Raw genomic sequence first — 70,204 nt, 5'->3', positions numbered from 1 at the left:
TTGTTGCAGCTTCTCATCCTTCAGGCCACCGACGAGGCGGTCACGAAGCATGTTCTCCAGCTCTGAGAAGTTGCAGAACCGGGTGGCTTGGCGGAGAGAGGTGACAAACCCAGTTATGGTTTCCCCAGGGGCTTGCCGCTTTGCGTAGAAGGCATTTCGACGAGCCACCACTGAGGGCTGTGGCGAAAAGTGCCCCTTCAGCTGTTCCATTATTGTTTTGTATGAAACAGTAGCGACGTCTTCAGGCGCAAGGAGAGCCCGGGCGATGTCAAACGTCTCCTCTCCGCAGACGCTGAAGAATATCGCCCTCTTCTTGGCGTCTTCTTCGTCGGTGACCCCTTTGGCTTCTAGGAGGAAGGTGAAACGGGAGGCGTACGCTTCCCAGTCTCCAGATGCTGGGTTGAATGGCGAGAAGCTGTTGTCGGTTGCCATTCTGAGTTCCTTGTGTCCCGGAGCTGAAGCCTGGATACACGGTGCGAGGCAGCGGTGCGGCAGGTGGCGGTGCTGCGGTGCTGTGTGTGGCAGTCAGCTCAGCGGGATCCCATCCTCGTCGCCAGTGAAATATACTCAGAGTCGCAAAGTGATTTCATGCTCTTTATTCAGCTCATAGTGGTGAGGAGGAATGAATGAAAGTCCCCTCAAAGTATCTGCTTTATATACATTATTTACACAATGGGCTGCACATGATTGGCTAATTCCGGAATTCTACTGTAAGCCAATCAGGTTGTGGATTCACTTCTATCTGGAGCATGATTGGGTGGTTCCTGCCAACCAATCATACTGCTGCATTGTTCTAGGACCAATCAGACTGCTGCATTCTGAATCCTATTGTTCTAGGACCAATCAGACTGCTGCAGTTTGGATCCTATTCAACTCAGTACATAACACCCTGAGAGCATCATTCCAACACTGAAGAAAGATCAACGCAGGGCTGATTTCCTTAAGAATGGATTTATTATATATATATATGACCTTAAAAGGGGACGCGGGTGGCGCTGTGGGTTAAACCACAGAGCCTAGGACTTGCCGATCAGAAGGTCAGCAGTTCAAATCTCCATGACGGGGTGAGCTGGTGAGCTCCCGTTGCTCAGTCCCTGCTCCTGCCAACCTAGCTGTTCGAAAGCACGTCAAAGTGCAAGTAGATAAATAGGTACCGCTCCGGCGGGAAGGTAAACGGTGTTTCCGTGCGCTGCTCTGGTTTCGCCAGAAGCGGCTTAGTCATGCTGGCCACAGGACCCGGAAGCTGTACGCCGGCTCCCTCAGCCAATAAAGCGAGATGAGTGCCGCAACCCCAGAGTCAGCCATGACTGGACCAAATCCAGCACTCTGTGGGTGTGTGGGTGTGTGTAGAAAGGTGAGGCAGAGCACTGGTTTGGAGGAGAGTTGATGCTTCAGCAAGTTTCAAAGGCCTCCTGGGCCATTATATTGTCAAGGCTGCCCAGGGTAGCCATACCATTGGCACTGTCTCTCCGAGGATTTGTCTGTGCCCTTAAAGAGGCATTTCCTTGTTCTGCAACTGCTGTCTCCTGCAGCGTGGGAGCGATGGGAACTGACCTAGAAGTGAGCCTTCTGAATTGGAGAAGTCTAGCAAAGCCTTCTGGTCTGATAAGAGCTCTTGGGAGATAGGTGTTGCAAGGGTCAACTCTCGGCTGTTGCGTCTGCATGAGAATGCTTAGGAAGAGAGAGGAACCTCCAAGCTTCCCAGTCTGCCCTTCTTGTGCTGACCTGTGTTGATCTTTCTTCAGTGTTGAAATGACGCTCTCAGGGTTGATGATGTGGCCTCACTTTCTCCTTCCCGTCCTCCTTCACGAAATGGCAAGCATGGCTTATTGCATCTTCATACCCTCCAATATTTATCCAGTGAAAATAGGGACATCATAAATAATAATTATAGGTAGGTAGCCATGATGGTCTGCCGTAGTCGAAACAAAATAAAATAAATAAAATAAAATTTAAAAATTCCTTCCAGTAGCACCTTAGAGACCAACTAAGTTAGTTATTTGTATGAGCTTTTGTGTGCATGCACACTTCTTCAGATACACACAAAAGCTCATACCAATAACTAACTTAGTTGGCCTCTAAGGTGCTCTAGGGACTCAGGTGGCACTATGGGAGGCAGGTGGCGCTGTGGGTTAAACCACAGAGCCTAGGACTTGCCGATTAGGAAGTCAGCAGTTCGAATCCCCGCGACAGGGTGAGCTCCTGTTGCTCAGTCCCTGCTCCTGCCAACCTAGCAGTTTGAAAGCACCTCAATGTGCAAGTAGATACCGTATTTTTTGCCCCATAGGGCGCACCAGCCCATAGGGCGCACCTAGTTTTTTGGGGGGAAATAAAGAAAAAAAATTATTTTCCCCCCAGGCGCGGGGCTGGGGCGGGGGAAGCCCAAGCTACCCCCGACCTCAGCCCCCAGAACAGGCTGCTATCCGCAAGCCTTGGGAGCCCGTCGGGAGCTCCCCAGGCTTGCAGATATCTGCCTGAAGCCCGGGGTGTGCGGCTTCAGTGCGCCCCGGGCTTTGGGCAGCAGGCTGCTATCCGCAAGCCTAGAGAGCCCTGCAGGAACTCCTGCGGGCTCCCCAGGCTTGCGGATAGCTTCCTGAAGCCTGGAGAGCGAGAGGGGTCGGTGCGCACCGACCCCTCTCGCTCTCCAGGCTTCAGCGAAAGCCTGCATTCGCCCCACAGGACACACACACATTTCCCCTTCATTTTTGGAGGGGAAAAAGTGTGTCCTATAGGGCGAAAAATACGGTAAATAGGTACCGCTCCGGCGGGAAGGTAAAAGGCATTTCTGTGCGCTGCTCTGGTTCACCAGCAGCGGCTTAGTCATGCTGGCCACATGACCCGGAAGCTGTATGCCGGCTCCTTTGGCCAATAAAGTGAGATGAGCGCCGCAACCCCAGAGTCGGCCACGACTAGACCTAATGGTCAGGGGTCCCTTTACCTTTACCCTTTGGATACTGTTGTGAGTTTCCCGGTTGGGCAGAGGACAGCACAGGCTGTATTTCTGAGTTCTTTCCAATTCCTGGATCCAGCAGGGATTCAAACTGGTGGAATAGCCAGGCAAGTTTCTTGATAATGACACAAAGGTAACAAAGGAAGCAGTGGCGGAGCTTCTTGCTCCAGCACTAGGGGAGAAGAGCAGGCTGGGCGGGGCTGGCACACGTCCTGGGGGCAGGGCACGCCATCTGCAGGGACATGGCACCCAGCACGGGTGGGGGGGCAGCCACAATGGCACCCTACTGGGATCGCACTGCCAGGGGCGGTGCATTCCCCCCGCACCCCGCTTCCTCCGCCAGTGAAAGGAAGTGGCTCTGTGCCAGAAAACAAAGGGGTGGGCTTTACTACCTGAACTATCTGTTAGTTTGAAAGACAAAGAGGTGAGTTGTGCATGCGAGCTAGAAGCTAGAGGCTGCAGATCGCAGGCTGGGCAGCGGGGAGACAGAGCAATGTTTGATTTCTACTGTGACTACGGGAGAAGCAAGACCCTCTTGGGGTGGTAATGCTGTGAGACCCTCCATTGAAGGCTCAGATTGTATACAGTGATAAAGGTAAAGGTAAAGGGACCCCTGACCATTAGGTCCAGTCATCGCCAACTCTGGAGTTGAGGCACTCATCTCACTTTATTGGCCGAGGGAGCCGGCGTATAGCTTCTGGGTCATGTGGCCAGCATGACTAAGCCGCTTCTGGCGAACCAGAGCAGCGCACGGAAACACGGTTTACATTCCTGCCGAGGTGGTACCTATTTATCTACTTGCACTTTGACATGCTTTCAAACTGCTAGGTTGGCAGGAGCAGGGACCGAGGAATGGGAGCTCACCCCGTCACGGGGATTCGAACCGCCAACCTTCTGATTGGCGAGTCCTAGTCTCTGTGGTTTAACCCACAGCGCCACCTGCATCCCGTATACAATGGTACCTCGGGTTAAGTACTTAATTCGTTCCAGAGGTCCGTTCTTAACCTGAAACTGTTCTTAACCTGAAGCACCACTTTAGCTAATGGGGCCTCCAGCTGCCACCGCGCTGCCAGAGCACGATTTCTGTTTTCATCCTGAGGTAAAGTTCTTAACCCAAGATACTATTTCTGGGTTAGCGGAGTCTGTAACCTGAAGCGTATGTAACCTGAAGCGTATGTAACCTGAGGTACCACTGTATATGTGTAAATAAACTATGGTTACCGGATGTCCCCGTTTCCCGGGGGCGGTCCCCAGATTTACAAATCTGTCCCCGGACAAAATCCGTCCCCGGAATGTCCCCGGATTTCATTTAACATCCCCGGATTTATATTTTAAGTGTTGTAAATTTATTAGTAGGGAATGAATGTTGCGTGATTGGTTCAACAGCACAAGACACATCATATGGGGACTTCTGATGAGGCAAAATGGCGGGTGCCACAGCAGCGAGCAGCTCCTGAAGCCAGCCAGGGCCAACTGTGCTACCAGGCTGGCTCCGGACTGCTGAGGCTGGCACTGCCACTGCCAAGGGGGAACCGGGGACGCCTGACGCGTCTACTGGGGGAACTGCTGACTCCCGTCCGTGACCCAAATCAAGCCGGGAGCGAGAACGCCTGGCCACCCGGCTGACTGCCCAGTGGCGCTCCAGGGCCAGGAAAACCCCCGGAGCCAATGCAGGGAGAAGGAGGAGAGGAGGAGGAAAAGGAAGAAAGAGGAAGAGGAAGGAGAAAAAAGAGGGGAGCCCCGAACTTGTTGTGCCACTGCCGCTGCCGCCGCTCAGGAGGAGAGGTAGGAGTACACCAGGAGGGCAAGGACATGTGACCAAACCCAGGCCCGACCCGAGCTTACTCCATGGCGGCTAGCGCTCCAAGAGAGCAGGCCGGAGCCCAGAGGAAGGCTGTGCGACAGAGGAGACCACAGAAGAGAAGATACTACTTCTTCTTTTCTTTTTAATATATTTTTAAATTCTTTGAAAAAAATCTGGTAACCTTAAAATAAGCCATGAATCATTAAGGCACCGCACTCTTCACTGTCCCTTATTCCAGGGAAACCAAACCCTGGATAAGCACCTGGAACCCCTGGAATTCTGTGACGCTCAGAGATCGGGGTGCTGTGCAACAGTACTTTGGGGGACACCATGACTGTTTAAACTGGTATAAAGATAAAGGTAAAGGGACCCCTGACCATTAGGTCCAGTCATGGCTGACTCTGGGGTTGCGGCGCTCATCTCGCTTTACTGGCTGAGGGAGCCGGCATACAGCTTCTGGGTCATGTGGTCAGCATGACTAAGCCGCTTCTGGCAAACCAGAGTAGCACACGGAAATGCCATTTACCTTCCCGCCGGAGCGGTACCTATTTATCTACTTGCACTTTGACGTGCTTTCGAACTGCTAGGTTGGCAGGAGCAGGGACTGAGCAACGAGAGCTCACCCCATAGCGGGGATTCGAACCGTTGACCTTTTAATCGGCAAGTCCTAGGCTCTGTGGTTTAACCCACAGTGCCACCAGCGTCCCTAAAGTGGTATAACACTGCTTTAAATGTATAGTCCAGGTGGGGCCCAGCTTTTACTCAGAGCAGATCCATTGAAATTAATGAGCTTGACTAAATTGGGTCTTATCCAATTTCAACAGGTCTACTCTGAGTAAAACTTAGCTGACTACTACAGATTATCTCCAGATATTATGGGTTGGAGCTAAGACTCCACCCTTGAGCTTGTTCTTGTGGTCACCTTCATTCTCATTTATGGATGTGTGGTTAACCTGTTGTTTTGAGTCTGCAAAAGAGCCTTACTGAAGAAGTTAACGAAGCCCGTTTAGCAAACTTGTATGGTGAACATGGTTAATCGGTTCAGTGTTCAAGTCATTAGGTTAATTAAACAAAACAGGATAATTAGAAAAGGGGGCTGTAGCTATGAATATTGGGGGTGGAAGACGGCGTATAACTCCATGGCAGAACAAATGATGCCGTGCTTTAAAATTAGAGGGTGTTCTACTAGGGTGTCAGAAATTACAGGGTGCCCCTTCTGGGAACTGTGATGGCAATTAAGGCATCTTCTAAGAATCTGTACTAGAGGATAGAAAACAATCCCAAGGTTGCAGCATTTCGTGGAAGATAATAGCGAGCCATCTGCTGGCACCACAAGCATCACAAGGACGGCCTTGTCAGCTTCTCTTCCCTGTAACTCCATGATCCTGTCCTTCTCCCACAATAACCTGCCTTTCCTTAGCTAGCATGAATTAAGGCAATGCAAATGGGCTGTAAAATGTTGGGAGGTCCACAGAATTTCCAGGTTTTGATGGCATACATATCCACAACACAGCAGCAGGGAAAGCTATTTACCATATTTTTTTGCTCTATAAGACTCACTTTTTCCCTTCTGAATAGTAAGGGGAAATGTGTGTGCGTCTTATGGAGTGAATGCAGGCTGCACAGCTATCACAGAAGCCAGAACAGGAAGAGGGATTACTGCTTTCACTGCGCAGCGATCCCTCTTGCTGTTCTGGCTTCTGAGATTCAGAATTTTTTTATTTTTTATTTTGTTTTCCTCCTCCAAAAACTAGATGCGTCTTGTGGTCTGGTGCGTCTCATAGAGCGAAAAATACAGTATTTGGAGGCCACAATTGATGGTGCGTCAGCCACAACTGGGCAGTTCTGAAAGGAGAGACACCAAAGGGAAGTAACTCCTTTGGTTTTCTCCTGTTATGAGAATTATAAGGTCTAAGATATAAAATAAACGTACCAAGCAAACACATACATAAATATATAAACCGCATGTCTGAAACAGTACAGTCGTACCTCAGGTTGAAGTTGCTTCAGGTTGAGCGCTTTTGGGTTGCGCTCCGCGGCGACCCGGAAGTAACGGAACACATTACTTCCGGGTTTCGCCGCTCGCGCATGCGCAGACAGTCAAAATGCCATCACACGCATGCGCGGAAGTGGCGAATCGCGACCCGCGCACACGCAGACGTGAGTTGTGTGTACTTCAGGATGCGAACAGGACTCCGGAACAGATCCCGTTCGTATCCAGAGGTACCACTGTACAGGAAAAAGTCCTGAAACCATTTTGTCTCTCCCAAATGACCTCAAATGTTTCTCTGCAAGGTTTAAGGAAATGGGGAGCCTCCCCATTGTCTCTTTGCTTACAAATCCTGTCTTAAGGGCACATTTAAGATATGAATAGGGTGAGCCTGTGACCTGTGACCTGGATTCAGAAATTGAGTAGTTATCATAGCAAAAGAGTGGCCAGGATGCCCAGGTAATCCAGTCAGGTAACCTGGCAGACAGGATAAAAAGAACGCACTCAGATTTCTGTTGTAGTCCGCCCCTTCTCTGATGTATGTATGATGTATGGAGGGGTGGTCTTGGGCTACACTCCTTCTGTGATGTATGTATGCTGTATGGAGGGGTGGTTTGGGGCTACAGGGTGGGCAGCTCAAAAGTCTATATAAGGGCATGCATGCATGGTTCGGGGTCCCTGCTGCCCCCAGCGTGTGGTTTGTGAGCACCCTGTTGCAACAATTAATAAAGATCAGGCTTACTAGCTGCTTTGCTTCTCAATATTCTCTGGTCGGCCTCTGTTCTTTTCTCCTACCAATAGAGAACCTACAAAAGGACTCTATATGGGCTCTTGGGTACCCCATAAGGGAAAAGGCCAGGAAGAGGGCACTTCTCATGGGTTGTAGACAGATTTGCTCCTGGGTGATAGACAGCGATGAAACTGAGGGAAAGAAAAAAATGAAGCTCTCTTCCAAGTTAGAGTTGGAATGCTGAGGAGAGCCTAAACGCAATTCACGAGCACGTGTCCAGAACGATTGGTGGGTATTTTGTGATTGTCTTTTGTATTGCCTTGAGTGATTTATTGTATCTATTGTGGTTTTGTTGTACAGTGGTACCTCGGTTTACGAACTTAATCCATTCCGGAAGTCCGTTCTTAAATGCGAAACCATTCTTAAACCAAGGCGCACTTTCCCTAATGAGGCCTCCCGTCGCCGGTGCCCTTCCACTGTTCGGATTCTGTTCTTAGACTGAGGTAAAGTTTGCAAACCGGGACACTACTTCCAGTTTTGCGGAGTTCGTAAACCGAATCATTCTTGAACAAGACTGTTCTTAAACCGAGGTACCACTGTACGGTCAAACCTCAGTTCCCAAACGCCTCCATTTTGGAATGTTTCGGCTCCCGAACGCCGAAAACCCAGAAGTAAGTGTTCCGATTTCTGAACATTTTTTGGAAGCCGAACATCCGACACTGCTTCCGCTTGAGTGCATTAAGGTCCTGCAGCCAATCGGAAGCCGCGCCTCGGTTGTTGAACATTTCAGATGCTGAACGGGTTTCTGGAACGGATTACGTTTGACAACCGAGGTTTGACTGTATACTTATTGACCTAAAAGCAATATATAAATAAACCATAACCGCAATATGGTTATCATCTGGGGGGGGAGAGAGAGAGGCGGCAGACGCTGTCTTTTTCCCCTTGATCTGCTTATCCTGAATTTTGTATTCTGCAGGGATGGGGACTATGCAGGCCTGCAGTTGTTAGGCTCCAAATCCCCAGCCATAAGAGGACCATAAGATCCTCATTTCTGCTGTGTGCCAAAATCCTTCATTCAGCCAATATTGCTGCAGACCTCACGAGTTACACATGCTTTTGTGGAAATAACAATCTCCCCTGAATTCAGCCTTTACCCACATCTTCATTTCTGAGTTCACAGATTCCATTAAATGAGGGAAATTTTGAGTGACTCTACCTGACCCTAATCATGTTCCTGCCCCTGTCTTATTATTATTACAGTGGTACCTCGGGTTACATACGCTTCAGGTTACAGACTCCGCTAACCCAGAAATAGTGCTTCAGGTTAAGAACTTTGCTTCAGGATGAGAACAGAAATTGTGTTCCGGCGGCGCGACGGCAGTGGGAGGCCCCATTAGCTAAAGTGGTGCTTCAGGTTAAGAAGTTTCAGGTTAAATACGGACCTCCGGAACGAATTCAGTACTTAACCTGAGGTACCACTGTATTATAACTGGATCAAAGGCAAACATTTCTTTTACTAGGGCAGGTTCTCTCAGAATATGCACACTTTCCTGTTACACAGAATTCTTCGGCACCAAGAGCAACGCGTAAAGGTGGTTCACCCCATGGTTAATTTGGGGGGGGGGGTAAATAGTGTCCACGCTTAAGGCTGCTGGGAAGCGCTGCCATTCTCATCCAAAGCCCCGTTTGTGGATATCCCAAGAACCATCTGCACATGCTCAGAGGCACACATTTTCCCTTCGCACCTTGCTGGACTGAACACTGGCATAGAAAGTTAAGTTGGAGAGCATTGAAATGTGGGCTAGATTAAGCCTCAGATTCCACACCTGCTTGGCCTGCAGAATAATAATAATAATAATAATAATAATAATAATAATAATAATAATAATAATAATAATAATAATTTATACCCCACCCATCTGGCTGGGTTTCCCCAGCCACTCTGGGCAGCTTCCAGCAAAATATTAAAATGCAGTTATCCATCAAATATTAAAAGCTTCCCTAAACAGGGCTGCCTTCAGATGTCTTCTTAAAGTCAGATAGTTGAACCCCAGGTTGAAATCCCAATGGCATCTTCAGGTAGAGGTGAAATAAACCTTGGAGGGCCACTGCCAGTCAATGTAAAAATAAAATAGATAAATAACTTCGTATAAGACAATCTCTGGTCTATGCTGGTGGAAAGAGTTGCGTGTGGTGCCGCCGGGTGGAGAGAAATGCTTTTTCCCAAACTGTGTGACCACTAGAGGTCTCTGGTTATTGATGATGGAAGGGGAAAGGGGGGAGACCACTCTCTATGTCCCCCGCCTCTCTCTCTCCTTTTCCCTTGACCAGGATATCAAGAATTGAACTTCCTGAGTCAAGAAGTCCCCCACCTTTCTATGTCCGCTTCAAGAAGTGACTTCTGCTGGAGAGATCCCGAGATGGGTGTGAGGAGGGAAGGAGGGAAGTTGCAAAACTAGGGTTTCTCTCAGGTGTGCTCTAAGCTGCGCAGGAAAGGCTGTAAGGGATCTGGGGCTAAGCAATGAATCTCCTCTCCCATCATACAGCTGTTTGCCCTGCCTGCTGAAATGGTCCTGGGGCTCAGAGTCGCCCCGTTTGCCGTTGCAGGTTAGGGAACAGCAGAAGAAAAAGAAGTGGCTGAGATAGCAAATGATAAAGGGGAATAAGGAGGTAAGAAGAGCAACGCTGGATCAGGCCAGTGGCTTGTCTAGTCTAGTCCAGCATGCTGCTCTCCCAGTGGCCAGCCAGATTCCGGAGGAGATGCTGCAAGCAGGACCTGAAGGCAAGGGAACTCTCTCCTGGTGCAGCGATAAAACCACTAGCGCATTTGCAACGCTAAGCAGGGTCTGGTATGGTTTCAAACTGGATGGGGGACCGCGTGTTGAGATTCTGCATTGGGCTGGATGGCGTTCCGGGTCCCTTCCAACTTTACACTTCCATGATTCCTGCGATATCCAGCCACTGGAATGCAGAGCTATGCTTTCCGATTAATGTAACTGTGGTGTTTGCCTCCTAGGTGGGTCATTAGGAAAGGGTTAAATGAGTGAGAATGTGATTGGCCAGTGGGAATGCAAAGGGGGAATAAAGGTTAAGAGTGGGAGGTTTTGAAAGTCAGTTGAGGTTTGGGAATTGGAGAAGGAAGAGGGAGGAATAGGCAGTGGGTTGGTCGAGTTGTATTTGGGTGGAGTCAGATAGATAGTTGGGGATAATCAGTTTGAAGTTGTTAGGAACTAAGATTAAGAAACTGCCAAGAAAAATTAACTGAAACCATAAGCTTGTTCCTGCATTTAAAAAATAAACTTGATTATTCGTTAATGTTAACAACTGACTGGACTCCGTGTGTCCCCGTGAGATACAGTGGTGCCTCGCAAGACGAAATTAATTCGTTCCGCGAGTTTTGTCGTCTTGCGATTTTTTTCGTCTTGCGAAGCACGGTGTCGGAAAAGTTTTGGAAAAGCTTCAAAAATCACCAAAGTCTTTAAAAACCTCAAAAAAGGCTACCACACCGCGTTCTATGAGTTGCTCCTCGAAGTCAAGTCGCAACTGTATTAACGGTGTTAAGAAAAAGGAAACAATCTTGCAAGACGTTTCCGTCTTGCGAAGCAAGCCCATAGGGAAAATTGTCTTGCGAAGCAGCTCAAAAAACAAAAAACCCTTTCGTCTAGCGAGTTTTTTGTCTTGCAAGGCATTCGTCTTGCGAGGTACCACTGTATGGGGTGGTGGCAGCGGAAAAAGCAATCGCAGTGGTGGCACAGGGTCAATAGACCATCAAACGTCCGGGGGCCCTGTGTGATCGCCACAGTAACCACCGATAGTCTTCTCCTCCATGAGTCCTCAAAGGAAGCGACAGGAAAGGAAGCACTCTTTTAAAACTTACTTAGGAAGGGGAGACTGCTCCTGCTGAACCTTAGGCTAAACCCCTTATGCCTTGCAAGCCCTGTATTGTGGCGGGAAGGGGAGGGTGATTGCAGGGCCTAGTAGCAGACAGAAACAGATCTTGAGAGGCGAACGCAACTGTGATCCGTCACATCCGCCAGGCCAGCTGTCAGATGTCAGTGGTGGTTGCTCGTGAGTAACCAGGCAGGACTCTGACCTGTCTTTAACAGGTTTTATTTTGGTGCAAAACTATTTACAGTGCAGAGCCATCAGTTCATGTCTGCCTCAATCGCTAGCAGAATCCGGGAGGGGTCGTTTCCCCATAAGAGCTTAGTCACACACACACCCTCAGCCTTTTCCTTCCTTCCTTGCGTTTCACACCTCTGCACAAGGTGGGCGATGGAAGAGGCATGGTTGCCTCCTAGCCGGCTTGGCAAGGAGTGGTGCTGAGGCTCCCAGCAGCATCCTCTAGCCCTTTCCCCTCCTTCACCCAGGAGGTGTGGCTTTCCCCACCCTCAGACTGACGAGGTGCCCCAGCAGCACCCTCTGGTCCCTTCCCCTCTTCCCCACTGGAGGTGTGGCTTTCCCCACCACAGGAAGAGGAACTGCTTCTCAAGATTTTCAGAAGTTCCCTGTATCCCAACTGCCCCTCTGCCCTCCCTTCCCTGTTCCGATGGCAGTCCCCTGACACCAGCAGCCAAAAAGTGGCCACAAACCAGGTTGGCCGGCAACCAAAATGGTCAAAGGCCTGGAAACGATGCCTTATGAGGAACGGCTAAGGGAGCTGGGCATGTTTAGCCTGGAGAAGAGGAGGTTAAGGGGTGATATGATAGCCATGTTCAAATATATAAAAGGATGTCACATAGAGGAGGGAGAAAGGCTGTTTTCTGCTGCTCCAGAGAAGCGGACACGGAGCAATGGATCCAAACTACAAGAAAGAAGATTCCACCTAAACATCAGGAAGAACTTCCTGACAGTAAGAGCTGTTCGACAGTGGAATTTGCTGCCAAGGAGTGTGGTGGAGTCTCCTTCTTTGGAGGTCTTTAAGCAGAGGCTTGACAACCATATGTCAGGAGTGCTCTGATGGTGTTTCCTGCTTGGCAGGGGGTTGGACTCGATGGCCCTTGTGGTCTCTTCCAACTCTATGATTCTATGATTCTATGAAACAGAAGGAGAGGGGACTAGTACTAGAGCAGGCTCCACTACACCTCGCTGCAGGTGGGGGGGGGCTCTTGAATGCTGCCCTGCAGGTCAAAATAGCCACAAGGAGAAAGATGATGATGATGATGATGATGATGATGATGATGATGATTATTACATGCATACATACCCTGCCCATCTGGCTGGGTTTCCTCAGCCACTCTGGGCGGCTCCTAACAGATTAAAACATCAAACATTAAGAACTTCCCTAAACAGGGCTGCCTTCAGGTGTCTTATAAAAGTCAGATAGTTGTTTATTTCCTTGACACCTGAAGGGAGGGCGTTCCACAGGGCAGGCGCCACCACCAAGAAGGCCCTCTGGCTGGTTCCCTGTAACTTAACCCGAGGTACCACTGTAGTTGTTCCACATTCCACAGGCCACCACTGAGAAGGCCCTCTGCCTGTTGTGATAGATTTCTGCTCACAGGGAGATTTTTGCACAGGGAGCTTCCCAAAATTTGATCTTCAGGCTGCAGTCCTATGTGGTACAGTCTGTTTGTTTGTTTGTTTGTTTGTTTGTTTGTTTGTTTGTTTGTTTTTAACACCTCACAACTCTTACGTTGTTGAGCAGGTCCCATTTTGTTAATTACAGGGATGGGTGACCTGAGTGGCCATCCAGATGTTGTTAGACTCCATGCTCCCATCAGCCCCAGCCGGCATGGCCAGTGCTCAGGGATGATGGGAGCCGGAGTCAAATTTAGAATGTAGTTGGACATTCCATGTCTCCATCACCCCTGACCAATGGCTGATGGGAGCCAGAGTCCCACAACAGCTAAATAATGACTTGTATCTGTTGTTCTTGGGCCAGCTGTATCCGTTTCCTGTGGTTCATCTTCCAAATATGGGCAGTGAGCGCCATCATCTCCAGTTCAGTGAAGAAGCCAGCAAACGATTAGCACCTTGACACTGAGGGAAGCCATCAGAGATGTCTCCAAGAAGGGCCCAGAGGAGCATCTCTCAGACACCTGTGCTGAGGAAGTCCTTGAAGAATAAAGTGGAAGTGGAGCGACAGAACTATGGCAACAGGGTAAATAAGCAGGAGATTCCCACCATGCTTCAGAAGGCCTACAGCAAACAGCAGCCCAACGTTGGCACCGAATACAGGAAAAGCTTCTCAAAGTGTTCCGATCTGACTAAACACAAAAGAACTCGCAAGAGAGAAAAGCCTTGTCGGTGCCTTGAGTGTGGGAAGAGCTTCTGCAGGAGCTCAAGTCTGAGTAAAAAGGTAAAGGGACCCCTGACCATTAGGTCCAGTCGTGGCCGACTCTGGGGTTGCGGAGCTCATCTCGCTTTACTGGCCGAGGGAGCCAGCATTTGTCCGCAGACAGTTTTTCCGGGTCATGTGGCCAGCATGACTACGCTGCTTCTGGCAAACCAGAGCAGCACATGGAAACGCTGTTTACCTTCCCGCCGGAGTGGTACCTATTTATCTACTTGCACTTTGACGTGCTTTTGAACTGCTAGGTTGGCAGGAGCAGGGACCGAACAATGGGAGCTCACCCCATCGCGGGGATTTGTGCGCTGCTCTGGTTCGCCAGAAGTGGCTTAGTCATGCTGGCCACATGACCCAGAAGCTGTACGCCGGCTCCCTCGGCCAGTAAAGCAAGATGAGCGCCGCAACCCCCGAGTCGTCCGCGACTGGACCTAACGGTCAGGGGTCCCTTTACCTTTTAAGTAGTTCCATAAACACAAGAGACACCCAGGTTAAACACAGGTTTAATCACCCTATCCGGTGTGCTGCATCTTTCCATTTTTGGAGAGTCTTCACTTTTTGTTCATTTGTTTTAATTTGAAAAAGAAAGATGTTTGTAGCCTCTTTTAAATGGTGTTTAACTGGACGCTTACCAAGGGTTACTCAACGAGACAAGCAGTAATGAATTCTACACTTTGTGTGTAGGTGAGAGCATTCTGGTAACCAGAGATTGTACCATGTATACGGCCGACAAGGTGATTATGAAAGCCAGTAATGGTTAGTGTGTTGGACTAGGACCTGGGAGACTGGGGTTCAAATCCTCACTCTGCCATGAAGTTCTCAGGGTGACCTTGGACCAGTCACTGCCTAACCTACCTCACAGGGTTGTTGTGAGGCTACAGTGGGGAGAAGGAGAACTATGTCCACTGCTTTGAGCTCCTTAGCAGAAAGGTGGAATAGAAATGCAATGAACAATGACATGAATATGACTCTGCTGGTGGAAGAGGGAACCAAGGGACAACTTACATTTCCGAGGCCCTTTCAATATGCTCCAATGGAGAACTGGCCAGTGGCCAGGCAAATCCTACCCTAAAAACAGTAATGGGATTATAGAAGCCAGAAACACTCCTGGAGGAGAGATCCAGCGGTGGTATCTGCTTTTGGTTTGCACTCTTTAAAAAAAAATGATGATGATGCAAGTCTGTGCTCCAATAATGGAGGTAAAAATAAATAAGGAGATGCTGGATCCCAAGGGGACAACAGATATTCACATCACAATCATCTGTGATTTTTTTTGTCAATCTGATGTTTGCCCAGGAAATCTTAATAAAGCAGTTCTCGCTTGGGAAGATGTGCAGCCCGAACCTTTACAGAGGGAGAATCTCTCAGCCAGGCCGTCGTCTCCATTCCAGGCGAATTCCCATACTCATGAAACTTTGCAAAAAAAGGGGGTTTTTTTATAACCTATTTCCTACCCCCTCGCCCACTCCCCGTCAGCTCACCTTATTGCTGTGGGGCACCCGCTGTTGCTATAGCTGAGGAACATGGTGCTATTTCCACAATAACAAATGGTCTGCAAAGACCAGGTTAGAATGAACAAACTTTCCTCAGCAGTTTGATGGTGGCACAAAACTGAAACTACTATCCTCTTTCGGTCCCGCTCCGAAGTGTTTCCCCCACATGCAGCCATTTCTTCCCAATCCCTTTTGTTCCTGCTCAGATGGCAGATGGGGAGGGGGGCTTTTTCAACCTGAGGGTGGCATTCCCCCACGGGCCGCCTCCCCAGAGGCAGGAGCAGAGACAAGAGTGGGTGGGGATATAAATTCATAACAGGCTGCATTTCAGCCGTGCAAACAGCAGTTTCCTACACATACACACTCCAATACATCTCTCCCTGCCCCCTCTGTCCACATAAGAGCGGAACAGGGCCAAAGCTACACTAGGCAGACGGAGACAGCTGCCTCAGGCAGCAGCAGATATTGGAAGGCAAGAGCACCAGCTCTGGCATGTGCTGCACCCTGTGTCTGCCCCACCTGCAAGACAGCCCTCAGGCCGAGTCGCTGGGTTGTCCCCAAGACTGGTGAGTGAGGGACTTCCCCTGCGGGCGAAGACAAGGCTGTGGCAGATTGAGCGGACGAGACTAAGAGTGGGTCCCACGGTCAAGAAGGCGGTTTCTGCACATGCTGTAAAGCAGCCTTTCTCAACCTGTGGGTCCCCAGATGTTGTTGAACTACAACTCCCATCACCCCTAGCTAGCAAGGCCAGAGCTCAGGGATGATGGGAGTTGTAGTCCAACAACATCTGGGGACCCACAGGCTGAGAACCGCTGCAAAGGGAAGCGAGAAGCACATGGGGCTCGTCAACCCGAGAAGGTGGCCCTTCTAGGGGAAGGAAAACTCTTGATCCTAAACCTCCGCTGCCTTGTGGGACATCTTCAGAAGAAGAAAAGGCTAAGGAGTAAACCCTGAACAAATCCAGAGTGGAGAGACTGGATGGAGCATTCCTTCCAGCAACTCCTGCAGCCAAGGGCGGAGGAAGGGGGGTGCGGTGGGGGCGGGGCACCCCGGGTGTCACCACTGAGGGGGGTGACAAAATGCCAGGTGGCACTCACCGCAGGGTCTTCAGCGTGCCTGAGCTCCGTCTCTCCGGCGGTCCACCCACCGCCTCTTCCTCAGCTGTAGGGCGGCTGAGTGGGAGGAGGCAGGTAGGCTCCTCGGAGGCCCCGCAGAACGTCCTGCCCCGGCTGGCCCCGCCCCTGGGTGCAGGGCACACCCTCCGCCCCAGTCCCCCGATTGGCTTGCTCCACCACTGCCTGCGGCCAAGCTGTCGCTCAACATATTGCTCTGCTTTCCTTTGGAGCACATCAGCGAGGCCGAGAGATTGGGAGTCTTGTTGTCTCGGCAGCCCAGGACCTCCAGACACACTGCTCAGGATTGCGCCTCCGGGCAGCCACTCTGGTGCTGCTAAGACAGCTGTTTGACTTCACCCCCCGGAGGTGCACTCCATTGCTTCTCGAGACAGATGGATGCCAGCAAATCAAAGCCAATTAAGCATTAAAGCAGCAATGTTAACGCACACTTTGCGCAGAGTAAGTCCCATTGAGCTCTATTGGGGTGGGGGAAAAGAGGCGTGTAAGAGGGCCCCATAAGTGAATCGCTTTGCAGAAATTCTTCATCTACTTCCTACGTTCTTAATAAGCTCACCAACAAGACGCTGCCTGTTCAGGACTGTAACGCTGGTTATAAATATGAAAACCACATGCATCGTGACTTGTTTATTACATTGCAATAATATTGCTATTAACTGAGTTTTTTATATTAAAAAAACCTATAACCTGCACATCTTAGATGATATTAAATAAAAGAGTGTACTTTAAAGAAAGGACCCGATAGCAGGTGGTCCTTTGCGGAAGAGAAGTAGGAAAGAAAAGCCCTTATGAATGAGCTCCGATCACATCCACCAAATTACTCGAGACAGATTTTTGAGTTGGGAGAGCTGGGGGTTCAAGTTCGCTCTGAGTTCTGTTGTGGAATGTCAGGGATCTGCTTGGCCGACTAGGGTGGATCTGTTGATCTGCCACTGCAGGAGCGAGTGAAGGCGATAACAAAAAACAGGGAAGTGTTTGGTGCTGCGAGGTCACGTTTGGGGTGCAGCGGGGCCAGAGATCCCCCCCAAAAAAATCTTGTCCACCAAACGACACGCAGGCGTGGTTAAGAGTCACCGTCAGTACATTTGGTTAGGGTAAGGCCACAGGGGCAGGAAAGAGACGGGGTTCTCTCCGGCGTGAATCCGCTGGTGCCTCTTGTGATGGGAGCTGCGGCTGAAGCTTTTCCCGCAGTCGGAGCAGGTGTAGGGCTTCTCTCCCGTGTGGATGCGGTTGTGCTGCGTGAGGGTGGACTTGTCGGTGAAGCTCTTCCCGCAGTCGGAGCAGGTGTAGGGCTTCTCGCCCGTGTGGATCCTCTTGTGCCGGATCAGGTTGGAGCTGACGTTGAAGCACTTCCCGCAGTGGTTGCACTCAAAGGGCTTCTCCCCGGTGTGGATGCGCATGTGCTTGACCAGGTCTGAGGTCTGGTTGAAGCTCTGCCAGCACTCTGCGCACGTGTGGGGGATTTCGAAGGGGGAGTTCTGCTTCTTCGAGGCTCTGGCCTTCTTGGCTTTGCCCGGAGGCGAGGCCTTGTCGGCGGGGGAGCTCTCCGGGTGGCTACATTTGCCCGGCTGCTTGCCCGACGGGCTCTTCAGGTGGCGCTTGTGGTGGGAGCTGCGGCTGAAGGTCTTCCCGCAGTCGATGCACTGGTAGGGCTTCTCGCCGGTGTGCGTCCGGACGTGCTGGACCAAGGTCGACTTGTCGGTGAAGCTCTTCCCGCACTCGGAGCACAGGTAGGGCTTCTCGCCCGTGTGGATCCTCTGGTGGCGGCTCAGGTTGGAGCTGACGCTGAACATCTTCCCGCAGTCCAAGCACCTGAAGGGCTTCTCCCCCGTGTGGATCCTCTGGTGGTTGAGCAGGTCCGAGCTCTGCGCAAAGGTCTGCCCGCACTCAGTGCAGATGTTGGGGTTCTCTCCGGAGCAGGTCCTCTGCGGGGCAGCGAGGCCTTTGCGCTTCCTCGCCTTCTTATCAGGGGGGCCAGCCCCCTTCCCCTCCAACAGGAGGCGGCTATGCTCCTGGTCATCCGAGGCCCGACGACCCTTCGGACGCCTATTCTGACCTGAGGTCTGAGGCGTTTTCCCTTTGGATCTTTTGGGAGGCATCTCACTTAGGTTGCACTGGAACAGTGTCCCCCTAAAGTCCCTCTTGTAGTCCCATCACCTGTTCAGATAAACAGAGAGAGAGAGAGCTGTTCACATGTTGCCTATGGCTCGCATCAGGGATGGAGCTTTAGGTTTAACAGACCACTGTATTTTAATACTTTGTTGGAAGCCGCCCAGAGTGGCTGGGGAAACCCAGCCAGATGGGCGGGGTATAAATATTATTATTATTATTATTGTTGTTGTTGTTGTTGTTGTTGTTACAGTGGTACCTCAGGTTACATACACTTCAGGTTACAGACGCTTCAGGTTACAGACTCTGCTAACCCAGAGATAGTGCTTCAGGTTAAGAACTTTGCTTCAGGATGAGAACAGAAATCGTGCAGCGGTGACATGGCGGCAACAGGAGGCCCCATTAGCTTAAGTGGTGCTTCAGGTTAAGAACAGTTTCAGGTTAAGAACGGAACTCCAGAACGAATTAAGTACTTAACCTGAGGTACCAGTGTATTATGATGATGATGATGATGATGATGATGGAGAACCTGCTCCCCTCTAGGTGTTCTGGGACCCCATCTCCCATCAGCCAGCAGTTATCAATGGTGTTAGGGAGGATGGGAGTTATAGGGACAGAACTACCTAAAATGTATAGAAACTTATTCATGTATGCTGCTACAGCGGTAAGAATGTTACTCGCCCCAAAATGGAAAGAAGCAGAAGTCCCAGCAAAAGGTAGAATGGATACGGAAACTTATGCAATATGCAGAAATGATGAAACTTACCGGAAGAATAAGAAATCAAGATAACAATTTTATTCTTTTCTTTTCTTTTTTGCAAAAGAATGGAAATGGTTTATTAAAATATTTACAGATAAATTGTAAACAGATAAAATCATTGGCAGGATTGCTGTAATAACCTGCCATTTCATAAGAGTATATATTTAAGGAAGATGAATAAATGAGTGAATCAAGTTAACCTGGATATGCAGAAGATATTAAAAACAAATTTAGGAAACCGCCGAAAGAGGGGGAAGGAAGTGAAGTTTTGAAATGTCAAAATGATGGTTAAATTAGTGAAATGCATAAAATTAGTGAAATGTATAAACTTGAAAAGTATAAATAAAGAAATGAGGGGGGGAAAGGAATGATGAGAGCTGAGGTCCCACAACATCAAGCGGGCCACAAGGTTCTCCATCTCTGTCTCACATCTGCACCTTAAAACTGTCTTTTCTTGAGCTTCAGCAAAGCCTTTCCCACTTTGACCTTACTGGACATTTATAGGAAGGTTACCCCTTTTATTTAAAAGAGCACACACACAAAATCCAGCTCCTGCACATTCTGCAGCTGCATGTCAGGCAGGAATCCAATGGGCACAATTTTCTGCCACATAGTAGGAAACTATCTTATTCCATTGGTCCATTCTAGCTCCATATTGTCTACTCTGACTGGCAGGAAGCTCTCCAGAGTCTCCCAGTCTTTCCCAGCCCTACCTAGGGACTGAAGCTGGGGCCATCTGCATGCAAGTATATGCTCTGAGCTATGGCCCTAGCCATTGGCATTCATCTGCTTTTTGACATCTGCCCATCACAGGAGCTGCAAAAGACAGAGGGGTTTTGGAAGGGACTAATAAAACTGGTGGCAGCGATCAGCCAACTCTTCCCCCTCCTTAGACCCTGACCCCAGGCCATATGGTCCAAGCCACTGCCACTGCCAGGGCTGCCACTTCTGTGCAGGGTACCCAGGCCGGGAAAAGGCTCCTGCCCCTTTAACAGCCCCGCAGAAGGGATAATTCCACCAGATGCAGCAGATGCTCCCGCCTGCGGGGTGGGGGGGGGGGGGAGAGAGCTGCACCTGACGGAATTCTGCCTTCCGTGCAACTCTTAAAGGCACAGCGACCCTCTCAGGGCCTGAACTTGACGCTGCGCCTGGGGACAGAGCAGAGAGGTGCCCTTTCCCTCTGCATTCAGCACACTGTTGTGAATGAGACGCAGCCCAGACGGGGAGAGAGAAGCCGCGCTTACTCTGACAGCCTCCGCGAAGGGAGAGAGGGACTTGAACCGGTCGAAAGGGACAAGGCGTGGCTTTGGCTTTTCTGCGATGCCTTTCCCTTTCTCCCGTCCTGATGTGGGCGGGCCCCTTTCGCCGGCGCCGTCAGCGGATCGGTGCCTGGAGCTCGCGGCAGGAAACCTCCGGGCGAGAGCCCTGCAGAGGCGGCGATCCTCCAGGCATCGATCCCGCAGGGGGCTGGGGTGGAAGAAAGCAGGCGATCGGGGCGGCGCCTTGCTCCTTGGCCCGGGCATCCAGGAGCGAAGCAGCGCCTCGGCGGCGAGATCAAGGCTTCTCCTCCTCCGATGCGCGCACGATCGCTTCCATCCGAGGCGGAGGCGCAGCCGTCGAGGGGCTGCGCTGCTCGGGTTTGGGGGTCGCCGTGTGGCAGAGGCGTGGTGGCAGGAAGCAGCATAATCGCCTAACCTGGGAAGCCCCACCTCAAAAGCAAAAGTGGAGAAAGCAAGGAAGGAGAGCGAGACGGCGGGCGCCTGCAATAGCGAGAGCCATCTGGTGGCCGCAGCCGTGGATACCTCGCCCCATTCATTCAGCTGCTGCGGGCGCGCCGCGACGTCTGAAGCGCGCTCCCCGCGTCTCCTCGAGAACCCTGAGAACTGTAGTACTGGGAATTGTAGGATTTTTTTGTGGGGAGATGGGATTTGAACGTATGGCGTGTGTATGCAGCCGCAGATGCTTCCAAACAGTGCCTGCACACAGCCCAGTTTCTTACCCCCAAGAAGGTTGTTGTTGTGGTTGTTGTTTAATCGTTTAGTCGTGTCCGACTCTTCTGACCCCCTGGACCAGAGCACGCCAGGCACTCCTGTCTTCCACTGCCTCCCGCAGTTTGGTCAAACTAATGCTGGTAGCTTCCAGAACACTATCCAACCATCTCATCCTCTGTCATCTCCTTCTCCTTGTGCCCTCCATCTTTCCCAACATCAGGGTCTTTTCCAGGGAGTCTTCTCTTCTCATGAGCTGGCCAAAGTATTGGAGCCTCAGCTTCACGATCTGTCCTTCCAGTGAGCACTCAGGGCTAATTTCCTTAAGAATGGATCGGTTTGATCTTCTTGCAGTCCATGGGACTCTCAAGAGTCTCCTCCAGCACCAGAATTCAAAAGCATCAATTCTTCGGCGATCAGCCTTCTTTATGGTCCAGCTCTCACTTCCATACATCACTACTGGGAAAACCATAGCACCCGGAAGAAGGTAGAGTGGTGCAATTCATACCTGAGCATCTCCCTTTCTTGAAGAGGCAGTCCTGTTGCACGTATCTTCAGCGCTTTCAGACCCACCAAACATGCATTTGGGGACTCCTTCCTTCAATCTTTCGTCTTATGTTCTGCATGCTGGGTAGTGCTGCTGCTGCAAACCAGCTTGGGTAAGGCCACTGCCACCCACTAGCAGGTCCCAATTCACCAGTTGAAGACTGGTGCACTACATGATGCTAGGACTGCTGAGCTAGGCCCCCTTCCCTAAGGAAATGCTGCTTGCACCCTGACCTAACCCCAAGTATTTGTTTGGTGGTGGATTACCCAGATTCTCTCGCTCAGGAATTCATGGCTGCCTTGAGAGGTGCTGCTTGTTCCAGCTAAGGTCACACAACCACCTCCCCCACCTCCACTGTGTGTGGCTTTAATCAAGGGCCTACACTGCCCCAGGAGGAAACTACTGAGGAAATAGATAGCTCAGTTGGTTAGAGCATGGTGCTGATAACAAGGTCGCTGGTTCGATCCCCATTTGGGATGGCTGCGTTGCATTGGGTTGGACTAGATCAGGGGTCAGCAAACTTTTTCAGCAGGGGGCTGGTCCACTGTCCCTCAGACCTTGTGGGGGGGGCGGACTATATTTTGAGGGGGTGAAATGAACAAATTCCTATGCCCCACAATTAACCCAGCGGTGCATTTTAAATAAAAGGACACATTCTACGCATGTAAAAACACCAGGCAGGCCCCACAAATAACCCAGAGGTGCATTTTAAATAAAAGGACACATTCTACTCATGTAAAAACACGCTGATTCCTGGACTGTCCACGGGCTGGATTTAGAAGGCAATTGGTCCGGATCCGGCCCCTGGGCCTTAGTTTGCCTACCCATGAACTAGATGATCCTGCCCTTCCAACTCTACAAATCTATGATTTCGTGAAGGAAGTAGCTGCAGCGGCTTCTTCTGACGCAGGAAGCTCAAATCTTTGAGAAGACATTAAGGAGAGAGTGAGAGAGCGAAGCCCTCCCTCAGCGATAGCCAAGGCCCTCTGGTGGCAAAGAAGGAATTATTCTCTCCCCTGCTGTTTTTGCGACCACCTCCCCCAAAGTAAATTCAACCTTGCGGGGAAAACAACAGAAGCAGAATCTCAGCTGAGCTCTGGATGGAGCCAGGAAATGCTGGGGATTTGTGGCAGAGGCTAGAAGCTACAGCAGCTTAACAGGCCCAAACCAAGAGGTCCAAATGAGGCCTGGTTTATTTACAACACACAATGTCAAGCACAGCCTCTCTGTGTGTTTTAAGGCACCTGGGATCCACATGCTTCCTATCACATTTAACAGGGTCACTGGTTTTCTGTTTGGACAGTATTAGCATGCAGGGGCCTGAATGCTGAGAATACGCTATGCTGGAGGTGCAGCTATATGCGCCGATGAGAATGCAAGGGAAAAGGGTTTTTATTTCATTTGTTTATTTAAAAAAAAAACATGCCAGAGTTTGCACTGAAAGCAGGCCTGTAAGGACTGTAAGGAGCTGCCCTGTTATACAAACTCAGGCTGCATACATGTCGTACATTTAAAGCATTTCACCCCACCCCAAAAATATTAATGGGGACTATGGTTTATTAAGGGTCCTAGGAATTATAGCTCTGTGAGGCGTGAACTACCACTCCCAGGTTTTGTGGGGTGGCTGTGTGCTTTAAATACATGGGGTGTGTACACACAACCACTGTCTGGCTCAAAATAAATACCTTCCACCTCATTTTTGTTTCCTTCAGAGGCACCTAGACTCCATCCTCAGACTCTGGCCCTCTCCTCTAGTCCTGTTTACTTTCCTGGCCCTCCTAAGATTAGCAGAGGTAACATTAACAGATTAAGTGGATGTTTGTGTGTTCCACAAAAGCCCTGGATTGGCCACTATGAGATACAGGATTCTAGCTGAGATGAACCTTTGGCCTGATCCAGCAATGATTTCCTTAAGATATTCTGACTGGACCAAAACTTTAATAATGAATGGGGGAAATTTATAGTTTATCTTAAAAACCACTGTAAACTGTTAAAATCGTTAGTGGAGTTGGAATAACACTTGTAGTGTAGCGATGAACTTTGGACATAATGGAGATATAAAAAAGTTGGATTATTATAAAAGATGCAGAAGAAAAGGATTAACAATAAGACCCCACAAAGGGGAAGAGGGAAGTCCAGGAGATTCTTTGGAATCTCGCTTTTATATATATTATGCTGTTATGTGAAGGTAAATTCTAATCTGGAAAATCAAATTAGTTTATAAAAATAAAATAAAATAAATAAAATATTCTGATAAAATGGGCGGCCTTAAATCCTTGGGTTGATAGGACATGTTAGCAACTTTGTCACTTCGTTAGAAATGTGCTTGATTTGGAAATCATCTCAAAACATGCGAAAAATCCCATATGCCACAGTTCTTAGATAAGCTATAGTTTTGTTGACACACTTTAGCTCTGTAGGGAACCTGCGGCCTTCCATACATTGCTGGACTTTAACCCCCCATCACCACTGACCATTGCCCGTGCTGGATAGGGCTGGTGGGATTTGAAGTCCCAACATCTGGAGGGCCACAGGTTACCCCACCCCACCCCTGGATCTACAGTATGTGGCCAAACCTGACAGATTCTGGCTCACCTAACTCAGGCAGCTGGAGTGCCAGACCTCTTTGCTCAAGACTGAAACAGCAACCCTTGGGGAATCTTGCAAAACTTACTATGACCCACACAGCCCACCAGCCAGCTCCCCAAGCACTCCGCAGGCCACACTACACAGCTGGTGACATGCAAGACACAAGCTGCTCCCATCTGCCTTGGAGGAACAGGAGCTTGTTCCAGCCAAACACTAGCCACCTCTTGTCAAGGGTTGCATGCACAAAGGCCAATCCGTTTGCTATTGCAGGGGACCCAGGATTCAATTTTTTACTGCATGAGCCGCACAACACACAGGAAGGAGCATTTGTACAGATGCAGACGTGTGCACAAACCATTATGTCTTTGAGATGTTGGTCCTTCTGACAACAGAGGCACTGGGTGCTGAAGCCTATCTTGTTAAGGATCGGTATACCTGAAGGAAAGGGATCTGTATACCTGAAGGAGCGTCTCCATCCCCATCGTTCAGCCTAGACACTGAGGTCCAGCTCCGAGGGCCTTCTGGCGGTTCCCTCACTGCGAGAAGTGAGGTGACAGGGAACCAGGCAGAGAGCCTTCTTGGTAGTGGCACCCGCCCTGTGGAACGCACTCCCATCAGATGTCAAGGAAATAAACAACTATCTGATTTTTAGGAGACATCTGAAGGCAGCCCTGTTTAGGGAAGTTTTTAATGTTTTATGTTTTATCATGCTTTTAATATTCTGCTGGGAGCCACCCAGAGTAGCTGGGGAAACCCAGCCAGCTGGGCGGGGTATAAATATAGTATTATTATTATTATTATTATTATTATTATTATTATTATTATTATTACTGTGTACACATAACTCTCTTATTTCCATTTAGCTTCTGTTATCATAGATGGCACCCTCATAGACAAAGGCAAACAATTAAGAGATGCTCCTGCAAAAAGCTATTCAGATGTACTTGTACTTTATATTGTTCAGTGTACGTTTCATTTATAAGAGAAGCGTCGCCTCACATGTTGTATGAAAACATAACCCCAAACGCTCCAGCAAAAGTATCCATCTCATCATCACGGTGGAAAGAGATGCCTTGGTAGAACTGTTGGCTTGCAAATGTGGAGGTGTTGCTATACTGCAGGTGTGTGGAAGCTCTGGCCCTTCAGATGCAGCTGAATGACAAGTGCCGTCAGCCTCAACAAGCATGGGATGATGGGAGTTGTAGTCCAGCAACATCTGGAGGGCCACAGGTTCCCCACACTGGGTGTAGCAGATGAGGCCACCAGAACAGCCTGTTTTCTTGCTTCGTCCTGCTGCTGTAGCCATCAGGGCTTCCACCATGCCCCAAAGCGGCCAGGGAAAGGGAGCAAACAGGAGGACCTAGCAAGAAAAGAGGCGGGGAGACCTCCAATCTCCTGCTGCAGCAAAATTAAATGTAAAGCTTTAAAAAAAACACAACAACCCAGACCTCCAGGGAGAAGACAAATGACAATGACATACTCAGGCGAGAAGTGGGATTTCACGTTCCTCTTTAAAAGGAGAGTTGATACTTCCTATTTCAACCATGTTTAAGATAAATGGAGACGTGAGCCATTAAAAACACGACTGACCGAGGGATTCACACACACAAAAATGATAAAACGGGTACAAAAAGGCAGATTGCACAATAGCAAACCTTAGTTCGTTTATTTTTTAATGAAAATTTCATTCACCAGGGAAATGCTTAGATACTATGTCGATTAAGTTATTAGAACTCTCCACTCACTTCCAACAGTGAGGCTTGCTTTAAAATCATTACACCACATCACCTATTTTTTTTAAAAAAGGGGGGTTGTGAATTACATATACACATTGCTGTGCTCTAAATAAAATGCTGTAACAGGATGGGTGGAGGGGGTGAAATTTCACACGCACACGCCCTAATTCAGAGCCCCAGATCCTCCACAAAGCATACTTGTGAGATCCTGTCTGAGCAACATCCCAATTCATTAAGGGGGAGATTTTTGGTGTGTTGAGCTGTGCCTATCATCAAAAAATGGGGAAATTCTTGCATTTAGAAACAGGGCAGAGGGTGCTCTGTCTATTGGTAAATATACTCTTGATGAAAGTGGGCAGGAACACAGGCACAGAATAGCAATGAAACATAATGGGAGCCTGGGCAACCTATTTCGCCCATATTCATCACTAAAAGCTTTGAAAGACCAGGTCTGCACTTTGTGGAGCATAAAACAGGTTTCTTCACCCTCGGCCCTCCAGATGTTTTTGGCCTACAACTCCCATGATCCCTAGCTAGCAGGACCAGCGGTCAGGGATGATGGGAATTGTAGTCTCAAAACATCTGGAGGGCCAAGGTTGAGGAAGCCTGGCATAAAGGATTTGCCTTGCTGGTTCAGACAGAAAAGCTCATCTAATCCAACACTCCTCTGCCATCATGCCCTCCCAGAGGCCCCCATTAAGTTCATTATCATAGAATTGTAGAGTTGGAAGGGACACCAAGGGTCATCTAGTCCAACCCCCCCAGCAATGCAGGAATCACAACTACAGCATCCAATAGCTATGGCCATCCTTCTGCTTGTTTGATGCTCCAAGGTCTACAGGACCTCAGTATATGGAAGTTAGTGGCTAACAGCCCTTGACAGAACTATCCTCCATTAATTTATCTAAACCCCTTAAAAAAACAGAAAGCCATCTACACTTAATGGCCATGATCAGCCTGAAGGAGTGAATGAATCAGGACTCTTGCACAGTTACTGTAACTTGCAAATGAACTTTTGGGTGAACGCAAGATCAAAACCTTGATAGATGGATTACTGTGGCCCGATTCTGAAATGCGCCGTGTACTAACACAACTCTGCAGGGATTGTTTTCGAGAAATACTTTCAATAGGGGAGTTGTGCAACGGCTGGTTATAACCATACAGCCAGGAAAACTAGTGGACAGTATTGTTAAAAAACTGCCAAGAATATAGGACAAGTCTTGCTGAAGCACAACCAGCATGGCTTCTGCAAGGACAAGCCCTGCCACACAGACTTACATGAATTCTTTGATGGGGTCAACACGCATATGCATATGGGTCATCTAGTTGACATTTTGCACTTAAGGCTTTGAAAAAGCTTTTGACAAAGTACAGTGGTACCTCTAGTTACGAACTTAATTCGTTCTGGAGGTCCATTCTGAACCTGAAACTGTTCTTAACTAGAGGCATGCTTTCACTAATGGGACCTCTTGCTGCTGCTGCGCCCCCGGCACACGATTTCCGTTCTCATCCTGGGGAAAAGTTCTCAACTCGGGGTAACTCTTCACGTTAGCGGAGTTTGTAACCTGAAGTGTTTGTAACCTGAGGCATTTGTAACTCGAGGTACCACTGTGCCTTACCAAAGACTCCTGGCGCTAAGTGAGCTTAGCAGTCATGGGAAAGAGGACGACGACCCCTGGTGAGATCAGTAACAGTTTGGAAAACAGGAAGTGGAGAATTGGAATAAATGCGAGTTTTCCCAGTGTTTCCGAGCACAATTAAAAGTGTTGGTGCTGACCTTTCAAGCCCTAAATGGGACTTCTATACCAGAAGGAGCTTCTCCACCCCCACTGTTCAGCCCAGACACTGAGGTCCTCCTCTGAGGGTCTTCTGGCGGTTCCCCCCTTGCAAGAAGTGAAGTTACAGGGAACCAGGCAGAGGGCCTTCTAGGTAGTGGTGCCCACCCTGTGGAACGCCCTCCCATCAGATGTCAAGGAGATAGATGACTACCTGACTTTTAGAAGACATCTGAAGGCAGCCCTGTACAGGGAAGGTTTTTTTAAATTGTGTTTTCAATATTTTGTTGGAAGCCACCCAGAGTGGCTGGGGCAATGCAGTCAGATGAGTGGCCTATAAATAATTTTAAAAGAATTTAAAAAATATTACGTAGAAAGTCTCTCAAGGATTGGTACTGGGACCTGTGCTTTTTAACTTGTTGACAATTTAGTTAGGCATGTGGTAGCCAAGCCGGCTGATAGTATCAGATTCATGGTGAAGAGCTCCGAAAAGATCTCTCCAAGCTGACGACAAAATGACAAATGCAATTTGAGGTGATATACATTGGAGCAACAAGTCTGAATTAAACATAAATCCTCATGGGGTCTGAACTGCCAGTGACTGACCAAGAGTGAGACTTTGGGGTCGTAGCGGAAAGTTCAATGATGTCAATCCAGTGTGTGACAGCTGTGAAAAACATGAATTCCATGCTAGGGATCATTGCAAAAAAGAAAAGAAAAGAAGATTACCAGTATGATGATATGACTACAGTGGTAGCTCTAGCTGCAGACTTAATCCATTTCGGGGTGCCATTCGCACCCCAAAAAGTCCACAACTAGAGACCTCTTCTGCGCATGTGCGCGGCGCAATCAAGCGCTTCCACGCATGCACAAAGCACGCAGGTTGCTTATGCGCATGCAGCGAACCCAGAAGTAAACATTTCTGGGTTTGCCGTGTTCGTAAGCTGAAAGTCCGTAAGAGCGGAACGAGGTATGACTGTATTCAACTGCACTTAGAATACTGTGTACAGTTCTGGGCACCTCGCCTCAAAAAAGGATTTTGTAGCGTTGGAAAAGGCTCAGAAAACGGAAACCCAAATGATCAAGAGGATGGAGGAAAACTTAACAAAACCTAAGCCTGTTTCAGAGACGAGTAAGAGCCGCCACGAGAGAAGTTTGTAAGATGATGCACGGTGCAGAGAAAGTGGATGGAGTTTCTCCTTCTCTCGTGATGCCAGAACTTACGGACATTTAAATGAAGCTGATATTGGCAGATTCGGGACATATGAAAGACACAGCACAGAGTTAACTGATGGACAAATTCATTGCTAAGGCTGCTAGTCACTGGCTCCTACCTTTTTCTCCCTGCTCTGTCAGAGGCAGTATGCCGGGAATCCCAGGTGGTGAAGAGTTATTATGCTCAGGCCCTGATTCTCATAGGCTTCTCATAGACGTCTGGGTTGGCCAATCTGAGAACAGGATGCTGGACTAAAGGAGCCATTGGTCTGATTCAGCAGGGTTCTTCTTACGAATGGACATACACACACCCGCAAAAAAAAACCCCTACAGATAATAGTGGGAATTTTCTAAACGCCTCTATATTAACCAAGAGTTTGCCTTCTGGGATACAAAAACTCACACAGCAGAAACAAATAATGGATTCAGACAGAATGCAGCACTTACGGGTGATTGAGAAATGCTGAAACCAATGTTTTTCCCTGTATTTTGGGGACACATCGACAACTGTCCCTTCTCCATCTCATTCAAGATGGCAAAAAAAAGCACCAATTGTACAAAGTGTTTAATTAACCTGTAGAATCAACTGCTACAATAGGTCAAAGGTTAGGTTTCCTATCAGACACTCGATTAAATAACAAACATTTTCATAAAGGTTCACCTACAGAAAGGATAAAAGCTAACCACAAAAATTACTTGGATATAGCAAACAGTCTTCTATGGACAGCTAATTCCAAACTTTCCCCCTTGTGTTACTTTTACAGTTTCGTATCAGGCTACCTCTGTTAGATCTAGATTTGACAGCCCCACTTTCTCTTTAAAGCGCAGGGCGGGGCGCGACATTTGCCTTTCTTCTCGATAGTTAGCCATCGCAACTACCCAGTTGAAGGGAGATTCCCTAAATTCTCAACTTTTGCGTGTTTCGTTTTTCTTTCCTTTTAAAACAGAGGAGGAGCAGAGGCACAGAGGTGGCGACTCTGGCCACTTGGTCCATGGATGAGCTGAGATTCAAATAACTTCTTCTCCCACCTGGGTAGGGGGAGCAGGGGACCACTGGCTGGATCAGAACAGGCAGGAACACCGTTCGGGACATGACAAAATGGGAACATACAGGGAAACCAATGGGGTGACCACTGCAGCCGTCCTGGACCCCTCCATCTCTGTCCGTCGGGCTGCAATACACTAAAACCAAACAGGACCTGGAATCCGTCAACAAACCTGATTTGAGATTTCTCAGGGCTTGAATAAGGATTACAGGCGGCTAGCTCTCTAAGGAAGCAAGACGGCCTTCCCTTTGATTTGCTGTTGCGTTCATACCTTTCAGTGGTCCACTAATCCGAGCCCGTTGCGCTACTTCCAGTCCTCTCCTTGATTAATTTGGTTTTTCAACTTGTGTGTGCATGCACATGTGTACCTATATAATATATATAGATATAATATATACATACACACGCAAAAAAACACGCACAGATAAACACACCACCTCCACCTTTCCCAGCCCACTGTGTGAGCCTCCGATGGTGTCTGCTGCCTTAGTAGCAGGCCACAACAAACCGCTTAGTCTCTTAAAGTGCCACAGCACAAAATTGTCTTCCTATAACGTGGCTCTTCTGCCGCCAGATGTCCATTTGTCGCAGCCACACTGTGGAGAATGAGCAGCAAAGGGCAGGGGGAAACCCCCGAGGCCTGGAAAATGTGCCTTGTTACAGAGGCCTCAAGAGAACTTCAAACCTATTCAAGCTTACCAAAAAGTCAACTGTAAAATGGATCCTCTGTAGAAAGCTATGTGATTCCTACCAACCTTTGGGCCCTCCTGACTTAGCGGACAAAAATACAGTGTGATCCAGTGGCTGGGAGCTACCACCCAAGAAAGTGAAGCCCTGAAGCAAAAGGCTACTGAGGTTAATTTGCGACCAGCATTAACTTCCTAAGGGCAGATTCTCCATCACTCAAAGAGTCTTTGCATAGAGACTAGGAGTCTTCTCTTCAAAAGGACCTGCGGCCTGGTTTGTGTAGGTAGTTAAAAGAGCCGCAAAAACGAAAGCTTTCGGCCCAGTGAGCCAAAGCAACAAAACCATCTGAAGGTTCGCTCGCAGTTACTGGATATCAATAAATAGTCCTATAGTGCCTTTAATAAAACTAAAATGCAGACTTCGCCAACGTGCTGCCCTCCAGATGTTTTCGGACAGCTTCCACGTGAGTCGCTCAAAACATCTTGAAGGCATATTAGCAAGGGCTGCAGGAGTGTCACATACAATATTCCTAAGAACTCACAATATTCCTGTTTGTTGATACTGAGCGTTGACGACCCAATGCATTTTCTGACAGCCCGAAAGAACAGCCGCTAGTGCTGACAGCCACATAAATCTGCCTGCTCTTCAACGGCTTATATCCCCAAAGCGGGGATGTTTTCAGAAAAGCACAAAATTTATCTGGGATTATCGACGTTCGCAACAGAGCCAACCAGATTTTGAGCGTTCATTGTAGCCTATAACTACATACGGATCTTACCGAAGATCCTATAGACTAAGGCATTGATATCCAGTACCTGCCACGAGCGGCAAACCTTGCGATGGCGTTTGAAGCCAGACTGGCGCAATCTTTTAAGACGGCTCCTGCGCTCTTTCTTTGAACGACAACAAAAACCCACTCGTTAAGCTTCCCGAGGCACAGAGTTCCCTATCTACCCGCTCCAGCTGCGAGAGCGACCCTGTTAAAAGAGCGGGATGGGGTAGGCAAACAAGGGGTTCTCTCTGTTGTGAATCTTCTCGTGTCTCTTGTGGTGGGAGCTGTGGCTGAAGCACTTGCCGCAGAAGCGGCAGGCGTAGGGCTTCTCGCCGGTGTGGATGCGGTGGTGCTGCACCAGGGTGGACTTGTCGGTGAAGCAATTCCCGCACTCGGAGCACACGTAGGGCTTCTCGCCCGTGTGGATCCGCTGGTGCCGGAAGAGGTTGGAGCTGACGTTGAAGCTCTTCTCGCAGATGTTGCACTTGTAGGGCTTCTCCCCAGTGTGGATGCGCATGTGCTTGATGAGGTCAGCGTTGTGGTTGAAGCTGCGCAGGCACTCGGTGCAGGTGTTCAGCACCTCCGGCTTCTGCTTCGCCTTGGGCTTCTCGCCGGCCGAGTCCGCGCCGTCCGCCTGCAGGGCGCAAGGCTCCTGCTGCTGCTGCTGCTCCTCGCCTGAGTCCCGCAAGTGCTTTTTCTTGTGGGAGCTGCGGCTGTAGCTCTTGCCGCAGTCGATGCACTCGTAAGGCTTCTCGCCCGTGTGGATGCGCTGGTGCTGCGTCAGGTTGGACTTGTCGTTGAACCGCTTGCCGCAGTCGAGGCAGATGTAGGGCTTCTCCCCCGTGTGGATCCTCTGGTGCCGGTTCAGGCTGGAGCGGACGGCGAAGCTCTTCCCACATTCGGAGCACTTGTGGGGTTTGTCGTCGGGCTGGACCGGCCAGGGGTCGATCAGGCTCGAGTTCTGGATGAAGACTTTCCCGCACTCGATGCAAATGTCGGGGATCTCCTCCGTCTGGGTCCCCCGGTGCACCAGGAAGACCTTGCGCTTCTTGATGGTATGGACCGGCTTCACTGGCCACGTCATGGAAGGGATTTTCTTCTCCCGAACTTCCGTTCCACACGCTTGGCTGCGCCCGGGGCTTAAACTCAGCATCTTAAGGAGCTTACGCTTCGTCACCAGCTGCGACCGAGCCTCCTCGGGGCTGAAGTTCTCCTCCATGTGGCTCATAGCGTCACTTCCTCTCACCTAGCAGAAAACCAAACGTGTTGCTCTTTTTAGGACGGGAGGCAACGCTCACAGCAGCAAAGCATCAACCCTATTAATCCCACCCCCATAATCCAAATGTAAACCCAGAGCAGGTGGTTCCAATATACATTATATGTACCATTTGCATTAAGGCTTGTTTCCTCCATCAGTTCTTAAAATACGCCATAATCAAAAAGTATTGCAGGAACTGACTCTCAACTGCAGGTGGGCAAAAACCTACTTTGGCCAATTGCTGGTGACTTCACGGGGGGAGGCAGATCAGGAATTTAGCAAAGCAGGTAAACTATAGGGCCCCAAAACGGGTTCTGAAGATCATCATATGCCAACTCCTTGTGTACAGCTGCAGGAAAATTACACAGAAGTATAGAAAAGCTGCAGGTTGTGGCACTGGCTTCGCTGTTCCCTTCCTTTGGAATTCTGAATTCCTTTCGAAAGCAAATTCCCAGTGCTTAGGGCCAGGAAGGAGAGGCACGCTAAATTGGAACCCTCCGCCTCCAACCCCCAAGTCATTTGTGCCATTGAAAAGGCTCAAAAAACTCCTGGAAATGGCCCACGAATCGGAGTGCTGTGCAAACCAAAACCATTGCATGCCAGCATCACTCGGCACTTCTGACCCAACTGCCTAGCCTAGCGGGATTACTCCATACAGTGGAGTTGACTGCAAGGCACAAAGGACTCAGGGCGCATTTTGGTGTTGCACGCTCTGCCCTGCTGATCTCTGAAGAGAGAGGGGGAAGACAGCCGGCAGAAGCAGCAGACCCTGGAGGCAGCTTGGGGAAAGACGCAGGACACAGCTCCCAGGCTGCCAGCTTCTGAATTCGGCTTTAAGCTGGGCGCCACACTTCCCGTGACATTTTGCTTTTGGAATCTTGGGTGGCCCTTAATAGGAGAAAAGGCTTAGCCTGCCCTTAGCTCCACAGAGCGGTCTTCCACTACCAACCATCATTTGCATTATTCCTCAACCTTTCCCCAAAGCAGTTAATGTCTCAGGAGATGCCGGCAGCCTTCCCCAAGTCCTCTAATCCCAAACACAGGAGAGAGAGAGAGAGAGAGAGGATGCGTTACTCGGGGCCCCTCCATATGCTGCCATCTGTTCTCGGGGAAGAGACTCCTCAGCACAAAATAAACGCAAACAGCATCATTGTTTGTGAAAGTTGAAGCCATTTATAAACACACACACGCTGCCCCTCGCACGTGCGTGTCATCTTCCAAGCTCAAGCCGCAGGCAGGCTTGCCACCCGCAACAATTCCACCGTTTGCCTGTATTTTGCGCGCGGCGGAGCAGGAACCGGGGTGTCCCGGGGAACACGACGAGCAATGCGTGGCGGAAGCGCACTCTGCACATGCTCAGGCCTACTCTCGCCCCTCGACTCCCCGCTACCACCGCCACCCCAGAGATCAGCCGCCCCCACCCCCATGCGAATTCCAGCTGCAGCTCACCGTCCGTGCGCCGGTAGCCAGGCCGGAGGTGGCTGCAGGAGAGCGGCCAGCGGGGGGCTGGTTTCCAACCCAGCGGTCCGGATCAACCCCTCTTTCCGGCCCGCAGCTGCTGCCGCCCGAGGAGGCGCGAGGCGAGAAGCAGACCCGAGCGATCCGGGGGGCCCCCCTATACACACCACGTCGCCCTGTTTTAATTTCTGGGGTGGGGTGGCGGGTTTTGCTCATCCCTACCTTGCGATCAAGGAAGCCAGAGCTCATGCTGGCGGCGGCGGGGGGGAGGGATCGGCAAAGGCGGCGAGGGCGGCGGGACCCCCCACCCCCAAACCCCCTGTCCCACGTCGGCCAGAAACGGGAGAGGGCGCCTTTTGTGCGGCCAATTCAAGGGGCTCCCGGGCTCGGGGCGCGATGGCTGAGAGGTCTGCTCCAGATCCTGCCCGCGCCGGGTGCGCCTCGCCTCTCCCCGCTTCGCCTAAGGCGCCTGCAGGAGCATCGCGGACGGGGGTCCCACCCGCGCCCCCCCCCCCCCAGGAGCGGCTGCAGCCGAGCGCGGGCTCCGCGTCCACAATGGAAGAGGCGGAGAGGAGGAGGCGCGGGAGCGAGCCGGAGCAGGAGGAGGCCGCTTCCAGCAGCAGCAGCAGCAGCAGCACCGCCAGCAGCTACCTCTGACCCAGGAAACTCAATGCTGGAAGGCTGACCCGACCAGACAAAGAAAGGAGCCTGGCGCCGGCGATGCCAGAGCCCCCTAGTGGGCGCAGCCTTGGCAGCGATGGTCCGTGGCGCCTTGGTTGGCTTTTCCGCCGAGGGGGCGCTCATTTCCCTGCCTCTGCGCTCCCTGCAGACATTGTCCCTGCTGGGGCGTGAGTGCCCGGCTGCTTTTGGAAAGGTGAATGCAAGCCTCTCTTTGCGCTCAGCTGCCATCGCGTGGCTTGAGGAAGAGGGCCAAGGGGTGGCTGGGATGTGAGCATCCTCAAATGCTGGCGTCTGGATCAGGCCAGTGGTCCATCTATAGTCCTCACAAACCAGATGCCAGCAGGAAGCCAACGAGCTGAACGTGAGCTCAAGAGCCCGGGGGTCCCTCAGGGTGGAGATGCAAAAGGCAGCAGGAATCCTGCACCTCCCACACAACTATTTAGGGTGCCTTCTTTTTCACCTAGTCTCCTTAACACCAAGGCTCTCCTTACATTTCTCCTTTCCTTCTTCCCACCTTCCGTTCAAGACGCCAGAGGCCTCCAGCTCTGGCTGCTTTCATCACTCCTGATGCTATCTGCTCACACAGGATAGAAGCTTATAAGATGACACGCGTGGCATGGGGGAAATGGAGAGAGAAATGTTTCTCTCCCTCTCTCATCACACTGGAACTCTTGAACGTCCAGTGGCAGGATAGCTCAGCTGGTCAGTGCGTGGTGCTGATAATTCCCAGGTTGCAGGTTCGATCCCTGTAAGGGACAGCTGGGGGCTGGACTAAGGGTCCCTTCCAAGTCTACAAGTCTGTGATGTCTATGGCTGGAAGATAAAATAAAGTCCTTCTTCACACAGCGCATAGTTAAACTGCAGAACTCATTGCCACAGGAGGCGGCGAGGGCCGCCAATTTGGATGGCTATCAAAGAGGATTAGAAAAATTAACAGGAAGAGTGGGCTATCAATGGTCCATGCTCAGGTCAGAGGCAGCAATGGTTCTGAATACCAGTTGTTGGAAAACCACAAGAAGGGAACGTGCTCTTGTGCCCAGAACCTGCTTGATGGTTCCCCACAGGCACCTAGGGAAGCACTGTGAAAACCGGATGCTGGACTAGATGGGCCACTGGGTTCTTATACATTTTTGGCATCTGCCACTCAAATGAAAAATTAGCAAGAGGTTGATTGATTCTCTCCACAGGTCAACTTCTCTTCACCCAGGTGGTTAAGAAAGCCCAACAGAGACTCCATCTCCTCAGAGTATTGCGAAAGAACAATGTCAATCAACATTTGATGATCTTCTTCTACCAGTCCACAATAGAAAGTGTCCTTTCATACTGCATCAGGGTGTGGTATGCTGGTTTGACATCAACTGATAGGAAGTGCCTACAGAGGGTGGTGAATACAGCACAAGATATTATGGACCGTCCAGTGAATCTGCTGGATGACGTTGTGGAAGAACGTTGCCTCGGGAGAGTGAGGAAAATTCTCAGGGATGATTCACACCCTGGCCGACACTTTCTTGATCTCCTGCCCTCGGGCAGAAGACATGGAAGCATGATTAGTCACACCAACAGGGTAAAGAACAGCTTCTATCCGTGGGCTGTTAGGCTGCTGAATGAAAAGATAACAACAGGGCAACTGACTTTCGGGTTTGGTGGGTGTGCATCAGTAAACAAGGGGAATTAAGACTAAGAGCTGAGTGGGGGGTGCTTGTGTAATCTCACTGTATACAAGTTGTCCAAGTGACAATAAAGTATTTCAATTTCAATTCAAACTTTATGTTACTTGCGGAAACGTGTGCCAGCAGATGTATGGAGGGTGGATACTTGTGACAGGGCCTTTTCAGTAGTGGCACACTCAAAATCTAAACAGCATCTCAATAAAGGTGGGATCGGTCGCTTTGTCAGTGAACAGTGTGCATTTTAGTCTTTTTAAGGAATTTGCCATTTATTTATTTTCCTTTTGTATAGCTGCCAGCTGCCTTGAATACTACAGATCTGGGATGGGGAACCTGGTGGTCCTCGAATATGGCCCAGTGGTCAGGGATGATGGGAGGTAGAGTCCAGCAACTTTCAGAGGCCACAGATTCTCCTACCCTGGTGAAGAAAGTGGGGAACGAATGAATGCCACATTGGGAGGTTTTGAATGGAAGAGCAATATTGGAACAGGCCAATTGTCCACTAAAAAATTGCCTTCCCTCAGGGCCCCCGGTCCCTTTTATTCCTCAAGAGGATTCCAAAAACAAAGGAGTGTTTACTGAATCTGTTTACTGCAAGTTTACTGTCCCAGTGGGCTGCAGCTTCCACTGTAGGTTTTGAGTTCTTCACTGGCCGATAATTTCACAAGACATGTAGTTGCAGGTACCTTTTACATGAGGCTTGTTTTGAAAATCAAACTCATAATGGCTTCCCTTCCACACACTCAAAATCATGCTCTCTCATTCCCTTGTGGGGAGAAAAACAGCTGGATGTGATTTTGAGTGTAAAACCCTTAACAGCAAATTACAATTTCTAGGTTTATCCAGAAACCTTCTGCTTTCCCTGGGCCAGGCAAAATCCACTCTTGTTTGTTAGATTAAGGAAGGTTTGTCCCCCACTCTGTCCCAAGCAAGCCATGTTATATACTTGGAGAATTTAACTATCCCCATAGTTTTCCCCTCACAAAACTACAATTCCCAGCCTTCTTAACAAACTATCATTCCCAGGAACCTTTGGAGGCAAGAATGTGTATGGGGAGGAATTCAATACGAATAATAATAATAATAATAATAATAATAATAATAATAATAATAATTTATTTCTACCCCACCCATTGTTGGTGGCTTCCAACAAAAGATTTAAAATACATTAAAAAATCAGTCATTAAAAACTTCCCTAAACATTTTCATTATCTTTTCACCTGAGCATTTGTTTGTCTGACAGGGGCACTCCTCATCTCCTCGTGCATACTGGTCTAATGGTTATCCTAACCCCCCCCGAGAATATTTGGGGGAGGTGCAGAGATGCATGGGGGGAAGCCCCATTGTCTAATCATGTGCCCTTGCATTGGCTTCAACTGGCACACCAAGCTAGCTGAATCCAGGCCATGGTGTGTATGCCAGCCTAGGCCTCATGACTTTGTCAACATCATTATTCAGTCACTTCCTTCAGCAACTGCAACTGGGATTTCCTGGCACCCTGCCTCCTATCAGGAAGTAGCAATACACACACTTTGCCGGGTTCCTTTGTATTGTCCCCTCAAGTGGTTCCAGTCTTGTCCTCTGGCAACACAACAAGGCACAAGTCTTCTGCATATACCACCCCCTTCAGATATTTAAAGACAACTATCAGGTATCCCCTCAATCTTCTCCAAGCTGCACATCCGCAGCTCTTTCGACCCTTCGTCATAAGACTTGGTCTCCAGACCTCTCTCCTAATTCTGGTCAACCTCTTCTGGACCACACTCTAGCTTGTCAATATCCAGAATGAAAGATGAATGGAGTTCAACAAGCCGCAAAAAGTATGACAAGGACATTCTGCAAGGACCAAAAGATTGTTTATTTTTTTAAATACCTATTCGATTTATGATGAAACCTAAAGCTCCATACCTTGGTTTCTTAGAAATCTGAGCTAGATTGGAAAATAAACCAGCTCCATGTATTTTACAGTGTGTTTTTTTGTTTTTTGAAGTTTCCACCTTCTAATAAATAAGCATACTCATGGAGAAAACAGCTCAGAGGAAAATTTGTCCGACGCATAGTGTTGGGTTACTGAAAGTAAGGGCCCATTTGCACTATACATTTAAACCAGCGTCATACCATTTGCAGCAGTCATGGTTTCCCCTAAAGTTCCTGGGAGTGCTAGTTTGTTCAGGGTGCTGAGACCCCCCCATCCCCCTCACAGCGCTACAATTCCCAAAGGTTTGTGGGCCAATCCCCCTTCTTGGGAACTGCAGTTGTGAGGCGAATAGAGGCGAACCAGTGTGGTGTAGTGGTGAAGAGCGGTAGTCTCGTAATCTGGGGAACCGGGTTCGCGTCTCCACTCCTCCACATGCAGCTGCTGGGTGACCTTGGGCCAGTCACATTTCTGTGAAGTCTCTCAGCCCCACTCACCTCACAGAGTGTTTGTTGTGGGGGAGGAAGGGAAAAGGAGATTGTTAGCCGCTTTGAGACTCCTTAAAGGGAGTGAAAGGCGGGATATCAAATCCAAACTCCTCTTCTTCTTCTTTTAAAAAGTTTCATACTTCCTTCATAATTTTAGAGAAATTATTTCATTGTGTCAAATGGCTGATTCATAGCAGTCTCTGAATCCAAAATGTACAGCTAAATTTAAAAACGCCAAAGTGCAGCAGGGGGGGGGGGTGTTAGTCTTGTCGTTGATTTTCTGACAGCTGGTCTAAAACCCAAAATGCATCAGGCCTTTTTTTTTTTTTTTTTTTTTTATGCTGCATGGAGAATGCCAACTGCTTGGTTGCCACATATGGGCACAAGGCATGAACCAAAAAAAGGTCAAAGGTAATTTATTGGAAATTTTATGCCACAGAAGGGTCTCTTCTTATAGAAATTCCTGAGTATAACATATAAGCACCGGAAATTCGTGAAGCGATCCATATTTTTGGGACGCAGGTGGCGCTGTGGGTTAAATCACAGAGCCTAGGACTTGCCGATCAGAAGGTCGGCGGTTCGAATCCCCGCGACGGGGTGAGCTCCCGTTGCTCGGTCCCTGCTCCTACCAACCTAGCAGTTCAAAAGCACGTGAAAGTGCAAGTAGATAAATAGGTACCGCTCCAGTGGGAAGGTAAACGGCGTTTCCGTGCGCTGCTCTGGTTCACCAGAAGCGGCTTAGTCATGCTGGCCACATGACCTGGAAGCTGTACGCCGGCTCCCTCGGCCAATAAAGCGAGATGAGCGCCGCAACCCCAGAGTCAGTCATGACTTGACCTAATGGTCAGGGGTCTCTTTACCTTCTTTAATTATGGAGGAATGAGAAATGGTTAAAGAAAACCATTGATCAGGCCGGGTGGAACAAACCCAAATAAATACATGCCTGCCATAGAGTTTACCACGAGCGGCAACTCCATTGAGGAGGCAAAACAACAGAACTGTAGTTTCCCACACAAAAATGGTCAAGCCTCCCTCCACAGCGCCACCTTGTGGTCCCTGTGAGTATACCACTAACACCGCCCACTGTTCGTTCACAGCCCTCGTACTTGATGGCAGTGTTTGCACCCAAGGGTCTATACTCCAGTACATTAAAACAGAAGGTGGAATACAAGTCTTAAGAAAGAAAGACTTGTAGACAGGGCAGTAGAATAGTTGTTGTTTTTTTTTAAAAAAAACAATTATTCAAGTTTAAAGCCTATAGACAACATTACTTACTGGCCGCTTGTCCTTTGGGGATGCTGGATTGCAAAGCACGGCTGCAGATGGAGCGCAGGGGTTCTGCTTACAAGAACCGTCCTTTCTGCAATACTTCCAGCAGGGATGAGGAAGATATGGCTCCCCCAGATGTTGCTGGGCCTCACCTCCCATCACCCCTGACACTTGGCCATGTTGGCTGGGGCTGATGGGAGTCTGAGTCCAACAATACTGGGTGTCCCATCCATGGCTCCTGCAGCTTCAGTCAGCCTAAAACAGGGGAAATAATCCACCGTGCATTTTTCCTATTTTCACTTACATCAAGGCTCACTGTTTCCAGGCTCAGTTCAAAATGCTGGTTTTGACCTCTAAAGCTCATGTCCCCTATATCGAAAGGACCTCCTTTCCTATATGAACCTGCCCAGACCCTGAGATCATAATCTGAGGTCATTCTGCATGTCAGTTCCAAGGGAGGTCCAGAGGGTGGCGATGAGAGAACGGGCCCTCTCAGTGCCAACCTTGCCATTGTTTCAGCAGCAGGTAAGAGCATTCTTGTTTTCCCACCCAGACATTTGGGCCAAGCCGATGATATCACGATGCCCTATTTGTTAAGTCTGCTTCTAATTACATTTATCATGTGATTTTTATCGTGGCACTTTTTACTAGGTTGTAAATCACTTTACAGTGATAAAGGGGCGCGGGTGGCTCAGTGGGTTAAACCACAGAGCCTAGGACTTGCCGATCGGAAGGTCGGCAGTTCGAATCCCCGCAACGGGGTGAGCTCCCGTTGCTCGGTCCCTGCTCCTGCCAACCTAGCAGTTCGAAAGCACAAAGTGCAAGTAGATAAATAGGTACCGCTCCAGCGGGAAGGTAAACAGCGTTTCCGTGCGCTGCTCTGGTTCGCCAGAAGCGGCTTAGTCATGCTGGCCACATGACCCAGAAGCTGTACGCCGGCTCCCTCGGCCAATAAAGCGAGATGAGCGCCACAACCCCAGAGTCGGTCCCGACTGGACCTAATGGTCAGGGGTCCCTTTACCTTTACCTTAAATCACTTTGGGACTTTTTGTAAGAGGGTCACAATACGTAAAATTTAATAAACCTAACACTAAACCAAGTGGCAATGTAAAAACTGAGACCGCCACTAACTACTGATTGTCTGCAAAAAATCTCAGAGGCCCGACGCCAGAATCTTAATCGGCAGCACAAGGGAAGAAGTGCAATATCCAGCTAAATCTATTAACGAGCATCCTCTGCTTGTTGTTTTTATGCACATTGTGTTAATTGCATGCAAATTAAATACGCAGAGAGACAAAGTTCCTCCAGCCCTATTATACCCTACTGGCATGTTCACTGGAGCTGGAAAAATTGTCCAACTATGCTTTTGAAGAAAGGGGGTGGCAAAATAACTGAGGTATGGTGCATACTGGTGGAAAGGACACTAATGGGAACCAGGAGACAAGATACTACTAACCCATACACCACAGCGCTCTATTCTGTGGAGAGCAAAAGGGTCAGCTTCACCACACCTGACAGCCTTTGAATGACAAACATTTATAAAACATGACTTACAGAAAGGTAATGCAGAGCACACAATGTCCTGATATAACTAATGATATTCTCCAAAGGTAGATCCCTTGCCTTTTCAGGGAAGCTTTCCGGAGTACAGTTTCAGTCCTCCTCATCGGGTGAGTAAGTCTTGGATTGTCCCACAGAGAAACTTACGGTCTTCAAATAAAAACATCTTGAAGGTCCCAGGCCACAGAGAGGTTAGGCTGGCCTCAACTAGAGCCAGGGCTTTTTCAGCTGTGGCCCCGATCTGGTGGAACACTCTGTCACAAGAGACCAGGGCCCTGCGGGACCTGACATCTTTCCGCAGGGCCTGCAAGACAGAGCTGTTCCACCAGGCCTTTGGCCAGGGCACAGCCTGACTCCCTCCTTCGGCAATCTTCGCGGAGCTCTGGCCCAATGGTTGCCAGTGGTTTGAATTAATTAATTTTATAATGAATGATTTTAGAGTGTTGTGTTGTGTTGTACTGTTGTACTGTTTTATTGTTGTTAGCCGCCCTGAGCCCGGCTTTGGCTGGGGAGGGCGGGATATAAATAAAATTTATTATTATTATTATTATTATTATTGGTTGGGATCAAAGGGCCCCCTCCCTACTTTGAAAACTACACAAAGTGGCAAGAAAAAACGGGAGCAGCCGCTTCAAAATCTGAAAAGCAGAATCACAGTCTCTGCGTCACTTGAAGAAGAGCTGTTCTTTTTAATGTACTTAGCAGGGAGCTTTTGAACTTAGCTAAAAGCACCAAAGGCTTCAGCAGAGATGCTCACTGTAAGAGCTCTGTTTTTTAAGTGAGGCTGTTTCACCGCCAGAACCGGTTCTGGAGGAAAACGTCGAGAGACTCTGCGCTGAGACCAAGAGTTGATCTATGTCCAGCAAACTCACCCCAAACAGACTGGACCACTTCAGACTGCAGGTGGTGGGGGTTTGTCACATTTTTGCATACCCTCCCGCATTCCTTTGAAACCCTTCCCTTTGCAGAAAACTAGCGCATCAGAGGAAAAGGTTGTTGCTGACAACTCTTTGGCTACGAGCCAAAATGCCCAGGCTCCACCTCCACTCTCAGAGGGGCATTGTGCCTCTGAATAATAGCTGCTGGGGAACCCAGGTTGGGAGAGTGGCTGTTAATCTCAAGTCCTGTTTGCTCACAGGCATCTGGTGACCACAGTGAGAACAGGACGCTGGACTAGATGGCCTGATCCAGCAACCTTGCCTTGTGTTCCTAATGTGCTTTTTTTAATAATAAAAAAATGAGCAAGGCGTTTGATCAATGGGGAGGTCTTTAAAATACGAAACCCCACTCCCATTTGCAGTCTGGAGCAGCGCCATCGAGAAAAATCATTGCCATACGCTTTTGCCGTTTAGCCCAGAAATGTCCCCTTTGGGATGGAAGGCTTGACGTACAGTGGTACCTCGGGTTAAGAACTTAATTTGTTCTGGAGGTCCGTTCTTATCCTGAAACTGTTCTTAACCTGAAGCACCACTTTAGCCTCCTGCTGCTGCTCTGCCACCGCCACACGATTTCTGTTCTCATCCTGAAGCAAAGTTCGTAACCCGAGGTACTATTTCTGGGTTAGCGGAGTCTGTAACCTGAAGCGTATGTAACCTGAAGCATATGTAACCCGAGGTACCACTGTATCTAGATCTCAAGAAGCGGAATTGATCCAAAAATCACCAGCTGATGTGCTGGTAAGCTGGCAATTGGGGAGATATCCAGCAGGCTCCCCTCCCCATCCGTCCCATTCCCACCCCACCAGATTTTTTCGCCCGCTAGCTTCCAAAGGGGCTTGTGTGCTTATGAAAAAGACTCCCCGGCAGAGAACCCCCATTTTCCCCAGTACGACAGAGCTTTCCAAACTTTCCACGTCGGTGACACGCTTTCCAGACAGGCATCATTTCGCGACACGGCAATTCCGTTCCACTAGCAAACCGGAAGTTAAACGGACCTGATTTCCGTTCCCAGGAGGAGCGTTCGCGGCGACACACCTGCACACTGCGGCCGACACACTGAACGTGCGGTTCAGAAAGCTCTGCCCTGCGGCAACCTGCTAGCTCAGGGGGGCCGAGTAGGCCAGTATGGGGTAGTCCGCCTTGTGGATCTTCTCGTGTCTCTTGTGGTGGGAGCTGTGGCTGAAGCTCTTGCCGCAGAAGCGACAGGCGTACGGTTTCTCCCCGGTGTGGATCCTTTGGTGCTGCACCAGGGTGGACTTGTCGGTGAACCTCTTCCCGCAGCTGGAGCACACGTAGGGCTTCTCGCCCGTGTGGATCCGCTGGTGGCGGAAGAGGTTGGAGCTGACGCTGAAGCTCTTCTCGCAGACGCTGCACTGGTAGGGCTTCTCGCCGGTGTGGATGCGCATGTGCTTGATGAGGTCGGCGTTCTGGCTGAAGCTCTGCCAGCACTCGGTGCAGGTGTTCAGCACCTCCACCTTCCTCCTGGGCTTGGGCTTGGCGCTGGCCGCGCAGGCCCCGTCCGCCTGGGCGGCGGCGCCCCCCTTGCCCAGCTTCTTCCCCGGCGGGTGGCGCAGGTGGTGCTTCTTGTGGGAGCTGCGGCTGAAGCTCTTGCCGCAGTCGATGCATTTGTAGGGCTTCTCGCCCGTGTGGATGCGCTGGTGCTGCGTCAGGTTGGACTTGTCGTTGAACCGCTTGCCGCACTCGCCGCACTTGTAGGGCTTCTCCCCCGTGTGGATCCGCTGGTGCCGGTTGAGGCTGGAGCTCACCCCAAAGCTTTTCCCGCAGTCGGGGCATTTGTACGGCTTCTCGTCGGAGTGCGTGCGCCGGTGGTTGACCAGACTCGAGTTCTGGCTGAAGGTCTTCCCGCACTCGATGCAGATGTTGGGCTTCTCCTCTGCCGGAGCGCCCTGCTGGCACACCACAAAGTCCTTGCGTTTGCGGATGCCTTGGACGGCTTTTGCGGCGGGCCGGGCGCGAGGCATCGCCTCTTCCCCTCCTCTAGTCTTGCTGTTGCTCTCGCGGGGCTGGCTGCACTCAGGATTGGGGGTCAGCATCTTGCAGGGCTTTCAGAGGAACGGGCTTTGCAAACCACCTTCCATGGCACTGTATCTTCCTCTGCGTGGCTTCCTATACCTGCGGAAGCATCATAATAAAAGATCAGTCAGAGTCACTTACGTTGAATGCTCATGTTATGCATACTGACACACCTTCGCTACTCATGCCCAGATTGTTTTGGGAGCTGCTCCACCGAGATGTGAGGAAGAGTCAAATCAGGTGGGTTTTCCCGTCTGATAATTATTATTATTATTAATTAAATTTATATACTGCCCTTCGCCTGAAAGATCTCAGGGTGGTTCGCAAGATAAAAATACAGGTAAAAGCATAAAATAAAAACAAAACAGTAAAAAAAAACTTCCCAAAAACACATTCATTCATTCATTTTTAAAAAACACATTTTTAATATACCTGAAGGAGCGTCTCCACCCCCATCGTTCTGCCCGGACACTGAAGTCCAGCGCCAAGGGCCTTCTGGCGGTTCCCTCGCTGTGAGAAGCCAAGTTACAGGGAACCAGGCAGAGGGCCTTCTTGGTAGTGGCACCCGCCCTGTGGAACACCCTCCCAGCAGATGTCAAAGAGAACAACAACTACCAGACTTTTAGAAGACATCTGAAGGCAGCCCTCTTTAGGGAAGCTTTTAATGTTTAACAGGTTATTGTATTGTGATGAGCGCACAACCCTAGAGTCTGTCAAGACTGGCCCGTACGGGCAGGGGTACCTTTACCTTTACCTTACCTAAGCCAGAATAACTACTACTCCCTAGTCCTATTCCAGGAGTTATGCTCACAAATAAGTCAATGACACAAGCAGCGTGCAGGAGTTATTCTGAGTGGCCGAAGTTCTGACACCATGCATGCTGCTTAAGCCCTCTCTCCCCAGCATCCATGCACACAGCGCAACATATGCAGGGCTTTGGCTCATGCAGATGTTTGCATTCTGCGAATACCAGAAGTTGGGATGCCTTGATGCGCACAGAGTCCACGACAAGGGGGCTGTTCTGTACCTACCCATGAGTATAATGCCCGAACACGGCTCCAGATCCATTTACCAATTTTTCTATCCTTCCTTTCATCCAGTAACAATCCCAGGGTGAGTTGCGTAGAAAACCACCAAACAATACAATTCACAAAACAATGAGAGCAGGCGGAAATATCACAAACGCGCCACTCACGATTCCAAAACCAGCTTGAAAGAAACCTGCAGGCAGTATCACAACTTAACAATTCAGCTTATTTTTTCAGTAAGCTCCCTTACTGAACATGGGCAAAGTGGTAAATGTTTTCAGGTTGGGACCACAATGCGCCCAATCGTACCTGAGAGGGGCGGGCCTTCAATAAATGGGGGGGGGGCACTCCTCCAGGGAAGGCCACCTGAGGCATCTCCTTTCATAATGGGACTAGAAGATCACCCCTGAAGAGGGAGTGATGAGGGAGGCTGGTATAGGGAGAGCTGCTTCTTCAAGTACTAGGATCCCGACTAAACATCAGAAAGAACTTTCTGACGCGACAGTGGAGCGGTCTCCCTCCCTCTCCTTCCTTGGAGGATTTTAAGCAGAGGTTGAATAGCCATCTGTCGTGGATGCTTTAACTGAGTTTCCTGGATGGCAAGGGGGTTGCAATAGATGACCGTCGGGGTCCCTTCCAACTCCACAATTCTATGAAACCATCTCGACAGCATATGCCCCAAGGGGCCACTAGGCTTATCTGCGCCACATTTGCCAAGGCTGTGCAGACAAGCAGAGAATCGCGCTCCATGCAGGCTGATCTGGCCGTCGAGTCTCTTCTTTTTAACAGATGACGTGCACAAAATCGCACTGCGATGTTGAAAGCAAGCGTTACCTGGGCGCGAGGCCCTCGGACGTAGACTTGACTTCGGAGTGGACTCCGCTTTCCAAGCTAGCCGCCCCCCTCGCTGCATCGACTCCGGCGTTTGTCCCCCTTCCTTCTCCCACCTCCCCACCCGCTGACACCCCTTTTGAACCCACCCGCGCACCCACTGCCGTGGCCGCTAACCTGCCAGTGGGAGATTCTCCTTCCTTGGGTGTCCAAATCAAAGGGGGTGCGGAGCGGCAGCAACAAACCGCGTCGCCTTCGGGGGTCACACGCGCGGGAGCCCCCTCGGAGAGAGGCTCCCCGGCTTGCCTCCACCGCACGGGTAGGGGGGTCACCCCCCAGCGCCCACCAGGCGCGGCTCTGGGGGTCCCCGGGTGCCTTCTCCGGAGCGCGGCGTGCGCAAAAGGCGCCTTCCCTCTCCAAAAGGCGCACCGACTTCTCCGGGCTCGCAATGGAGGAAGCAGCTGCAGACCCTGACCTAGGAAGCGCAACCCAGGCCTGAGCCGACGAAGAGAGCCGAGCAGCCGCCGCAAGAGCCCTCTGGCGGCCGCAGAGCAAGCAGCCACCTCCGCCCGTCTGTGCGTCCCCGTCGGGCCGCCACCGCCTCCGCTTCCTCCACCGCCTCCACTCCGCCCGCTCCCGGTTTAATTTCTAAAATTAGAAGCCTGGAGCTCGGGCTTTCTTAATCCCAGAGAAGAGGGCGCCTAAGGCATGCGAGGGCGGGAAAGGCGCTCTTGGCATGCTCGAGGGAAACGTTTCGCAGACCCTCCAAGTCTCCCTGTTTTCCAGGGACAGTCCCGGATTTACAGAAGCCATCCTGCTTTCTGATTTGGTTCTGGAACGTCCCACTTTTCCTCTGGGCGTCCCTATTTTCATCGGAGAAATGTTGGAGGAAAAAGCAGGAGCTGCCACTCAGCCCAGAATCTCATGAGAGTCTGGCCTTCGAAGAAAATTCTCTTCCCGTGACATACGTTCACAGATGCATTCACGTCTTCCAATATGCTCTTGTGCACTCTGTCCTCACCACGCTGGAGAAACGGAGGATATCCTGTCCCTTTGTCCTTTCTCAGTTTTGACAAAACATTTTTTTTAAAAAAAAATCTTTATTGTTCAATAATAATAATAATAATAATAAATAATATATTATTTGTACCCTGCCCATCTGACTGGGTTTCCCCAGCCACTCTGGGCAGCTTCCAACAAAGATTAAAAATACATCAAAATGTCACACATTAAAAACTTCCCTGAACAGGGCTGCCTTCAGATGTCTTCTAAATTTCTACTAATTTATAGTAGTAAATGTTGGTATCAGAACCGAAAGCATAACTGTTTTGAAATCCCCGCTTTCAAACACTTGTGCCTGAGAATTCAACCCTATTCTGGAAAACAAAACAGTACTTTACAAAACAAAAGACAGATCGCAAAAAAAACGTAGCTGAGAAACTTTGCAGCCTTTGAAGCAGCAAGTTGCTGGTGGGGGGACAGTAAAAACAAAAAGAACAACAATTTGGAATAACCAGATTTCCAAAGTTTTTCCCTTCACCTCTGCTGAAAGCTTCTCTTAAAATGCTGAGCTGAAGTGAAATAAGGTGGCATCAATAGAATCTAATCCCCTCTTAAAGGCAGCCGGAAGGACAAAAGGGACTTGCATTGCTCCAAATATAACTTTATCCACCCACTGCAGCCATCTCTGGCTCAATTTGGACTGTGCGTTTTTAGCAAGAACAGCACATATGAGAGCACTCCTGCCTCTGCTCACCCAACTGAAAATGCAACAAAGAAATCAGCCGCACACAAATTTCACCCAGGACTGGGGGAGCAAGGAAGAACAGAACAGAAAAAAGGAGGCAGATAACAATAAGAGAAAATGCTGGCATTTCCCTAGGAAAATTAGCACCGCCTGTACCACTGAGATGCCCTCCGATGTAGTCTTCTCCATTGATGGGAAAGACGCAAACTACAGGCATGCAGCGGAAAGTGGGATCGCGCTGAACAGATATGGGATGGTTATGCCATCTCACAGCCTGGAGAGATTTGCTGGGACCAACGCAATACGACCTACAGGCTGGGATGGAGGGAATCCATCAGAGTTATGGGGTGGACTCCACTAGAGCTGTGTGCTGAGGTCAGATTTGCCACTGACCTGCCATGGCCAGGGACTAACTGGAATTCATTGGGTAGCACCCAACCTACCAGATGGGGGCAGCTTGCCCAGTAGCAGGGTATAGAATTATAGAGTTGGAAGAGACCACAAGGGCCATCGAGTCCAACCCCCTGCCAAGGGTATTGAGTTGGCGCATTTGGGGAATGGAGGGATGCCATCTGGTTCTAGTTATGGTGGCTGTTTGTTAAGTCCTAACGCCGCCTGTGATCAATGGGTTCACTATGGCAGGGGTAGGTAAGTTTGCTGAGAGCATGCTGGGGTTTCTAAACACCATGGCACTGGGGCCTTGCCAAGGGAACAACTGGGTGGTATCATAGAATTGTTTCAAATATAATCATAACTGCCTATCCGTTTTAGAATAAGATTTTATCTGCTTTGTATCAAGATGTAGTTTTTCAGTTTCATTGTTCTGCATGGGACAATGACAATAAAGATATTGTATATCGTATCGTATATCGATGGTGCCAAGGCTTGGAACGTGGATCGCGGTGGGTCATCATAGCCCAGCAGTTGGTTCCAAAGGTTTGGGAGGTTTGGCGTTGCTCATCGCTAATACAGTAGAACTTCGACTTACGTACGGCTCTACTTACGTACGATCCCAGTTACGACCTTCAGTAGGTGCTTCGACTTATGAACTTTCCTCTAGATATGAACAGAGGCCTTGCCAGCAGCCTGGAGTTTGGCCAGCCGGCTGTGGGGCAGCGCTGGAGCCTCCACTGCCGGGGAGAGGGCCCACCCCCGAAGCTGTGGAAGAGGTGCCGCCTGCAAGAGGCACTGCAGCCCCAAACCCCGCTGAGAAACTAACCTGAGGAAGTCCAGAGAAGAACCTGACCTGGCAAGGAAAAAAAGTGACCCTGGCCGAAGTGAACCAGCTCTTTACTGACCCTTGCCCCACCCCCAGCTTGTAGCCAAGTAAGCCCACCCACCCTCAGTGCACGTTAGGGTCAACAGTAATGAAGTAGATGGGCCAATGGTCTCAATGCATATAACACAACTTCTATGTTCTTATGTTATCAGAGAAGCCGACCAGACTTGTGCAAGCTCACTCACTTCTAACAAACAGTTAGGGACCTTAAGAGATCCTCTCTTTTTCAGTTTTGCGTGCCCCTTCATTAAATATCTCTTTATTCTGCTGCCCAATATAAATACTCTGCAGAATGATGAGAGCCGTAGTCCATTAATATCTGGAGGACTTCTGCCTTATCTCCTGATCACCCGCCACAGGAAACAAAGGACACAAGTAAAGAAACTCAGCGGACGTTAACAAAAAAAAAAGCGCCATTTATTTTGTTTGAACGAAATGTACAAAGGTGCTCAAATTCACGTTTCCCACAACATCAGCCTGGAAATCCATCCTAGTGCCAAGCATCCAGTGAGAGTGAATGCTTTTCTTGCCATGTAGTCGCATCACATCTGCTACTTTTTACCAGATTTCTTAATCCCACCTCCAGCTGCAAAACAAAATACATTACTATCAGGCTGAGGGAAGAAAGAGAGTTAACATGTGGTCCTAGAAGCAAAATCCAGAAGTCCATCTCTCATCCCGGACTTACTAAGGGCCACATTGGATAAACTGCTTTTCTCATCATCCAATGCATATACATAGAAATAAATTGTCATAAGGCAGTCTAAACTCTGAAAAATCAGGTAGCTGTCCAGTATGCATGAACTCCCAGAAGAGATTCTAGGAGCTCTGCAAGGCACTTGTCTCATTTACATTTAACTGAAGCCCTATCTATCTAACCAGGACTTGCCAACTACTCTTCATGTCTTGGAACCAGAAGGCTGGACCTCGAGAGGTCCGGAGGGTGGCAACATGAGAACAGGCCTCCTCTGCAGTGGCTCCCCATCTGTGGAATGCTCTCCCAGGGAAATTCCCTTTTTAACCAGGCAGTTGGTTGATTTGATTGACATCCTGTGCCCTTTTAAAATGTGGATTTGTTGGAGGGGTAGTTATTGAATTGTTTTTATTTTGATTATATATTTTGTGGTTTTATATTTTGATTTTCTTCTGTGAACCGCCCTGAGACCTCCAGGTATAGGGCAGTATATAAATTCAACAAATAGCAATCATGTTAATAATAATAATAATAATAATAATAATAATAATAATAATAATAGACTACACACAGTATATTGGGCAGCCCTTGATGTCTCTCTGGACAGTTCAGTGGCCTGCCTCCATCTGCTGGGATGGGTCACTGAGTGTGTTTCAATTAATGCTCCAGCATCTGCAGTTTATTTTAAACTGTCCTTAACAATGTGTTTAAATTACACAACAGCGATGGCTAATAGCATAGTTATTGCGAAGGGAAAGGTATTCTATGGTGGGGGTGAGAGCAGCAGCTGGGTTTCATAAAGGCTATGATAAATCCACACATTTATTCAGCATCAGCATGATACAAACTGTAAGGCACAAGGTGGTGAATGGCAGCGAGACATCTTGTATATGCACTTGGTCTTGTCCTTGTGTTTGAACACTGCCCCAAAAAGTACATTAAGAACATGAGAGCAGCCTGCTGGATGAGGCCAATGGTCTATCTAGCCCAGCATCCTGTCTTCCCAGTAGCCAACCAGTTGCCTCTCGAAGCCCACAAAGTAGAACCTGAGCTCAACAGCATTCTCCCAGCCTGCAGTTTCCAGCAAGTGGAATTCAGAATCATCCCTGGCTCCGGTCATGGAGACAAAGTATAACCAACATTGCTAGCAACCATTTACCTCCATGAATTTGTCTAATCCTGGCTGAATCCAATGCTAGTCCTAGTCAGCACAGACCTATTGAAATTAATGGATTTGAATTAGTTGTGTCCATTAATTTCAATGGTTCTACTCTAAGTAGGACTAGCATTGGATGAGACATGTTGTTAATTGAGATATCAAAGACTCAAGTTATGAGGCAAGCTACATGTTTTGCTATTTACTATCAACGGCGCCTTCAGGCATTTTGGGGAGGAGGGCATGGAAGAGAATAAAATTAAACAGGAAAGACTGCAGGTTCCCCAGGCAAGTGTAAGCACAAGTTTCTAAAAGCAGTGAACAACCTACCATGTTAGATCTGTTATACTTGGCACATTAGCCCCATTTCCCTAACCTTGAGCTCCTCCCAGCGTCTATGTCTGCCCAGCAGTCAGATCGCTCAAAGTAATTCTTCATTTGCATACTGTTTTAGAGAAAGCCACTTACTAAGTGGGCCCTTGCCAGCTGCTTTTGCCTTCAACTCTTCAAGTTTCTTCTGCTCTTCCTTCTGTTTTTGCTTGAACGCTTTGTCTTCCTGTTGGGACATTTGTTAGTAACAGCGTGAAACAGAAACAAACCGGAATTATAAATCCACAGTGACAACCGAACGATGTCAAAATGAACTCTTGCCTTCTTTCCTTCCAAAAGGGGAGAAGGGCACTCCTTTCAAAAAGCAGCTGTCGGCACAAAACACACAGAAGTCTAGCCAGCTCATTCTGGAGTGACCACAGATAACGCTATTAGGGATTGGTAGAGCAGTTATGTGGAGCCCACAATATTCATAGTAAGATGCCTCACCGACAATTTCCCCTGCCCATATTCCCAAATCACAGTTTCTCCACAGCACCACCACCCCTCCTTCACTCACCTCATCCATTTCCTTCGCTTGCTTCTTGGGCTGTTTCAAAGGTTTCTTCTTGCCACCTGCAGTAGAAGGGAGAGAGAGAGAGGTGATAAGAGACAGACTGCAGGGCAATGGCAGGCAATTAGGAGAGTCTTGTGGAATCTTAAGAAACCAACCTGTTTCATAACCTATGCCATGCTCCCACTGTTCTTTGCTTGAGGTGGGGGGGCCCTGGGGTTTTGAATATTAGTGTTTTGGATATTGCGGATGCCATTGTGGGGTCTCAGGAAAAGCCACAAAGGCCTGTTCTTGTCCTGTTTTGTTTTTTTTGGTTAGCCTAACTGATGCAATTTTGCTTCTGTAAAAAAACTGCCTGCTTTAGAATTTAGGAGGGTGAACCACAAATATGTCAAGACCTCGTAATGTTGCTAGGCGATTTTCAGGAAAACCTCCCTCTGCCGGACAACCCTCCCCTTCAAGATCTCCAGGCAGGGTGTCCTGTTTCGATCAGCGCAAGGAACCATGAAAGGGGGGAAGGGAGGGCCATGCCTATAAAAAGTATGAACAAATGCTGTTTGGGGCGGCTTCACCATCACACTGGTGAGTGTGGCTCGCCCGCTCTGTTTTGTTGTTGTTTAGTCATTTAGTCATGTCCTTCTTCGTGACCCCATGGAGCAGAGCACACCAGGCACTCCTGTCTTCCACTGCCTCCCGCAGTTTGGCCAAACTCATGCTGGTAGCTTCGAGAGCACTGTCCAACCATCTCGTCCTCTGTCGTCCCCTTCTCCTTGTCCCCTCCATCTTTCCCAACATCAGGGTCTTTTCCAGGGAGTCTTCTGTTCTCATGAGGTGGCCAAAGTATTGGCGCCTCAGCTTCAGGATCTGTCCTTCCAGTGAGAACTCAGGGCTGATATCCTTCAGAATGGATAGGTTTGATCTTCTTGCAGTCCATGGGAGTCCTCCAGCACCATAATTCAAAAGCATCAATTCTTCGGCGATCAGCCTTCTTTATGGTCCAGCTCTCACTTCCATACATCACTACTGGGAAAACCATGGATATACGGACCTTCTGCTCTGTTTTACTCAGCTGAATAAACGAGTGATGGTGGGAAATCTCCTCTGTCTATGACATTTATTGGCTTTAAAGTGACCAAGGCAGCTTGGGCCCGATTAGCGGACCCCAACACCATCCCCCTGCAGTGTGTAATCCTCTGCTGCCAGGAGATGTGGCTGCTGTTATTAGTGGCCGGGTTGTTTAAGAAGGCGCGCAGCTGGCAGTGGGACCCGAAGCCGCGGACCCTCCCAGCTAGACCTTTCCCCCGCTTAGCCCCACAACCTAGGAGGCGCCCCCTCCCACTGCCTTCCCACCAGCAAATCCCTGCCAACTGCCGCCCGCAGCCTTCCCGCCATCCCTGCCCCTTCACCGAGATTCATTACCGTCGCGTCCCGACATGATGCTGCCTCCTCGCTTGCTGGCTCGCTTCTCCCGGACCCTCCGCTCGCTCCAACACCCGAAGCCCCTGACGCCGGGGAGGAAAGGAAAAGGAGCAGCACCAATCAGTCGCAGGTATGACGCAGAGAATCACTTCCGCCCGGCCCGGAACCACCACTTCTGCCATAGAGGCAGAAAGGGCTAGAGAGACCATGAAGATGGACCGGGGGGGGGGGATGGCTAGAGCGACGTCTAGAAGGCTAGAGCCAGAGACCATAGAGATAGACGGAGAAAGGTATAGAGTGACGTCTAGAAGGATATAGCGCGAGACCATAGAGATAGAAGGGGAAAGGGTAGAGCGATGCCTAAAAACATCATACAGTCCGTTCGGAGAGTTGAGCGTGAATAACTGGTTCAGTTTGAAAGATGGACTTCCCCACAGAGAACACCTCTAGAAGGTTTCGGCCTCCCACACGCCTGCTTTCCATACCTTTACCTCTCACCATAGAGATATCAAGAGGGTAGAGTGGCACCGCTCTGCGTCCTTTAGCGAATCACGGCCTATGACGACTTCCGTTTACCCGTCTTTCGCGATGCGTGTCACTCTAATTCCCTATCTCTACAGACGCGGACCTTCTACGTCTATTTCCAGCGACTCCTATACATTACATCCGCCCGGACTTCGTCATGGTGTTTTAGCTTCTCTTTGCCCGGCATTTGCAAGTCCTATCCTAGACTGTGAGCTGGAGTTGGAAGAAGAAAGAGAGAGAGTGAGAGGTGCGGGGGGTTGGGGAGCCGGAGCAAAACCCTGCCCTGCTGCTGTTGCCATACAGCAAAAGTGGGGCGAGAAGGGAGGGAGGGGGAGAGGAGGGGAGCAGCGCCCCCAAGGAAAAGGCGGGGCAGGAGCAGAGCCCTGAACTGCTGGGGGTGCCGAGCGGGCTGGGAATCCGACCAGCACCCAAAGGTCCCCTCGCTACTCAAATGTGGGAATAAGAACGGCCACTTTTTAAAATGCTTTCATTAAATTTCAGTTGCAGGTAGGTTGCCATGTTGGTCTGCCGTAGTTGAAACAAAATAAAATAAATAAAATAAAATAAATCCTTCCAGTAGCACCTTAGAGACCAACTGCATGCACACTTCTTCAAATACACTCATGAGCACACGAAAGCTCATACCAATAACTAACTAAGTTGGTCTCTAAGGTGCTACTGGAAGGAATTTTTTAATTATTTAATTTGTTTTGTTTTGTTTTGATTAAATTTCAGGTTTCCAATGTGGCTTACAGCAGTTGTTGTTGTTGACAATGGAGTGCACCTCCAGGGTGAAGTCAAACCGCTGACTTAGCAGCACCAAAGTGACTTCCCCGAGGTACAAGCCTGGGCAGTGTGTCTGGAGGTCCTGAGCTGCCCGGACGACAAGACCACTTGGCCCTGCTGATGTGGTCCAAAGGAAAGCAGGGCAATATGTTGGGCAACAGCTTGGCTGCAGGAGTTGCTGGTAGGGCAGGGCCATGTCAGGTTTTCAGCGTCGCAATCTGGTGATACATCGCAACATTGAAAGGGAGGAACAAGCTGCCTCGTCCCTGGACCACGAGGTGTCATAGACAAGGCAGCTTGTTCCTGCCACAGACTCAGTTTGCAGGGCTCCCTCCGCCTTCACAGGTGAGGGTGAGATCACCTCTTTCTCCAAAAGTGTGAGCAGCTCCTTTAAACCGCTGCACTGAGGGCCACACAGTTGCCCGTACCTTACCAGAGCAGTTTAATGAACCCCCCACAACCAAACTGAACATATACCGGTAAATAAGATCTAAAACAAAGATACAAAAAATTGATATCAATACCAGCAACAAATCCCTTCCCCCACAAAACCCTCTAAACTATACCCCGTCCAATTTATTCATCATTATTTGGCATTATTAACCAGGAATTGACGTCTAGGGCAGGGATGGGGAACCTAGTGCCCTCCAGCTGTTGCTGGACTACAATCTGGTCATTCCTGATCATAGGCCAGGATGGCTGGGACTGATATGTGTTGGGAGTCCAGTAAACATCTGGAAAACAGCAGGTTCCCCATCCCTTGTTTTGGTGATCATTTGGACAATTGCAAAAGAAAAAAATATATGATGCAAGACTGTTTTTGCTTTGGTACCTTCAAAGCACGCTGTGGATCCATGTAATTCTCTGTGTTCAAGGAAAACATTTGCTGATCCTGGAAGTGAAAGTGGCAATTAAATATTGCAAAGTCAGTTTAAATACTTACCTAAATGGCCATTCTGCATCGAAGGGACGTTGTTTTAAGAGGTTTGTTTATGGCTCTGAGTGATTGTTTTTCTCCTTCTTCTTTGCACTTGTATCCTTGCAGATATTTTCCACCATGACTGGAATCTATGTTCAGTTTTGATGACGTGTCATATGGTGTCTCTTGCTACCCATGAGCCAACAACATGCAACATCACAATTTGATAGCTCTGAGGAATCACAAAATGCGCCTACATATAGTGAGAGCCTACTGCTCTCCAGCTTCCAAGAGGCCTGAAGCCAACACAGCTGTGGAAGTGGCTACAAATGTTCTTTATCGCTTATCAGAAGCTGGGAAAGTTTTGGGAAGAAACGCCATTCAGAGAATCTCTGCAACCTCCCAGAGCTGGTGGGACAAGTACGAGGAATTTGTCGGACTTAATGAAGTCCGAGAGGCCCAGGGAAACGTGACGGAGGTAATGACAACATCGTTGGTACAATTTGGATAAAATGTATCTGAAGGTCTGCTTTCTGCTGTACAGACTTGCCTGCTTATTTAAGATTTAGCAAGTTCTCTGAAATACATCTGGCTGGGACTAAGGAGAGGCCCCTCTCAGTACCTGTCCACCCTGCTTTTGCGTCCCTTTTCTAGAATATTCATCTCGCTACCTGCTTAATGGACTTTTGCCATCCTTTTTAAGGCTTCTGGTTAAGTTTTTAAATACCTCTAGAAGCTATTTCAGTTGTTTTATCGCAGGCATAGGCAAACTCGACCCGCGAGGTGTTTTGGGACTACAACTCCCATCATTCCTGACCACTGGTCCTGTTAGCTAGGGATGATGGGAGTTGTAGTCCCAGAAACATCTGGAGGGCCGAGTTTGCCTATGCCTGTTTTATTGGGTGCCTTTTGATTCCAGTGTTAACCCCGTGTTCTTGTTTTCCCCCCTAGCTTTTTATAAATTGCATTTTTACTCTTATTCTGTTGTTTTGATTCCGGAATGGGGAACCTGTAGTCCTTGCAAATATTGTCAGACTACAGCTCCCACTGACTCCAGCCGACATGACCAGTGCTCAAGAATGATGGGAGTTGTAGTCCAGCAATATCTGAGAGGTTTCCCCATCCCTGATTTCTTTGTTGTTAGTTGACTTGACGTATTTAGTGAGGACCTCTTTTTATTGCTGTTTGAGCCTACCGCTCTTAATTTGTCTAGTGTTAATTGATGTGATGGATTGTTAGCAGACTTTCTGAGGAAAGGTGAGAAGATCATGTTTTTGTGTGGGGGTTTTTGGAAATAAGTTTTTTTATTGGTTTTACAAATGTAGAATTAAAACACGCCAAATACATATTCATATATGCAGATTACTCTGAATCTCACGACTTCGCCCCACCCCCTCTGTGGGTCTTATTATCCACATTAAGAACGGCATATTATTCCATAATCTATATTTTGTATCAATCCATATTATCCATGGTATTTGTTACATTACAAGGGGGATTTAAATCCTGCTAATGTTTCCATCTGCTTGCAGTGGTCTCCTAAATAGATTATAAATTTTCCCATTCTTTTTAAAAGTTTTTGTCCTCTTGGTTCCTGAGTTTTCCAATCAGCTTTGCCATTTTGGCATAGTCCATCAGCTTAGTTTGCCATTCCTTCCTAGTAGGGACTTTGTCTTATTTCCATCTCTGGGCTAATATAGCAGGGTGGATTTGGTTTAAATCAAATCAATTTAAATCACTAGTCTGTAAGACGATTTAAATCACTAGTCAGTAAGGCTTGATTTAAATAATTTTTTTATAGAAAGGTTCAACCTTGCTGACATCCCCTTAATATTTACAACCAGAGGAAGGTTTCATTTTTGGAATAATAAATTTTCAGAGCAGTTTTTTACACTTACATAAAAAATGACTGATTTGGTTATACTATCAGAAATACATAGGCAGATAATTTATGAAATCGTTGTTTATATTCGGACAACTTTTCTGCTGTACTTTCTTGGAAGGAGAAAAATAACCATTTCCTTAATAACAATTTAAACAATTTATTATTTAACTAAAACAATAACATTATAGCACATGTATCCATGTTTGTTAACTGATGTGGTTAAACAATTAAAAAAAAAACTTAGACTGGGTTTTAGCACACATGAAAAACTTTAAACAATTCCTTATTTCCTGATGAATAGCCTTTGGACTATAATGTCACAAACAGAAAACTATCTTTACAAAGATTTTTCCTCCAAAAGCATTTTATTTTAAAAATCTGATTTAAATTTTTAAAAAATCCATTTTTTAGTTTTTAAAAAAAAATTATTGATTTTTATCCACGCTGGCTAATAGCACCCGAGCGGCTGTTTCCCCATACATAACAAGTCTTTTCCTAATAATGTTTTAAATAAATAAATTTTATAGCAGTACAGTACATAACAAGTCTTTTCCTAATAATGTTTTAAATAAATAAATTTTATAGCAGTACAGTACATACAAAAAGGGCACCAGGACAAGAAGATAAACCCGGAGGCGGGGAGCTGTACAAAACATAAAATCATTTTGAAAAAGACTACTATAAGGGTACCAATAACTAATCCTAGCTGGACAGCAAAAAAAGAAAAGAAAAAGTCCAAAGGGCAAAAGGAAGAGGGAAAGGGCCAAATAAATTGAGTACTCAGATTTGGCTGGAATGAGGCAGTCCATTGTATGAGTGTATAAAGTTAAAAAAAAACAAAAAACTGCCACCATGTGGCCAGAAAAAAATTGTGTTTCATCAGAGACCTCGGAGACTTTAAATCAGTGGTTCTCAACTTGTGGGTCCCCAGATGTTGTTGGACTACAATTCCCATCATCCCTGAGCTCTGGCCTTGCTAGCTAGGGGTGATGGGAGTTGTAGTTAAACAACATCTGGGGATCCACAGGTTGAGAAAGGCTGCTTTAAATAAACACATTTTAATTAAATAAGAAAGCCTGTCCTTCTTTTACCTATCGACTCCCCTCCTTTCTGTCTCTCTTTCACTCTGGCGCAAAGTGGATAACGAAGGTTTAATGCAAACACTCCGGCTTCAGTGAGTTAGGCTGCCAAACTTGTAGATGGCAAGTTCATCTTTCCCTTGCCCACCCATCCTATTCTAGGCCGAAAAAAGGTTCATGGTCGCTCGTGGGATTGTACGAGAATCGCGGGAAACCTGGGAGGCCCAGCAGCTCAAACTGAAGGAAATCCGGGACCGTTTAGACAGAGTCTCGCGTGACGACATTCAGTATCTGGAACTGGCGACTCTGGAGCACAAATTACTGCAGGTAAGAGTGTATCAGAGTCCGTGAGGGGAGTGAAAGGGTAAAGGCCGCCGGCACCACATAACACCGGTCTTGAAAGACCTACATTGGCTCCCAGTACGTTTCCGAGCACAATTCAAAGTGTTGGTGTTGACCTTTAAATCCCTAAACGGCCTCGGTCCAGTATGCCTGAAGGAGCGTCTCCACCCCCATCGTTCTGCCCGGACAGCAAAAGCCTGCATTCGCCCCATAGGACGCACACAGATTTCCCCTTCATTTTTGGAGGGGAAAAAGTGCGTCCTATAGGGCGAAAAATACGGTATTTTATTTCTGCATTCCAAAATCTTATTCATCTCAATTGCACTCCAGTCAAAATAACAATCCCTTATATAACAACTGCGATATTAACAGCATTAATTTGTATTAACAAATTAAATTATTTATAAACCTATAGGCCTATCGCTATTCCTTACTTGTAATCTGAGGTGGTACAATTAACAATTAATAAGGCAGATGAGTCCCCCAGCAAGAGATGGTGCCGTGGACCCCCTGGGTGCCTTCTGCGGACCCTCAGGGGATCCCCGACCCCTAATTGGGAACCACTGACCTAATCCGAACCCCTGCAATGCACAAATCCTGCCCACAGCTGTCCCTGGGTGGCCTTGAACCACCAACCTTCTGGTTAACAGCCAGATGCCCTGACCAATATCGCCTGGAGGCGAGCACTCCTCCTGCGGGAACTTAGTTCCCTCCGCCTCTCTGCCCTGAGCCTCTGCAGCTCAGGAGAGGCTGGAGGGTTACCGGACCCAGAGGCAACCTCAGCCTCCCCTGACGGGGCTGAGAGTGGAGCACCTGCAGGCAATGGGTCCTCCACCCCCTCAGGAGCCAGAGCAGACTCAGCTGGTGCCTGCACCTGAGGATCCAGCACAGGTGAGGACCCTTCAGGCTCAGGCTCCAGCCCCGGCTCAGCTGGTTCTGGAGGCGGGGACTCCTGTGCAGGCTGGGATTCCTCAGGTTCAGCCTCCAAGTCCGAATCCCAGGCCATCACACAAATAGAAGTGACAAGACATGAAGTACTAGGGCAAATCGGCAAGGTAAAAATTAACAGCCTGCTGCGTGTGATGGCACACACGCAATAATTCTTAACAGAAACATGTGAAATGGCCCATTGCCTGAGGAAAAAAATATGTGCAGCTAGTCCCTAAAACCAGCTTCCTCCAGGACCGGAAAGTGCTCGACATAATGCAAGAAGAAGGGTGGGTGGAGTCGGAGACAAAAAAAATGTTACCTTTGTACAAGAGGCTCGTTTCTTCACACATTTGCCCATTCCTCTATCTGCTGCCCATCCAGGCAAGAAAGAAGGAGTAGCAGAGCTCAAGGACAAGGCAAAAAACACTCAAGGAGGGCTGGTGAAGGGGAGGGTCTGGGGAGAGCCCCATGGGTCAGATGGAGAGATATGGAGGGTCACTTTTAGCCCGAAGAAGAAGAGTTTGGATCTGATATCCCACTTTATCACTACCCTAAGAAGTCTCAAAGCGGCTCACATTCTCCTTTCCCTTCCTCCCCCACAACAAACACTCTGTGAGGTGAGTGGGGCTGAGAGACTTCACAGAAGTGTGACTGGCCCAAGGTCACCCAGCAGCTGCATGTGGAGGAGTGGGGAAGCGAACCTGGTTCACCAGATTACGAGTCTACTGCTTGGCCTCAGGTTCCCCACCCTTGGTTTCAAGATTAGAAACATCCTGGAAACTGAATGCTGGGGTTTTCAGGATTGCCATTTCACCAATTTCTATCCAAATGCGATTTTGGTTTTACACACAGTGTAGGGTAGTCTCTATGGGAGTATATTATATTTAATTATGGGGTTTTTAGGGGCTAACCAGGCTGGGATAGCAGGCTTGTTGGTTTTTGAATGTCTGGTGTAGATTTTTTCAATTTCGTTGTTCTGTATGGGACAATGACAATCAAGATTATCGTAGCACCTTAAAGACCAACTAAGTTAGTTCTTGGTATGAGCTTTCGTGTGCATGCACACTTCTTCAGATACAGGTGCTCCACTCTCAGCCCCGTCAGAGGAGGCTGAGGTTGCCTCTGGGTCCGGTAACCCTCCAGCCTCTCCTGAGCTGCAGAGGCTCAGGGCAGAGGGGCGGAGGGAACTAAGTTCCCACAGGAGGAGTGCTTGCCTCCAGGCCAGGAGAGGCGAGTCACGTGTGGACCGGGGCCGCCCTATGCCTCGGGGCAGATAAAAGCCAGCCCCAGTCCCAAGTTGCAGGAGCAACATTGTTGGTAGCCTGTTCCTGCCTGCACACTGTCCTGCTTTTCTGCTGGAGCTCCTGACCTCACCTGACTCCCGGCCTTGGACCCCGCTTCAGCTTTGATGGACTGCCTCCATACTGCACCCTCGACTTCGGACTGGACTCGGACCTCGCCTCACAGTTAACCCACAGGACCAGCACAATTTGACTTAGTCATTGGGGGGGGGCTGGGCTTCAGGGGGCGAGTATCTTTCCAGCATATTGCACAGCGACTACTAAAGGAAATGATTAAGCTTCTTCCTTTAGTACAGGCATGGGGAAACTTTTTGCAGTCCTCCAGGCAGACTCTAGCTCCCTTTAGACCCAGCCAGCCTGGCCATTGGTCAAGGATGATGGGACTTGCAGTTCAGCAACACCGGCAGGGTCCCTCATCCCGGCTCCAGCAAACCTGTTGTCATCTAATGATCTGCCTGCTTCCTTGGCTGGTTTCCTGCTTCGGATGAATTTAAAATGATTTGCTATTGGCTTGTCTGAAAAAGCATATTGCTAAAACATGGGTTCCCCCTCTCCCCTGATTTCTGTGCCCTGCCTTCCTGCCAGCTCGCCAGCCTTCGGCAACAAAACCCTTCTTTTTTTGGAAGAAACATTTTCCCTGGGCCTGACATTCCTTCCCTTCCCGGAGCCTGTTTGTTTTAGCTCTGTTGATGTGCAGGCAGAGGGGTAGTTTGAACAAGATCTTTTCATCCCTTCGTGCCCTGCAGCAAGGCGAAAAGAATGCAATACTGTTAAAAAATTCCCTTTCTTCTTTTTGTGCTCGCATAATTCCAGAATGAGCCTCCCTTTACATCATAGTTGACGGCTGGCCAGGACTTGCTACACAGGTTCGGTTACATAACCCTTTTCACTATAAATACACACATGCCATAATAATGATTAGGAAATTTAATCTCTCCCTTCTGAAAGAGGATAAGCAGTGTGTCTCTTTCTGAAATAAAGCTCTGCTGGATCAGACTAAGGGCTCCATTGAGACCAGAATCCTGTTTCTTGCCATGTCCGTCTGGGTACTTCTGGGACAAGTAAGACATGAAGGCACCAGAATTCTCCCAGTTTTACCTCTGTCTGCCCAGCGATTGGTGTGTGAAGAGGTGTGTTGCTAATAGACGTGGCAATTCCGCTTGGCCATCCTGGCCGACCCTAACCACCACGAATTGGTCATCGTTCTGAGGCTGCAATCCTCAGTAGGTGTTGATTGTCACAGTAAACCCATTGAAATTAATGGACCCAACTTAGTTACGTTAATGGATTCCATTGTGGGTCTCCTCTGAATGCCACCCGGTGTGACTTAACTTCTAGGGAGGAATGGCCTGCCAAGTCAGAACTCTTGGTCCGTCTAAGCTCAGCCCTGTGTCCACTGACTAGCAGTGGCCCTACAGGATTTCGGGCAAATGTCTCTTCCAGCCCTGCCTGGGAATACTCAAGTGTGAACCTGTGGCCTTTAAAGCATATCCAGTAACACTTAACACTTAACCCCTCTCTAATAAGCGTGAACTGGATCTCACAGTTCAAGCTGCCTGTAAACCCACTTGTCATTACCACATCATGTGGCCGCGAGTTCCGCAAGCTGGTTCAGAAGAAGTATTTCTGGAATGTGAAAGGAAAAACGTTTTTCCCAGGAACAACTTTTCTCCTTGTTGTTAGCAGCATTCACCTCCTTGGCGATGTGGCTTTCATAGCCTGAGCCAGCGAGCCACCAGGCTAGGGGTTTCCTCGTGTCCTGATGTTGCCAGGGAAAACTACAGAGGAAACTTCAAGAGGGCATGGACCAGTGGTCTGCCCAGGACTGCATCTGTGTCGTTCATGTTTGTGGTGGAGCCGTTCCAACCTCTCCTTCGCTTCCATCTGTGCGTTGAGGTTGTTCTTTAAAAAGCCCAGGGCTGTGCTGTTCTCCCTGGGGAGAAGAGTGGTCATGAGAAAAGAGGGAAGAGCTGGGATCCCGATAGTCTAGTTGACATTTCTTTCTAGTCAAGCAGATGTGAGTTCCTCCCCAGCTGCGCAGATCTATTTTTTTGCAGGCATTCTGCATTAGTCTCAAACGCAGGGCCTGAAAGTACCAGCATGAAGCTGGTTTGTGAAACAGTCGTTGCTAGAATGGGCTAAACTTGGGGGGTGGGGAGTGGATGCACCCATTGCTTGGTAATAATTTATAGCAGAAAAACAAGGTTCCTGGGACCTGTCTCTTGGTCACTCTTATGTGTGACCAAGGCATGGGACTACAGGGTGGGGGCTGTGCAGGTACGGGCAGGTTTCATTGTTAGTGGCAATGGAAAGAAGCTGCCATTGGGACCTAGTAAGAGGGAGCCCTATCCTCGCTCTTCCAGGTACTATTACAAGGATTCTCTGAAATCTAGGCAGGTCCTTCCTCTGCCCCGCCATCACCTCCACTTTTCATAATAGCCACTTATCACACGCAGCAGTTTTAGGGTATTTTTCTCAGCTCTGTGCCCTTCCTCCTTCCCTGCCTGAGCTTGCCCTCCGTGTCTTCATCAGGTTGCGGACAGTCTGCGCGTTCTCTCGTTTTTTCCATAATTGTTGAGATTATTGTCAGGTAGGGGGCATCCGGTTTGAGAACCAAAGACCAGGCTCTCCAAAATCAACAGAACAAGCCACAGTCTATTTAAAGACTTGGAACTGGGCAACTTTGTAATTTCCAAGGCTGCCTTGTACGCTAGTATCGCAAGTCGGAACAGGCGTTCGGCGGGCTGGAAGAAGCGTGGTTGCAATGAGGAGGAAGGCATTCAGGGATGAAGCCAAGGATGTGTGTGTGTGTGTGTGTGAGAGAGAGAGAGAGAGAGAGAGAGAGAGAGAGAGAAGAAAAAACACCTTTGCCACGTCTTCCATTGTCTCCTGACTGACCACCCACCCACCACCACATGGTCCTCTACAGCAAAAATATCCACACCCCTGGTCTAAAAAAAGGGGAAGGGAGTATAAATTATCCGGGGATTACTTTCCTGTTTTTAATCCCACATTCTTTATTTTATTTTATTTTTATTTATTAAAGATTCTCCTCGTTTACAAAAGCACACGCATCGTCTCTTTCTTCAGGGTGTGTTTTCTACAGATCAGTCACATTTGTCATGAGACATTGGTGTTATATGCAGTATAGGGTTGGGAAGAAAAGAGGGGGGGAAAGGAGAGAAGGGGTGGGGTGGTAAAGCTTATGTTCTTTTACTTAGTGTATGTGTGAGATCTTTGCTTCTGCGTCACTTGGGTAGGTTCTCTTTCTGTTCGCTTGTTCGCTCTGCAAGACAGAGCTGTTCCACCAAGCCTTTGGCCAGGGCACAGCCTGACTCCCTCCTTTGGCAACCTTCACCGAACTCTAGCCCAATGGTTGCCATCAATTTGATTTGAATTAATTTTATAATGAAATGATTTTAGAATGTTGTATTATTTTATTGTTGTTAGCCGCCCTGAGCCCGGCTTCGGCTGGGGAGGGCGGGATATAAATAAAAATTTATTATTATTATTATTATTTCCTTGGTGGTGAGAGAGGCTGGGGCAGTCTAGGGTGATTATCTTTGGTTGGCCGCAGTGGGATTTGTTTGTGCGTGGGGTTGTTGGGTTAAGTTAGCCACACTGAATCGTTTGCTGTTGGTGGGTGTCAGGAGCTCGGCCTACACATGAGTAGGACCCTGGTAGAGACACATGCCCAACTGGCATGTTCTCTCCCTCCTGGTCGATCGTTCGGGAGCTTCGAAAGCTTTCTTCTGCCTGAACATCACAGCAACCAATGCCAACCGACACAGACACACTTACGGATCTGCAGAGTCTTCGCAGCTTGTGTGACAGACCTCAGCATTTTGGCTAATCTACTTTATTTACATATAAACACACATGGAGCCCCGCAACATGGCTCCCTCTCTCTCTAGCATCTGACAGCAAAGAGAAAAAACAAAGGACAATAGTCCCACTTCACGGAACACAGTAACACAAACATCCTGTCTCCGTCACTTCCCACTCTGTGGAGTCAAAACATATACCGTCATGTGATAGACAAAAATCCCATGACTGCAATCATGGAGCAGGAATTCTAACATCGGTTCATGTTGTTGTCTTGTTGGGCTGTGTATGTGGTAAAGGGGAGCCATACTGGAGTAAAGCCGTCTTCTTCTATTTCTCCCCATGTCAGTTTCAGTCTATTGGTTAGCTTTTCTAGTAAGGCACTTTCCCGTACTACTTGATACCCATGTTGCATGTTTATCCCTGACAGGTCCTTCCAGTGTCTGACTATGATATCTCTGGCCGCCGAGAGTAGGTGGGTTATGAGCTCTTTATAGCGTGAGTGGGCATTGTTATCTTGGAAGATGTTCAGTAGGGCCAATTCTGAGGTGGCTACTAGTCCCCATTTAGTTATTTTGCTTATTTCTTGTATGACTGTTGTCCAGAAGAGTTGGGTTTTGGGGCATTCCCACCACATGTGGAGGTATGTGCCTGTGGAGGTGCACCCTCTCCAGCATTTTGGTGAAGTTTCTGGGCGCATCAGCGCCAGTTTCCATGGTGTTAGGTACCATCTGTAAGTGAGTTTCAGGGTGAGTTCTGAGAGCCAGTGTGGTGTAGTGGTTAAGAGCGGTGGACTCATAATCTAGGGAACTGGGTTTGGGTCTCCGCTCCTCCACATGCAGCTGCTGGGTGACCTTGGGCTAGTCACACTTCTCTGAAGTCTCTCAGCCCCACTCACCTCACAGGGTGTTTGTTGTGGGGGAGGAAGGGAAAGGAGAATGTTAGCCGCTTTGAGACTCCTTCGGGTGGTGATAAAGCGGGATATCAAATCCAAACTACTACTACTACTCTTCTTCTTCTTCTTCTTCTTCTTCTTCTTCTTCTTCTTCTTCTTCTTCTTTTCTTTCCGCTGATATGGATTTAAAGGAAGGTTTAGACCACATTCTAGTCCATTGGGTGGGGGTTAATTTCATAGCCTGTGTCATCCTCCCATTGTTTATTGATTGTGTCAGGCGGGTTTGTGGGGCTTTGGAGCAGTATTTTGTATATTGTGAATCCCACATTCTTTTGATAACAGAACACTTGTTTAGTTTTTCCGTCCGCTTATTTCTTCATTTTGGAGCTTCGCTGAAATAAAGGGAAGAAGACTCTCCTCTTCACCCTGTTTTCGCTAACACCACGCAGTCTAGCTTAGCCTTATCTTGAGAACATTCCCTTCGAGAATGAAACGGGCGATGCTGAGCCATGTTAATGCTTGTGCAAACAGAGCTTGTGGACTTGAGGATAAAGAGGCAGGGTACAAATGGTGCATTTTATATTGCTACTGCCTAGAATGGCAAAGATGTCATATTCCCTTGTAATCCCCCAGTATTCACTAGAGGAAGATCTTGCTAGCCCCTTTTCTGCCAGAGATAAAAAAAAAGACTTAAGCCAGCTATTTCCTGTACATGCACATGCGGTTGACCTCCTGTAGCCACAGCTTTGACAGCAGTCTTGATTGGGAGAAATTGACAGGCGAAGCAGTTCCTGGCATGAAACCAAGAACGCTGTGGCGTTCGTTCTTGCACACATCAAGCTCTTGTTAAAGGCACAGAAGCAGGGAATGGTGAAAAGCTGACAACCCCAGTATCATCCTGGGGCAGATTATGCCACATACAGTCTTCCTTTATTTATATATTTTTACAAAGTAATAATCATAAATGAAAAAGAATAAAAACGTGTACCCCACCACCAAGACCATTCCATTGTAACTAATCCAACTTCCAAAATTTCAACACCTCTTGCGATGGTTTGACCCCTTTCCGTTTTAACAGTACAACTTCTGCAAACACCTTCCATATCTCCTCAAAATCATTTATCCTGCATATTCCCCGTCTTACCTTAATGGCACGTGTTAATTTACCCCACACCACTTTATACCATTCTTCCATTTTATATTCTGCTTGCCCCTTCCACTTCCTAGCTATAATAATTCGGCAATAAATTTGTGAGCGAGTCCTTCATTGCCTGTGAATCTTCCACCCCATCGTAAATTGATGATAATGCTACCACTGGACTTTCGGCCAGCTTTAACCCAGTAAATTCTGTTATCTCCTTAAACACCCTTTGCAAAAAATAATAATTGTACAGTGGTACCTCGGTTTAAGTTCTTAATTCGTTCTGGAGGTCCGTTCTTAACCTGAAACTGTTCTTAACCTGAAGCACCACTTTAGCTAATGGGGCCTCCCACTGCTGCTGTGCCACCGGAGCACGATTACTATTCTCATCCTGAAGCAAAGTTCTTAACCCGAGGTAATATTTCTGGGTTAGTGGAGTCTGTAACCTGAAGCGTATGTAACCTGAGGTACCACTGTACATAGTTACACCCCCACCACATGTGAACATAATTCCCTGTTTCCTGGCATCTCCTCCAACATAACACCAAATATTCCTTGCTTATTTGGTTTAATCTGACTGGTGTTAAATACCATCTCCAAATTAATTTATAATAATTTTCTTTTACTCATATAGACAACATTTTCTACATACATTTCTCCCATATTTCCCCCCAGCCTTGGCTATCTATTTGCCCTGTTGTCTCCTTTTCCCACACTTCTTTAAACTGATCTAGACAAAGATTAAATGTAAGGTATTGGTTGTGTTTAGAATAGATTTATGAAACATTTAGAAAACTTATTGATTAGAATATTTGTGTGAGATTGTATGGGAAAAATACGGAATAACTGATACAGTCTTGCTTAAAATGTATATAGGAAGTGCAGTGTAAGCCATGTAAGTCAATCCATGAAATTTTATTATTGAGGTATTTGTAGAATAAATTTGGAAGAAATTCTTCCAACTTTCCTTCTTGTTCCTCTCTTTATTTTTTATTTTTCTTTCTTCTTTTCTTCCTTTTTTCTCATTTGTTCTTTTTATATATGTGTGTGTGCTTATCTGAAATATATATGTATGTATTTGCAATACTTTGCTTATATTTTGTAATAATTATGTTAAATAAATTAAATTAATAATAATAATAATAAATTGATCTTCTTGATCCTCCGTTTCTAATAATATTTCATAAATTTCACCGGTCTCCCGAGGTGGTTCCGGCATCTAACATGCTGTTCTTTTAACAAGGCCTGTGTGTTTTCCTTGCAGGAAGAGAAGAGGTACCGGAGTACCTATCAAACTGCGGAGGAGTCTGAACGGGAAGCCTTCTCCCTCTTCTCTGCCGCCGTGAGGGAAAGCCACGAGAAAGAGCGGACGCGAGCGGAGAAAACCAAGAACTGGTCTATCATTGGCTCAGTCCTGGGGGCCATTATTGGCGTCCTGGGTTCTACCTACATCAACCGAGTAAGGCTGCAGGAGCTGAAAGCCTTAGTTTTTGAGGCACAAAAGGGACCGATCAATCTTCAGGAAGCGATCAGGGAGCAGGCCTCCGCCTACAACTCCCAGCAGAGGGATCTGAGTGACCTCGTTGCCAACCTGAAGGACATCCTACAAGCGGTGGCCGTGACCTCGCAGGAAGCGACGGGGGACTCCTCAGCCAAAAGCACTCCTCTAAAAACAGACCCTCTCTTAGTTTCCGTCAGGGAGCAGCTGAGCTACTCCAAACAGATGAGCTCCTTCCTCGAGAGTTTACAGCGGCAGCTTAGCAGCCTGGAAAAAAGTTTAGGGCAAATGGCCGCCGAGGTCCAGAACGTGAAAAGGGGACCTCAGCCCGCACCTGAGAGGAAAGCACTGCTTGGTCCTTCGGCGGAGGGGAGCAGCCAGACCTTTGAGGCGGAAGACGTGGTTCTGGAACTCTGCAACACGGAAAGGAGACTGGAAGCGCGAATGAAGAGGAACTCGATCTACAGCACGGCTTTCACATGTACTGTCTTTGCTATCACATTCCCCATGCTCTACGTCCTGCTCAAGGGGAATTAGCCCGCAGCCCAGCGAAGAATAATTTGTTGGAGTAATAAAGAGTCATTCCCCTTCAGTCTTGGCAGTTTCTTCTTGATAATGTGTGGTTGTTTTTGAAGGCAATTTCCCGAAATTTTACCTCAGACTAGAGCTGCGTGCAAATGCATTGTGGTAAAACATACAATCTGTACCTCTTTCTCGTGTTCTTTTCCGGACTGCTTATGAAATTTGCAGGTTTCTTTTTGTGGGGAGACAGATGCAGCTTCCATATTATGTTATCCTAACGGGATAAGCCTTTTTAACGGCTGCTAGCAAAACCTTACTTGATGTACTTTTAAAGAACAAATTAATGAGGATGCGGGTTTTGCAATTTCCCAGAATCTGCCTTGCAGTATCTTCTGAAATTCTAATGTGGGTATCTTCTAAAATGAAATGTGCCAGCTGGTTAGTCGGATGTTTTGGGTTTTTGCTAGGTGTATGATGCCTCTTTTCTTTCTAATCTTCTCTGCAGGCATCTTCTGTTACCTGCCTACACATGCTTCCTAGCTCTGCCAGCTGTGCCATAAAATACTTTTGCACAACACCCCAATCTCTAAGCGGTGCAAGATTCCAGTTGCAAGCATTTACCCAGGGTTCATGTT

At 48.5% G+C, this 70,204-nt stretch overlaps 2 protein-coding genes and 2 long non-coding RNA genes across 5 annotated transcripts; 2 read left to right on the top strand and 2 right to left on the bottom strand.

Annotated features, from left to right (window-relative positions):
• Positions 1-17,006: 17,006 nt before the first annotated feature.
• LOC114591954 (uncharacterized) lies at positions 17,007-47,285 on the bottom strand. Its single transcript, XM_077923508.1, has 6 exons — positions 46,921-47,285; positions 43,949-44,983; positions 34,324-34,699; positions 31,828-32,862; positions 20,506-21,021; positions 17,007-18,545 (listed from the first exon to the last, which is right to left on the bottom strand). Exons 2-6 carry the CDS (start codon positions 44,902-44,904, stop codon positions 17,469-17,471), a joined length of 3,960 nt encoding a protein of 1,319 aa, XP_077779634.1. The 5' UTR covers positions 44,905-44,983; positions 46,921-47,285; the 3' UTR covers positions 17,007-17,468.
• Positions 35,130-36,903, top strand: LOC144325890 (uncharacterized). Its single transcript, XR_013391049.1, has 2 exons — positions 35,130-35,206; positions 36,201-36,903. It is a non-coding gene; the product is annotated as an uncharacterized LOC144325890 (long non-coding RNA).
• A 2,879-nt stretch (positions 47,286-50,164) lies between the features above and the next one.
• LOC114591953 (uncharacterized) lies at positions 50,165-54,077 on the bottom strand. Its single transcript, XR_003705397.2, has 4 exons — positions 53,922-54,077; positions 52,509-52,564; positions 52,088-52,175; positions 50,165-50,355 (listed from the first exon to the last, which is right to left on the bottom strand). It is a non-coding gene; the product is annotated as an uncharacterized LOC114591953 (long non-coding RNA).
• Positions 54,078-54,550: 473 nt separating this feature from the next.
• On the top strand, positions 54,551-69,639 carry CCDC51 (coiled-coil domain containing 51). Of its 2 annotated transcripts, none has more exons than XM_028719731.2 (4): positions 54,551-54,693; positions 56,278-56,629; positions 59,278-59,442; positions 68,814-69,639. In XM_028719731.2, the coding sequence occupies exons 2-4, from the start codon at positions 56,360-56,362 to the stop codon at positions 69,582-69,584; spliced, it is 1,206 nt and encodes a 401-aa protein (XP_028575564.2). In that variant the 5' UTR covers positions 54,551-54,693; positions 56,278-56,359; the 3' UTR covers positions 69,585-69,639. The 2 variants fall into 2 exon arrangements, with proteins under 2 accessions (XP_028575564.2, XP_077776574.1); XM_077920448.1 differs by lacking the exon at positions 54,551-54,693 and adding an exon at positions 54,831-54,953.
• Positions 69,640-70,204: the final 565 nt, after the last annotated feature.

Source organism: Podarcis muralis, chromosome 2, assembly GCF_964188315.1.
Source record: "Podarcis muralis chromosome 2, rPodMur119.hap1.1, whole genome shotgun sequence".
In the NCBI taxonomy this organism is placed as follows: domain Eukaryota; kingdom Metazoa; phylum Chordata; class Lepidosauria; order Squamata; family Lacertidae; genus Podarcis; species Podarcis muralis.
Note: the sequence above shows the minus strand (reverse complement) of the source record. Positions and strands in the feature narration are given on the sequence as shown.

Excerpts from the sequence above, each read along its gene's own strand:
- LOC114591954 (XM_077923508.1), bottom strand. The coding sequence starts at position 44,904 with ATGCTGACCCCCAATCCTGAGTGCAGCCAGCCCCGCGAGAGCAACAGC. Across the intron at positions 21,022-31,827 it reads CCTACCCCATCCCGCTCTTT|GCGCCCGCCGTCTCGCTCTC; the intron begins TAACAGGGTCGC and ends TCGCTATTGCAG. Across the intron at positions 18,546-20,505 it reads CCTTCGCGGAGGCTGTCAGA|TGGGACTACAAGAGGGACTT; the intron begins GTAAGCGCGGCT and ends CTGAACAGGTGA.
- CCDC51 (XM_028719731.2), top strand. The coding sequence starts at position 56,360 with ATGCAACATCACAATTTGATAGCTCTGAGGAATCACAAAATGCGCCTA. Across the intron at positions 56,630-59,277 it reads CCCAGGGAAACGTGACGGAG|GCCGAAAAAAGGTTCATGGT; the intron begins GTAATGACAACA and ends ATCCTATTCTAG. Across the intron at positions 59,443-68,813 it reads TGGAGCACAAATTACTGCAG|GAAGAGAAGAGGTACCGGAG; the intron begins GTAAGAGTGTAT and ends TTTTCCTTGCAG.